This window comes from Notolepis coatsorum (genome assembly GCF_963971535.1).
Source record: "Notolepis coatsorum genome assembly, chromosome: 1".
Classification (NCBI taxonomy): domain Eukaryota; kingdom Metazoa; phylum Chordata; class Actinopteri; order Aulopiformes; family Paralepididae; genus Notolepis; species Notolepis coatsorum.
The window spans coordinates 314,185,751-314,257,839 of record NC_140165.1 but is presented as its reverse complement, the minus strand read 5'-3'; the positions used below and the strand labels follow the sequence as shown (position 1 = coordinate 314,257,839).

Sequence of the window (72,089 nt, the reverse complement as noted above, 5' to 3'; positions counted from 1 at the left end):
TTGGTATAGTGGTCTGTGCTGTCGGCCCGTGGTGTGGGAGACCATGGGTTCAAAACTCCCTCGGGGCATTGATCGAAGTTTAAGGTGACGATATCACAACCGCTACACAATCATACATAATTATCATCTGAGTCCGCGCTGTTTTTGGTGAGTCCGCTAACCGGAGTTCGATTAAACCCAAATCATTGAAAGTCCAAGGTGTTTCCCAATTTCACGTGTACTTAGCAGACAGCACTGCAGCAGCCAGTCAGACTACTCATACATAGGATCCGGGTTAATGGAGACCTCGGACTCGTGATTTATGATTCAGTATAAACTTTTCAGATCTTTAACCCGGATGAGTCAGGAACTGCCCAGCCCTACAAACTATAACCTGTCCTCCACACACTCGAGAGCCAGGTAAATGTGGAAATGTGCTGCTTAATTAAGGCAAGTGGGCCAATCACAGTGCTTCTGGCGCCCTACATGCAAGTTACATTTTGGGAGAGGTGCTGCACGCCAGGACGGCAACACCCCCAACAGCGTCTTCACGTTCAGGTTTAAATGAAAATGTAGTGTCTTTGTTTTTGGCTTATAGTTCTTTATTCATTACCTCTGCCAGATAAGATTAAGATTAAACTGGATTTGAATAAGTCTGTATTCGTAGCACACATTGCAATGTAGTCATGCAGCGACACACACATGCGAGGGGCGACACACATAAATCAAATCAAATCAAATTTATTTATAAGGCCCAACAACACACGTTAATGTCCCCATGGGCCGTACAAGTCTTCTTTAAACAAGTCAAGAAGAAAACATAATAATAGGTCAAGAATAGAACAAGGACACCATAAGGTCCAACAAATTTAAGATAAATGCAAATAGATGAAAGAATGCAAGCACTCCCAGACATACCCCACGCGAAGGTAAGGAAAAACTCACTAAAACCTAACAATAGGAAAAAATTCTCCACAGGCAGTGTGGAGGAGAGAAACCTTAGAAGGGCCATTCAAGGGGGGATCTCCCTTCTTAGATGTCGGTGATAGTAGTGTTGCAGACGGACAGTTGGTAAGCATGCACTCAAGTGTGTAGTGAAACACAGATGAGTACACATAGGAAACACACAGGCATTCTCATTCATTCGCAGATTAAATGTCTCTCTGCACTTGACCCATCCCATCGTCCTTCCTCCCCAAGGGCAGCCGGGAGCAGACATGGGTTGTGGCGTGGGGCCCAATCCAAGTGCTCCTGTCTGTCTTTGTCAGGGACACGACAGTGTTAGCGATCTGTTCTGCATGTTTTTCCATTGGGTTTATCTCTTTTTCTGGAGGGGAAACCCTTGTAAGCACGGGGGGAGAACATGCAAACTCCACACAGAAAGGCCCGGGAGATACCCCCCACCTGAGGTACCTGGCAACCCGGCAACCTGGTCCCCAAACCAGGACCTTCTTGCTGTGAGGCGACAGTGTTAACCACTACACCACCGTGCTGTGAGGAGACAGTGTTAACCACTACACCACCGTGCTGTGAGGAGACAGTGTTAACCACTACACCACCGTGCTGTGAGGAGACAGTGTTAACCACTACACCACCGTGCTGTGAGGAGACAGTGTTAACCACTACACCACCGTGCCGTGAGGAGACAGTGTTAACCACTACACCACCCCGTGCTGTGAGGAGACAGTGTTAACCACTACACCACCGTGCTGTGAGGAGACAGTGTTAACCACTACACCACCGTGCTGTGAGGCGACAGTGTTAACCACTACACCACCGTGCTGTGAGGAGACAGTGTTAACCACTACACCACCGTGCTGTGAGGAGACAGTGTTAACCACTACACCACCGTGCCGTGAGGAGACAGTGTTAACCACTACACCACCGTGCTGTGAGGAGACAGTGTTAACCACTACACCACCGAGCCGTGAGGAGACAGTGTTAACCACTACACCACTGTGCTGTGAGGAGACAGTGTTAACCACTACACCACCGTGCTGTGAGGAGACAGTGTTAACCACTACACCACCGTGCCGTGAGGAGACAGTGTTAACCACTACACCACCGTGCCGTGAGGAGACAGTGTTAACCACTACACCACCGTGCTGTGAGGAGACAGTGTTAACCACTACACCACCGTGCTGTGAGGAGACAGTGTTAACCACTACACCACCGCGCTGTGAGGAGACAGTGTTAACCACTACACCACCATGCTGTGAGGCGACAGTGTTAACCACTACACCACGTGCTGTGAGGAGACAGTGTTAACCACTACACCACCGTGCCGTGAGGAGACAGTGTTAACCACTACACCACCACGCTGTGAGGTGACAGTGTTAACCACTACACCACCGTGCCGTGAGGAGACAGTGTTAACCACTACACCACCGTGCTGTGAGGAGACAGTGTTAACCACTACACCACCGTGCTGTGAGGTGACAGTGTTAACCACTACACCACCGTGCCGTGAGGAGACAGTGTTAACCACTACACCACCACGCTGTGAGGAGACAGTGTTAACCACTACACCACCGTGCCGTGAGGAGACAGTGTTAACCACTACACCACCGTGCTGTGAGGAGACAGTGTTAACCACTACACCACCGTGCTGTGAGGAGACAGTGTTAACCACTACACCACGTGCTGTGAGGAGACAGTGTTAACCACTACACCACGTGCTGTGAGGAGACAGTGTTAACCACTACACCACCGTGCTGTGAGACAGTGTTAACCACTACACCACCGTGCTGTGAGGAGACAGTGTTAACCACTACACCACCGTGCTGTGAGGAGACAGTGTTAACCACTACACCACCGTGTTGTGAGGAGACAGTGTTAACCACTACACCACCGTGCTGTGAGGAGACAGTGTTAACCACTATACCACCGTGCTGTGAGGAGACAGTGTTAACCACTACACCACCGTGCTGTGAGGCGACAGTGTTAACCACTACACCACGTGCTGTGAGGCGACAGTGTTAACCACTACACCACCGTGCTGCCTGTGAGGAGACAGTGTTAACCACTACACCACCGTGCTGCCTGTGAGGAGACAGTGTTAACCACTACACCACCGTGCCGTGAGGAGACAGTGTTAACCACTACACCACTGTGCTGTGAGGCGACAGTGTTAACCACTACACCACTGTGCTGTGAGGAGACAGTGTTAACCACTACACCACTGTGCTGTGAGGCGACAGTGTTAACCACTACACCACCGTGCCGTGAGGAGACAGTGTTAACCACTACACCACCGTGCTGTGAGGAGACAGTGTTAACCACTACACCACCGTGCTGTGAGGAGACAGTGTTAACCACTACACCACCGTGCCGTGAGGAGACAGTGTTAACCACTATACCACCATGCTGTGAGGAGACAGTGTTAACCACTACACCACCGTGCCGTGTGGAGACAGTGTTAACCACTACACCACCGTGCTGTGAGGAGACAGTGTTAACCACTACACCACCGTGCTGTGAGGAGACAGTGTTAACCACTACACCACCGTGCCGTGAGGAGACAGTGTTAACCACTACACCACCGTGCCGTGAGGAGACAGTGTTAACCACTACACCACCGTGCTGTGAGGAGACAGTGTTAACCACTACACCACCACGCTGTGAGGAGACAGTGTTAACCACTACACCACCGTGCTGTGAGGAGACAGTGTTAACCACTACACCACCGTGCTGTGAGGAGACAGTGTTAACCACTACACCACCGTGCCGTGAGGAGACAGTGTTAACCACTACACCACCGTGCTGTGAGGAGACAGTGTTAACCACTACACCACCGTGCCGTGAGGAGACAGTGTTAACCACTACACCACCGTGCCGTGAGGAGACAGTGTTAACCACTACACCACCGTGCCGTGAGGAGACAGTGTTAACCACTACACCGCCGTGTGGAGACAGTGTTAACCACTACACCACCGTGCTGTGAGGAGACAGTGTTAACCACTACACCACCGTGCTGTGAGGAGACAGTGTTAACCACTACACCACCGTGCCGTGAGGAGACAGTGTTAACCACTACACCACCGTGCTGTGAGGAGACAGTGTTAACCACTACACCACCGTGCTGTGAGGAGACAGTGTTAACCACTATACCACCGTTCTGTGAGGAGACAGTGTTAACCACTACACCACCGTGCTGTGAGGAGACAGTGTTAACCACTACACCACGTGCTGTGAGGAGACAGTGTTAACCACTACACCACCGTGCTGTGAGGCGACAGTGTTAACCACTACACCACCGTGTTGTGAGGAGACAGTGTTAACCACTACACCACCGTGCTGTGAGGAGACAGTGTTAACCACTACACCACTGTGCTGTGAGGAGACAGTGTTAACCACTACACCACCATGCCGTGAGGAGACAGTGTTAACCACTACACCACCGTGCTGTGAGGAGACAGTGTTAACCACTACACCACGTGCTGTGAGGAGACAGTGTTAACCACTACACCACCGTGCCGTGAGGAGACAGTGTTAACCACTACACCACCGTGCTGTGAGGAGACAGCGTTAACCACTACACCACCGTGCTGTGAGGAAACAGTGTTAACCACTACACCACCGTGCTGTGAGGAGACAGTGTTAACCACTACACCACCGTGCTGTGAGGAGACAGTGTTAACCACTACACCACCGTGCTGTGAGGCGACAGTGTTAACCACTACACTACCGTGCCGCGAGGAGACAGTGTTAACCACTACACCACCGTGCCGCTAGGTTATGCAAGTAATTCAAGTTTATTTGTGAAGCACCTTTCACACCTTTCACTTTCAAGTTCATTTGTACAGCGGTCCCGTCTGTAAGTCCGCAAGTGAATGAGATTATCTCACAACGTAATGGACAGATTGCCGTGGAATTTGCTGTGCACGTTCATGACCCTGACATTACTGCTCAATAGCGCCGCCATATTCATTAATAGCACGGGTCTGTTGAGACTGGCAATATTGGCAACTCTTGTTCCTGTCATCTCCCCAGTACCACGTTGCACGTGAAAGTAACAGCAGTGGGGAGACTCTGCACTTTAATGAGACTCTGCTCTTTAATGAGACTCTGCACTTTAATGAGTGCATTTGTCTAGTTAAAAATCATCTGTGAAACATCTCAAAATACACCATTAAAGCCTCTTTCAAAAAGCATAACGGCAAGACTGTTGCTTATTATCATACTATTATTGCAACAGAATAAGTGATGACATCACATACACATAGTAAAAGGTTCTATAAAGCTTCAATGCTAGGATATGGCACTAACCCTGCCAGGGTTATGGGTCATTTCAAAGAGATGAAAGAGCTAGAGGGGTAGTTCCTATCTACACAGTACAGCCAAGGCATTCGTACAACTACTGCACCGTTAGAGGCCGACTACCACCACCAAGCCACTTCAACTCGTACAGAACGCAGCGGTCCGCCTGATCTCTATAACCTACCAAAGTCAGCCCATGTTACCCCACTTCTTAAGAGCGCTGCACTGGCTTCCCATCGCCGCACGAATCCGCTTCAAGGTCCTCAACCTGGCATATCGTGCAACGGCTCCCGCCTACCTCCGGTCAATGGTCTCTAACTACACACCCTCAAGACCCCTACGCTCTGCATCTTCTGGTCGCCTCAGACACACTCCTATCCGAGCTCCGGTGGGGTCATCAAAGAGAAGCCGGCTATTCTCGGTCCTCGCTCCACAATGGTGGAACGAACTTCCCACCACAGTCAGGATGGCTGAAACCATCACAGTCAGGACAGACAGCTGAAACCACCACAGTCAGGACAGCTGAAACCACCACAGTCAGGATGGCTGAAACCATCACAGTCAGGACAGCTGAAACCACCACAGTCAGGACAGCTGAAACCATCACAGTCAGGACAGACAGCTGAAACCACCACAGTCAGGACAGCTGAAACCATCACAGTCAGGACAGACAGCTGAAACCACCACAGTCAGGACAGCTGAAACCATCACAGTCAGGACAGACAGCTGAAACCACCACAGTCAGGACAGACAGCAGAAACCACCACAGTCAGGACAGCTGAAACCACCACAGTCAGGACAGTTGAAACCACCACAGTCAGGACAGCTGAAACCACCACAGTCAGGACAGACAGCTGAAACCACCACAGTCAGGACAGACAGCTGAAACCATCACAGTCAGGACAGCTGAAACCACCACAGTCAGGACAGACAGCTGAAACCACCACAGTCAGGACAGACGGCTGAAACCACCACAGTCAGGACAGACACCTGAAACCACCACAGCCAGGACAGACAGCTGAAACCACAACAGTCAGGACAGCTGAAACCACCACAGTCAGGACAGCTGAAACCATCACAGTCAGGACAGACAGCTGAAACCACCACAGTCAGGACAGCTGAAACCACCACAGTCAGGACAGACAGCTGAAACCATCACAGTCAGGACAGACAGCTGAAACCATCAGAGTCAGGACAGACAGCTGAAACCACCACAGCTAGGACAGACAGCTGAAACCACCACAGCCAGGACAGACAGCTGAAACCACCACAACCAGGACAGACAGGTGAAACCACCACAGTCAGGACAGCTGAAACCACCACAGTCAGGACAGACAGCTGAAACCATCACAGTTAGGACAGCTGAAACCATCACAGTCAGGACAGCTGAAACCATCACAGTTAGGACAGACAGCTGAAACCATCACAGTCAGGACAGCTGAAACCATCACAGTTAGGACAGCTGAAACCACCACAGTCAGGACAGACAGCTGAAACCACCACAGTCAGGACAGACAGCTGAAACTACCTCAGTCAGGACAGCTGAAACCACCACAGTCAGGACAGACAGCTGAAACCACCACAGTCAGGACAGACAGCTGAAACCACCACAGTCAGGACGGCTGAAACCACCACAGTCAGGACAGACAGCTGAAACCACCACAGTCAGGACAGACAGGTGAAACCACTGCAGTCAGGACAGCTGAAACCATCACAGTCAGGACAGACAGCTGAAACCACCACAGTCAGGACAGACAGCTGAAACCACCACAGTCAGGACAGACAGCTGAAACCACTGCAGTCAGGACAGCCGAAACCCGACCAATTTTCCAAAGGGTTAACGCTTTCACTACCACACTACAGAAGGTTAACCTTTCACTACCACACTACAGAAGGTTAACCATTCACTACAACACTACAGACAGTTAACCCGTTCACTACCACACTATATGAGACGGTTAACTCTTTCACTACCAAACTACTACTATTTTACTTAAGTACAGTACTCGAGTAAAAAATACTTAGTTACTTTTCACCACTGCTCCACAGCCTTCTGTAGTGTGGTAGTGAAAGGTTAACCTTCTGTAGTGTGGTAGTGAAAGGGTTAAGCTCAGGAGTTTGTCGGTGAGAAAGCTTTGCTCGGCAACTGTGTTCCAGATTGATGGCTGTACTTAGGGTCTGTGTGTTGAGTCATAGGGATCTTCATGCCGTCGTATCAAGCAGCCTCTGGGAAAGAACTGGAGGAATAAATGGTATTTTATTAGATCGGACGGCAAGTTAAGGAGCTCGCATGGCCACTGTACTTTAAAATGTTTCTATGCCAAACAGATGTTTTACAGGACGTTCATAGACATCAAACACCAGTCTGAGGAAGATGGATGGGCATGACTCACTACCTTTTGTGCGTGTGTGTGTGTGTGTGTGTGTGTGTGTGTGTGTGTGTGTGTGTGTGTGTGTGTGTGTGTGCGTGCGTGCGTGCATGCGTACATGCGTGTGTGTGTGTGTTAGTGTGTATGTATACGTGTGTATGTGTATATGTGTGTGTGTATACGTGTGTATGTGCCGTGAGTGTGTGTTACTCTGTGTGTGTCTGACTTCCCCCTCGTAAAACAATCCAAGGGTTAATCTACTTCATCATCACATACGTGTCATGTCGTGTTTCAGCCACAACACGCCTCCTAGACGGCGCTCGCTCTGTGTAAGCGATTACGTGTGTAAAGCCTTAAAAGAGGGAGACACGGTCTTGCCACCTTGGCCCTTTCTGCGCTTTTTGATACCTTTTCCGGGAACTCTACTGAGATTCCTTCTCTATCTTCTCTCGGTCTTAAAAAGAGACACCTGCTATTGCTCTCCCTAATAGGTTTTTCCATTGCACAGAGCACAGTAACCATACTGTAAGTCTTCGGAGCTAAGCAAATAAACACACGCGGACAATTGGATGTGCTACTGCCATATTAGCACTAACATGCTGGCAGTTCTGTTTCCCCTCTCTGTAATTGATACATTACACACACGCACACACGCACGCACGCACACACGCACACACACCCCCCCACACACACACAGAAGCTACGGCCTGCCAGTGGGGGATAGTTTGGTTGGATAAGATAAGATCGTTTTATTACTCTCCATGGGAAGATGGTCATTGATCATGGTCATTGTCAGCAGCAGCACTACACACAATGTATAAGAGAGATATTAGAAATGTGAGAATTAGTTTAATTTCATGCACACATGTTCTGGTCTTGTCCGGTCTTGCATCCATATTGGACCCGAAATCTTTAGTCCACTGTCTGAAATCACTGGAAAACCGATGGATCCTAAATAATGCTATGTGCTGCTTTGTTTGGTGTAACTCCACCCACATGGCCACTCTCTTCTCTGGAGACGGCCTTCGTAGCCTTCGTTACTCTCATCTCTTCTCTGGAGACGGCCTTCATACTGTAGCCTTCGTTACTCTCCTCTCTTCTCTGGAGACGGCCTTCATAGCCTTCGTTACTCTCCTCTCTTCTCTGGAGACGGCCTGCATAGCCTTCGTTACTCTCCTCTCTTCTCTGGAGAGACAGCCTTCATCATAGCCTTCGTTACTCTCCTCTCTTCTCTGGAGACGGCCTTCATAGCCTTCGTTACTCTCCTCTCTTCTCTGGAGACGGCCTTCATAGCCTTCGTTACTCTCCTCTCTTCTCTGGAGACGGCCTTCATAGCCTGTTCGTTACTCTCCTCTCTTCTCTGGAGACGGCCTTCATAGCCTTCGTTACTCTCCTCTCTTCTCTGGAGACGGCCTTCTCTCCTGGCCAGACGATTAATATAGCTGAAGTGGAAATCTCCAGTATCCCCTTTGCATACTTTATGGTTAAAAGAAGTTCTAAATCTAGCGAAACTGGAGAAAATCAGGTGCATAGTAAGGGGCTCCCTGAGGACATTTCACAAGGTGGAGGCGACCATGGAAGGTGCCAACCTGCTCATCCAGCAGGTTAGGGGTTAAGTGTCTTGCTCAAGGACACTTCGACACGCTGCCCCGGGAGGAGCGGGAATCACACCGAGAACCTTCGGATTACCAGACGACTGCGCTTCCTCCTGAGCCACCGAATAGAGGAGTAGCATGAGATAGCGTGAGTTGATGCAGAGCAGACATGCACATCTATATACAATATATAATGCAGGTAGTGCAAGAATGTCCAAACACTGCTGGTTAATAACAATAGCAGTATACTATAACAATGCAGACAGTACAGTACATTTAGAGGTGGTCCATGGGGTTTGGGTGTGGGTGCTGTACATCAATATCATTCGTTGTTGTTCATTGGGCTCAGATACCGATTACATGGGGGCGTGGTTAACCTAGACCTAGACCAATGAAAGTACTTGCCTGTACCGTGTGAAGAAATTCCCTCAAGGCATTCCTGAGATATTGCGTTCACAAGCGAATGGGATGGATGTGAGGTCACAGTGACCTTCCAAGTGGACGCTTCTGCCAAATTTCACATTTTCTGCGGCCCAGATATGCGCGCTAGCAAGCCACGACGCTGTCACGGCTCATATTTATTATTCACATTATCAACCGGTTTACAGGCGAATACCAATATTCACAGCCAGGGTAACATGGAAAGGAGCACAAGTACCGAATTAATACAGAAATGTGTCTGTGCGAAATATTTCTACTGTTTTTGTCAAAATGTTTTTGATCTCTTCTTCTCCCTTCAGCCTGATTTCCTGGCAGTGGCAGGGCAAGAGGGGGAAAACCCTCCCAAACAGACCAATACAAGGCGCGTCTATACTTTCCGTAGCCGCATTTCTGGCAGACGTTTCTGGTATAATAATAATAATAATAATTCTGATATAATAACTACCTGGCGTTCTACCGCCATGCTCTAAGACAAACTCTAACCTTAACCAACTTCGAAGATTGCCTAAACTTAACCAGTGTAGAAACTGGCGTCGGCCAATCAGAGAGCGTCTGCCAGAAATGCGGCTACGGAAAAATATCATGCATACAAGGCAGCTCGAGAGGGAAAAACCCTCCAAACAGACCAATACAAGGCAGCTCGAAAGGGAAAAACCCTCCAAACAGACCAATACAAGGCAGCTCGAGAGGGAAAAACCCTCCCAAACAGACCAATACAAGGCAGCTCGAGAGGGAAAAACCCTCCAAACAGACCAATACAAGGCAGCTCGAGAGGGAAAACCCTCTAAACAGACCAATACAAGGCAGCTCAAGAGGAAAAACCCTCTAAACAGACCAATACAAGGCAGCTCGAGAGGGAAAAACCCTCCAAACAGACCAATACAAGTCAGCTTGAGAGGAAAAAACCCTCCAAACAGACCAATACAAGGCAGCTCAAGAGGGAAAAACCCTCTAAACAGACCAATACAAGGCAGCTCAAGAGGGAAAACCCTCCAAACAGACCAATACAAGTCACCTCGAGAGGGAAAACCCCTCTAAACAGAGCAATACAAGGCAGCTCGAGAGGGGAAAACCCTCCAAACAGACCAATACAAGGCACCTCGAGAGGGAAAAACCCTCCAAACAGACCAATACAAGGCAGCTCGAGAGGGAAAACCCTCCAAACAGACCAATACAAGGCAGCTGAAGAGGGAAAAACCCTCTAAACAGACCAATACAAGGCAGCTGAAGAGGGAAAAACCCTCTAAACAGACCAATACAAGTCAGCTTGAGAGGAAAAAACCCTCCAAACAGACCAATACAAGGCAGCTCAAGAGGGAAAACCGTCCCAAACAGACCAATACAAGGCAGCTCGAGAGGGGAAAACCCTCCAAACAGACCAATACAAGGCAGCTCGAGAGGGGAAAACCCTCCAAACAGACCAATACAAGGCAGCTCGAGAGGGAAAACCGTCCCAAACAGACCAATACAAGGCAGCTCAAGAGGGAAAACCGTCCCAAACAGACCAATACAAGGCAGCTCGAGAGGGAAAACCCTCCCAAACAGAGCAATACAAGGCAGCTCAAGAGGGAAAACCCTCTAAACAGACCAATACAAGGCAGCTCGAGAGGGAAAACCCTCTAAACAGACCAATACAAGGCAGCTCAAGAGGGGAAAACCCTCCAAACAGAGCCTCGAGAGGTTGGCATGGGGTGTTTACAGTGGCACAGCCTCTTAAACAAACCAGGGTGACACCTTTAAATAAACACCAGAGGAACACATACAGTACACACACACACACACGCATGCATACAGTACACACACACACACACACACACACACATGCATACAGTACACACACACACACGCAAGCATACAGTACACACACACGCACATGCAAGCATACAGTACACACACACACACACACACACACATGCATACAGTACACACACACACACACGCAAGCATACAGTACACACACACGCGCATGCATACAGTACACACACACACACGCAAGCATACAGTACACACACACACACACACATGCATACAGTACACACACACACACGCAAGCATACAGTACACACACACGCGCATGCATACAGTACACACACACACACACTTGCATACAGACAGTATATACACACACACACACACGCATACAGTACACACGCACTACACATTTTTGCACAAACCCTGGGAAAGTAGTTTAAACATGAATGAGATCATGCTGTTTGCAGACCTGTCTGATATATACAGTACAGTAGCTGGAGCTGCAGTTTGATTTACTGCAGAGCCCAGTGGCATCTCGTCCTGTATACTAAACTCTTAAAATATGGCCTGCCGGTAGGGGGATGAAGTGAGGTCAATGTGCAGGGTGTTTATTATTTATTTATTTATTTTGCTCTAGGCTGTGGTCAGTGGGTTAATTGGATCTAAGAATTACGAGGTTCGTATTGATTAGTGCCAATGAATGTTTCACGTGATCGTTTCACCGTTAACGGTCCAAACAGTTTGGCTTCTGTGTTGAATGAAAACTCTACTACTACTACTATAAATGGTAACTGGTGCATTTATATAGCAGCTTTTATCCAAAGCGCTTTATAATTTTGTTCCTCACATTGACCCGTTCACTCACACATTCACACATTCACACACCGACGGCGGAGGCGACCATGCAAGGTGCCCAACCTGCTCATCGGGAGCAGTTAGGGGGTTAAGTGTCTTGCTCAAGGACACTTCGACACGCTGCCCGGGAGGAGCGGGAATCGAACCGGGAACCTTCCGACTACCAGACAACCACTCTACCTCCTGAGCCACTGTCGCCCAATAACTATACTACTACTAATACTACTAATAATAATAATAATAATAATAATAATAATAATAATAATAATAATAATAATAATAATAATAATAATAATAATAATAATAATAATAATAACTAGACAATTCCGCGCGGGGGAAATTGTGAAAGTGTGGGTGACGCCTGTGCACTGCCGGCCAACGGGGGAGAGGGTCTCTCGCGAGTCTCTATGACAAACGGTTCAAAGGATACAAAAAGGGGGCGCGGCCTAAGGATCGGGGGAGTGGTCAACATAGACCAATTAAAGAGGATATCCCTACTGAGTGCAATGACACAACCCGCAACACTATTACACTATTACACAATATTACACTATTACACACTATTACACACTATTACACACTATTACACACTATTACACTATTACACACTATTACACACTATTACACTATTACACTATTACACACTATTACACTATTACACTATTACACACTATAACACTATTACACTATTACACTATTACACACTATTGCACTATTACACTATTACACTATTACACACTATTACACTATTACACACTATTACACTATTACACTATTACACACTATTACACTATTACACTATTACACACTATTACACACTATTACACTATTACACACTATTACACTATTACACTATTACACACTATTACACACTATTACACTATTACACACTATTACACTATTACACACTATTACACTATTACACTATTACACACTATTACACTATTACACACTATTACACACTATTACACACTATTACACACTATTACACTATTACACACTATTACACACTATTACACTATTACACTATTACACACTATTACACTATTACACTATTACACACTATAACACTATTACACTATTACACTATTACACACTATTGCACTATTACACTATTACACTATTACACACTATTACACTATTACACACTATTACACTATTACACTATTACACACTATTACACTATTACACTATTACACACTATTACACACTATTACACTATTACACACTATTACACTATTACACTATTACACACTATTACACACTATTACACTATTACACACTATTACACTATTACACACTATTACACTATTACACTATTACACACTATTACACTATTACACACTATTACACTATTACACACTATTACACTATTACACTATTACACACTATTACATTTTACACTATTACACACTATTACACTATTACACTATTACACTATTACACACTATTACACACTATTACACTATTACACACTATTACACTATTACACTATTACACACTATTACACTATTACACACTATTACACTATTACACACTATTACACTATTACACTATTACACACTATTACACTATTACACACTATTACACTATTACACACTATTACACACTATTACACTATTACACACTATTACACTATTACACTATTACACACTATTACACTATTACACTATTACACTATTACACACTATTACACTATTACACTATTACACTATTACACACTATTACACACTAGTACACACTATTACACTATTACACACTATTACACACTATTACACTATTACACTATTACACACTATTACACTATTACACACTATTACACTATTACACTATTACACTATTACACACTATTACACTATTACACACTATTACACTATTACACACTATTACACACTATTACACTATTACACTATTACACTATTACACACTATTACACACTATTACACTATTACACTATTACACGCTATTACACTCTTACACTATTACACACTATTACACTATTACACAATATTACACTATTACACTATTACACACTATTACACTATTACACACTATTACACACTATTACACTATTACACACTATTACACTATTACACACTATTACACTATTACACTATTACACACTATTACACTATTACACTATTACACACTATTACACACTATTACACTATTACACTATTACACACTTACACACTATTACACTATTACACTATTACACACTATTACACTATTACACTATTTCACACTATTACACTATTACACTATTACACACTATTACACTATTACACACTATTACACTATTACACACTATTACACTATTACACTATTACACACTATTACACTATTACACACTATTACACTATTACACTATTACACACTATTACACTATTACACTATTACACACTATTACACTATTACACACTATTACACTATTACACACTATTACACTATTACACTATTACACACTATTACACTATTACACTATTACACACTATTACACTATTACACACTATTACACTATTACACACTATTACACTATTACACACTATTACACTATTACACTATTACACACTATAACACTATTACACTATTACACTATTACACACTATTGCACTATTACACTATTACACTATTACACACTATTACACTATTACACACTATTACACTCTTACACACTATTACACTATTACACTATTACACACTATTACACTATTACACTATTACACACTATTACACTATTACACTATTACACACTATTACACACTATTACACTATTACACACTATTACACTATTACACACTATTACACTATTACACTATTACACACTATTACACTATTACACACTATTACACTATTACACACTATTACACTATTACACTATTACACACTATTACATTTTACACTATTACACACTATTACACTATTACACTATTACACTATTACACACTATTACACACTATTACACTATTACACACTATTACACTATTACACTATTACACACTATTACACTATTACACACTATTACACTATTACACACTATTACACTATTACACTATTACACACTATTACACTATTACACACTATTACACTATTACACACTATTACACACTATTACACTATTACACTATTACACACTATTACACTATTACACTATTACACACTATTACACTATTACACTATTACACTATTACACACTATTACACTATTACACTATTACACACTAGTACACACTATTACACTATTACACACTATTACACACTATTACACTATTACACTATTACACACTATTACACTATTACACACTATTACACTATTACACTATTACACTATTACACACTATTACACTATTACACACTATTACACTATTACACACTATTACACTATTACACTATTACACTATTACACTCTATTACACACTATTACACTATTACACGCTATTACACTATTACACTATTACACTATTACACACTATTACACTATTACACAATATTACACTATTACACTATTACACACTATTACACTATTACACACTATTACACACTATTACACTATTACACACTATTACACTATTACACACTATTACACTATTACACTATTACACACTATTACACTATTACACTATTACACACTATTACACACTATTACACTATTACACTATTACACACTATTACACACTATTACACACTATTACACTATTACACTATTACACACTATTACACTATTTCACACTATTACACTATTACACTATTACACACTATTACACTATTACACACTATTACACTATTACACACTATTACACTATTACACTATTACACACTATTACACTATTACACTATTACACACTATTACACTATTACACAATATTACACTATTACACTATTACACACTATTACACACTATTACACTATTACACTATTACACTATTACACAATTACACTATTACACACTATTACACTATTACACTATTACACACTATTACACTATTACACCGAGTACAATGACACAACCCACAAGACAGAGGGCGCTGTCAGCAATTCAGTACTGCAACACAGTGATGGCCAATGATGGGTTAAGTGGATGATGTCATTGGCAGCTCAGCCACGAGCCACACAGCTGAACCAATCATGAGTGAGCCATGAGCCACACAGGTGAAGCAATCACTATGACTTGCATATTTTCTATCCAATGCATTTCTATGGAGGCAGATGCATGACTGCATTGTCACGTTGATTAAAAGAAAACTATAAGAGATGAAGCGTTGTGACGCGCACATGAGCACTACAACGAGTAGGCGAAGGGTTGTGCGCGATATTGTGGCATTCGTGCGATATTGTGGCACTCCTTCGGCGATCGGAACAGAAGGCTAAAAAATTGTGTGAAAAATGTGATTTCTAGAGGGCGATTGCATGGCGGTCAATGGGGAGGAGAACCTTCAAACAAATGGTCGTCAGTTGAGATAGAAATGTCCAATTCCATTTATTTTTCTTTTGTGAGCGGGATGACAGCCGTGTCATCGTTTTGATGTGTTTGTTTTATTTCTACGTCCAAAATTGAGATCACACTCGCAATTCACCCAAGGTAGGGGGAAAAAGATTATTTCAGCTGCTACACTCTAAAATGCAATGCATTCCCAATGGGACCGAAATTTTACCGTTTAAAGTCGATTCGTAGCCAGACGGTGCGGTGAAACTTTTACGGGTTCGAGACCGCAGTTGCCATAGGCAAGCCGCTCGTTTTGATACCTTTCACGTGTATGGTGCGCGAACGCTTACGTGTTGCAAAGTGTTTGAAACTCTAAATTGCACTGTATTTCCGAAATTTTACCGTTTAAAGTCGATTCGTAGCCAGACGGTGCAGTGAAACTTTACGAGTTCGAATAGTACATCGAGTTGGAGCAAGCCGGTCGTTTTGATACCTTTCACGTGTATGGGGCGCGAACGCTCTGGCACGAGTGTTGTTTGGAAAATCGGTGGATCTCGCACTCTAAATTGCATGCATTTCTGAGATTTTACCGTTTAAAGTCGATTCGTAGCCAGACGGTGCGGTGAAACTTTACGAGTTCGGAGACCGGTGTTGCCATAGGCAAGCCGCTCGTTTTGATACCTTTCACGTGTATGGGGCGCGAACGCTTACGTGTTACAAAGTGTTTGCAAAATCGGTGGAATAAAGAAAGAATAAATAAAAAGAGTATGGATATGTATAGTGTGGGTGGCAACCTGGCTTCGCCAGGTCACCCACACTAATAATAATAATAATAATAATAATAATAATAATAATAATAATAATAATAATAATAATAATAATAATAATAATAATAATAATAATAATAATAATAATAATAATAATAATAATAATAATAATAATAATAATAATAATAATAATAATAATAATAATAATAATAATAATAATAATAATAATAATAATAATAATAATAATAATAATAATAATAATAATAATAATAATAATAATAATAATAATAATAATAATAATAATAATAATAATAATAATAATAATAATAATAATAATAATAATAATAATAATAATAATCATAATAATAATAATCATAATAATAATAAAATAAAAAGTCCTAATATACTAACCTACACTGTAGCACTCAACACTTTGATGAACATTGTTACTCAGCTGATAGAGTTGTACCCTTCCTGCTGTCTTGTCGTACAAAACTTGTAAGGTCAAGGTCAAGTTTATTGCTATGTCCCAAACTGGGCAATTCATGTTACAGCAGATAAATAGGAGCTCCAAAAAAACACAGCAAACATACATAACAAGAAGAACACAGACAGACATGTACAGTACATGGTCGCAGGATCAGATCATAACAGTCAAACAAGCAACCACAACCACCCCCCCCACCCACCCACCCTCCCACCTCAAAGCCACCCTCTCCTGCCTCCTGCATTGATGGCACGAATGGAGGTAGGTATAAATGAGAATTTGTATCTATTGTTTTTAAACTGCAGGGGTCTCCAAACGTTGGCCGGAAGGCAATAATTGATACTCCGGATTTAGGGGGTGAGAGCTGTCCGCTCTAATCGATGACACCTTCCTGAGCACCTGCTCGTCGTACATCGCTTTGGATAAAAGCGTCAGCTAAATGGCAATATGTAAATGTAAATGTAAATAATAATAATAATAATGTTGCAACAGAGAGCTAGAGGAATATTTTCCTAGTCTTGAGATTGTCCAACTCTCTGAAAATAATGTACCCTTGTTGTGTTTCCAGTGAGTGTCGATGATGGCTGCAATTTAATTTCAAAGCACATGTGTTTCGTCTCAGATCTGGCTGCACACAGTGAGTGGCCTGGCGTTCAAGTAGGAAATCCCCAAGTCCCAATGGAAGGCTGGATCTTCACATTTAAGTCAATAATGTCCACTTGCTTTGCTTACTCACTGCTGTGTTAGGGGGTGGGGGCTAGAGAACCCAAGAGCAGAACAGAGGAGAAGGAGGCGGGTTAGAAGGTTTAATGAAACCAGGGAAGGACAAGGGGCAGGGGGCTGGTAAATGGCTGCTTTTTTATATAGCGCTTTTTTATATAGCGCTTTTATCCAAAGCGCTTTACAATTTGTTACTCACATTTTACCCATTTACTCACACACCGACGGCGGAGGCGACCATGCAAAGTACCAACCAACCTGCTCATCGGGAGCAATTAGGGGTTAAGTGTCTTGCTCAAGGACACATCGACACGCTGCCCGGGAGGAGCGGGAATCAAACCGGGCAAACCTCCGGATTGCCAGACGACTGCTCTACCTCCCGAGGCCACTGTCGCCCCTGGGTGGTGATGAAGAGTAGGGAGTGTGGGAGAGACAGACGGACAACGGGGGTATAGGTGAGGTCCAGGGGGGTGCAGGCTGGTGAGGTCTGTGGGTGGTGGAGTGCAGGCCGGAGAATCAAGAATCAAGAGGTTTATTTTGTCACATACATACCAGGGCATACAGTGAAATGCGGGTGGCCTATGCCCGCATTGATTGTGCAAAATACAATAATAAAAATAGGCATAGAAAAAAAGAAAATAGGTAAGACACAAGATATGCATTATAAAAAAAAGACATGCTAAGGTGAGGTCCTGCACATCAGAGAACAGGGGTTAGAATGACACAGGCTACAGAGCTCACAAATCACACTATAAATATTAGGGCTGTCAGTTTATCGCGTTAATTAGATTAATTAATTACACAGCAAATTATCGCGTTATGAAAATTAACTCAAAATTAATTACAAAAAAAATAAAAAAAAATTATAGTTTTTTTTGTATCTCATTCATTCCATGAGAATGTAGAATACACATTTACAGACTTTTTTTTAATATGGTCCATTTGCATGTTCTTGGTATCTGATTCTAGGGACATCTATGAATCTCAGGGAATGTATTCCCAGTGTCAGAAATACTGTGGGCTAGATCCACAAAGAATGGATTGCACGGTGCAAGTTGCACCCTTACTTACAATTCATTATGAATTGAAAATGGGGGACCCTGATGTAAACAAGACGAAAGTCTTTATCTGGTCTGCATGCCCTTAACAATTGTGTGTATTGAGCCGTACTGTATTGTACCCATTCTGCAATCTGTTAATAACATTTTCATTCAATCAATCAATCTGCGCGGTGATTGATTGAATGAAAATCTTATTTTGAGTCAATTGTAATGAACCAAATGAGAATATCAATACTTTTTTTTTATCTTTGACTGTGAATAACACCATGCTCAAATTGACCAGACCTGAAAAAATATAAGCAAATTAATAGATGGAAGATGATTAAGTAGATACAGTACTGAATTCTGCCATCTGGACACATGCAATTTGAAATATGATTATAGAATATCAGGCATAAAATGGTTATGCGATTAAAATGCGATTAATTAGATTGATTAATTATAAATCCTGTAATTAATTAGATTAATTTTTTTAATCGCCTGACAGCACTAATAAATATATATATATATAGTATAGAGGTCCAGATAAGAGTCCTAATACCACGAGAGGCGAAAACAACACTCGGACCAAGAGTGGCAGCCGTGCAGGCCTCTTATCCTGGCTGTGTGATGACGTGAGGGTTCTCAGGTGTGTAGGGCGGCCCAGGCAGGCAGAGTGATGGTAAGGCGGGAACAGGAAGAGACCCATATAAAGCTGTGGAGACCTGCTGACAGACAGGGGGAGAGAACGGCCCTGGCTGTGGCTGTAACATGCTGGTATTTAGCCAAGTCATTATGATTTACATTGCGGCGATGATTTGGCTATAATCATTTGTGGATAAAAAATAAATAAAATAGGTAGTAAACCTTATTCCACAGCCGATTTGCACACTCATTTGTTACACATTCAGTCACGGACGCATCCGCTCAACTCACACAGACTGTACTGCCAAGTCTTAACCACTAACCGCAGTCATCAGGCACACGCATTCTGATGCTATGATGCCTTCAACACCTGCCTGTCATCAGTGTAAGCATGATATTAGATTGCATTGAATATTCAATTAGTTTTACACATTGCGTGCAGTAACAAGATCCACCACGGTTCCTTTATGCAGGATGAGGAACAAAGTGTGTGTGTGCGTGTGTGTATGTGTGTGTGTGTGTGTGTGTGTGTGTGTGTGTGTGTGTGTGTGTGTGTGTGTGAGAGATTGGATCCCTTTGTTCTGGGAAGCATAATTTTTTTTCCTCACTTGAATCTGAATGAAAGCAGGCTCTCCTTGAATGAGGTGCCATATGACACCTTTCTTTAATTAATTGATTTACTTACTTATTATTTATTCTATTTCAAAATTTTTCTATTTTCTTTTGGCACAGGACAGACTATAGACATCAAATAATAATAACAAAACCTCCATATTTGGTACCGTGTGCCTTTATGATCCTGGTACGATGCGGCACGGTGGTGTAGTGTTGCCTCACAGCAAGAAGGTCCAGGGTTCGATTCCCGCTTGGGGACCAGGTTTCCGCGTTGCCAGGTACCCAGGTGGGGTATCTCCCGGGCCTTTCTGTGTGGAGTTTGCATGTTCTCCCCGTGCTCGCAAGAGTTTCCCCCCCGATAAGAGAAACCCAATGGAAAAACATGCTCAAACAGATCGCTAACGCTGTCGCATCCCTGACGAAGACAGGCAGGAGCACTTGGATTGGTCCGCGGGGCGCAGTACCTCACCGACGCCCTATCTGCTCCCGGCTGCCCTTGGGGGGGAAGGACGACGGGATGGGTCAAGTGCAGAGACTCAATCGCATCGGCGACACAAGAAATTGCATGTGTGTGTGTGTGTGCCGCCCATTGCATGTGTGTGTCGGTTCCATGCCAAATAAAGACTTCTCTAAAGTCCTGCATTATTATTATTATACTGTATGTACATGTGTACAAGGTACTCCTTTACTGTCTATATTATTGAAGTACTCCCGTATGGCAGCACTGACTTGTTTTCCATGTGGTCGATAAGGAACATGTGCTCGACCCTTCTGTCAGCCGGAATGTGAGGAATGGACCACTTCTGGAAGCGTGCCTGGAAAACTTGGAAATTGGGAAACGGTGGGTTTTTTGGTGAGATAAGACCAGAGAAGATTAGACAAAATGAGATAAGATAAGATAAGACCAGATAAGATGAAATAATATAATATTAATATAATATAAGATAAAATAAAATAAGATAAGACCAGATAAAATAAGATCAAATATAAGATAAGATAAAATAAGAACTATGGGTCTCATTCACTAACGGACTTATGACAAAAAGGGCTTTCTCCTAGGGCCATTTGAGACCTTTTCGGGCAAGACATGAATATAGACAATATATTATAATATAATATTAATTATATATGTTTTATTGGGACGGTTGGTGAATCCCAAAATCGTCCCGAAAAGGTCTCAAATGGCCCTAAGAGAAAGCCCTTTTTGTCGTAAGTCCTTGGTGAATGAGAGATTGAGATAAGATGGTAAAGGAAAACTACTCTCCCTGAGGTGATTATTGCGCTGTCGTCAAAAGCACTACAAAGTGATGGTTGGAAGATAATTAACCAAGAGAAAACAGGACTAAGCTATAACCTAGTTAAGCTGGACCTGGATGCCTGCCAGTGTGGATTTAAGTTAATTAGGATTCATATAAACAACTATGTGTGTACGGTAGGGATGACCCCTATTAGTCGATTAGACGGGTGTCCCCCAGGGCTCGGTTTTAGGACCCCTTCTCTTCTCCCTCTACACTAAATCACTGGGTAACATTATCACGTCGCATGGCTTCTCCTACCATTGTTATGCCGACGATACTCAACTCTTCCTCTCCTTCCCTCCCTCAGATATCCACGTCTCTGTGCGGATCTCGGCCTGTCTGTCCGACATCTCAGCCTGGATGACGTCCAACCACCTCAAACTGAACCTAAGCAAAACAGAATTGCTCCACCTGCCGGCCAAATCCTCCCCCCTAACCGACCTTTCAATCACAGTCGAGAATGCAGCTGTGACTGCGTCCCCGACCGCCAAGAACCTTGGTGTTGTCCTCGACGACCAGTTGAACTTCTCTGCTCACATCGCAGCGACGACCAGAACCTGCCGATTCCTCCTGAGCAACGTCAGAAGGATACGCCCCTTCCTGACAAAAGAAGCCACCCAACTCCTCGTCCAATCAACAGTCATCTCCCGCCTCGACTACTGCAATGCACTGCTCGCTGGCCTCCCGGCCACTGCCACTAAGCCTCTTCAACTCATTCAGAACGCAGCGGCCCGCCTGATCTCAAACCTACCGAAGTCGGCCCATGTCACCCCACTTCTTAGGGACCTGCACTGGCTCCCCATTGCTGCACGAATCCGCTTCAAGGCCCTCGACCTAGCATACCGTGCGGCAAAGGGAACCGCTCCCGCCTACCTCCGGTCAATGGTCTCTAACTACACACCCTCAAGACCCCTACGCTCTGCATCTTCTGGCCGCCTCAGACCTACTCCTATCCAAGCTCCGGGAGGGTCATCAAAGAGAAGTCGCCTATTCTCAGTCCTTGCCCCACAATGGTGGAATGAACTACCCACCCCAGTTAGGACAGCCGAATCACGTCCAATCTTTCGCCGTCGACTAAAGACGCACTTCTTCAACCATTATCTGAATTAAAAAAAAAAAAAAAAAAAAAAAAAAAAAAAAAAAAAATCTAACCCTAACTAACCGTACTGTCATGCACTTGTCCTAATAAACTAACCTACACTGTAGCACTCAACACTTTGATGAACATTGTTGCTCAGCTGATAGAGTTGTGCCCTTCCTGATGGCTTGTCGTACAGAACTTGTAAGTCGCTTTGGATAAAAGCGTCAGCTAAATGACTAAATGTAAATGTAAATGTAAATGTAATCGGTCTAAAGGAGCCGTAGTCGACTGGCCAACCTCTTAGTCGAATATAAAAAAAAAATATTATAAATAAATGGTAATTTCGTTGGATATACACTGTGTATTAATGCTTGTGTATCTTATCGTGTGTTGTCATGTTTGTTTATATGTGTGTTTAAAAAATAATAAAAAAAGAAAATACAAAAAAGAAATTATTAATAATTTTTATTTTTTTATCATTCTTTCCAAAAGAAAAGAAGCCTAGAAGTGTGGCTAACGCTAATGGCACGCATACCAGAGGCTAACTGCCTACGAAAACAGGCACAGAGGCACTGAAAGAGGATTTCACCCATCTAATGAACACACTAGACTAGACAAATATCAAGATGTTTCCATCAGTGGACCAATTGCATGCTTTTGCAGAGGACAAGAAGCCTTCAGTCGACTCCTTCAGACATTAAGCACCCCCCACAGCCCAAATGGAATGATAAAAAATAAAAAAAATAAAAAGATATATATTAAATTATTTTTAAATATTATACTTTTTTTTTTTTTTTTTTTGACCAATAGTCGACTTACGGCAAATTTTGGCCAATCATAGTCGACCATCCAAATCCTTAGTCGGGGACAGCCCTAGTGTACGGTATATGTATTAATGTATATCACTCCGTGGCACTCGACGCCTGCACTACAGCGTCCTAGCTCGTTAGGGCAATGCTGGTAATGTTTAGGGGCCAGGCTGCTCCCAGGGGGGGGGGGTCTTCAATGATTCAGCTGAAGAAAATTGGTTTGGAAAAATTGGCCCTTTCCTGACTTATGACTTATGAATAATTTACGGGACCTGGGGAATGTCTGTTTTGTTTTCTTCTCCATAATTGAAAGCAGACTTTCTTTAGCGATAAATCTTAGGCGGACGTTGATAAAAGTTCCCAGCTTGGCAATTTGAAATGGAGAATGATAGATTGGGAAATAATAATGGATGCAGACATGTATGTATGCGTGAGTTTGTGTTTTGAATTGACTTTGTCAGCATAGTCCTCCTGTCACGCTGACACCCACAGGGGACTTGTGGGTTTGCTGTGTAAACAAACAGGGTTGCTTGGTTACCGTCACACAAAATCAGTTATATCACCTGCGATAGCGAGCTAGCTAGCTGATGCTATGTTAGCTGACGCCACGTTAGCTGATGCTACGTTAGCTGATGCTACGTTATCTATCCAACCAGGGAGAGAAAGAAATCAAGAACCAAAATGGAAACGTTTTTGTGATGATGGTGTGACGCCAGGAACTGAAATGGCTGAAAGCCATGACATGCCTTCAAAAAAGTGCCTTCAAAAGCTGATGAGATGGTTTTATTTAATTTGTATTTAATAAAAAATTATTATAAGATTTAACCCTTTCACTACCACATTACAGAAGTTTAACCTTTCACTACCACGTCTGTAGTGTGGTAGTGAAAGGCTTAACATTATGTAGTGTGGTAGTGAAAGGGTTAACATTCTGTAGTGTGGTAGTTAAATGGTTAACTCTCTGTAGTGTTGTAGAGAAAGGGTTAACCTTCTGTAGTGTGGTAGTGAAAGGGTTAACATTATGTAGTGTGGTAGTTAAAGGGTTAACCATGTGTAGTGTGGTAGTTAAAGGGTTAACCCTCTGTAATGTGGTAGTAAAACGGTTAACCTTCTGTAATGTGGTAGTGAAAGGGTTAACCTTCTGTAGTGTGGTAGAGAAAGGCTTAACATTCTGTAGTGTGGTAGTGAAAGGGTTAACATTATGTAGTGTGGTAGTGGAAGGGTTAACCCTTTGTAGTGTGGTAGTTAAAGGGTTAACCCTCTGTAGTGTAGTAAAACGGTTATCCTTCTGTAGTGTAGTAGTGAAAGGGTTAACATTATGTAGTGTGGTAGTGAAAGGGTTAACCCTTTGTAGTGTGGTAGTTAAAGGGTTAACCCTCTGTAATGTGGTAGTGAAAGTGTTAATCTTCTGTAGTGTGGTAGTGAAAGGTTAACCTTCTGTAGTGTGGTAGTGAAAGGGTTAACCTTCTGTAGTGTGGTAGTGAAAGGGTTAACCTTCTGTAGTGTGGTAATGAAAGGTTTAACCTTCTCTAGTGTGGTAGTGAAATGTTAACCTTCTGTAGTGTGGTAGTGAAAGGGTTAACCTTCTGTAGTGTGGTAGTGAAAGGTTTAACATTCAGTAGTGTGGTAGTGAAATATTAACCTTCTGTAGTGTGGTAGTGAAAGGGTTAACCTTCTGTAGTGTGGTAGTGAAAGGTTTAACATTCAGTAGTGTGGTAGTGAAAGGTTAACCTTGAAGGTTCAGCCTTCTGTAGTGTGGTATTGAAAGGATTAACCTTCTGTAGTGTGGTAGTGAAAGGATTAACCTTCTGTAGTGTGGTAGTGAAAGGGTAAACCCGGCTGTAACCTTACTATGAATGTAACCTTTTTAACGCTTTCCTGACTACAGTAATACAAAATACAAAAAATGTATCTAAATATATATATGTGTGTGGGGGGGGGGGACTTCAATGAATGAGCTGAAGATTGGCTTGGAGAAATTGGCCCTTTCTTGACTAAGATGATGAATTATTTCGGGGACCTGGGGAATATCTGTTATGCTTTCTTCTCCATGATTGAAAGCAGACTTTCTTTAGTGACATAGCGATACATCTCACGTGGACGTTGATAAAGTTCCCAGCTTGGCAATTTGAAATGGAGAATAATAGATTGGGAAATAATGGATGCAGACATTATGCCTGAGTTTGTTTTGAATTGATTTGTTAGCATAGTCTTCCTGTCACGCTGACTCCCACATGGACTTGTGGGTTTGCTGTAAACAAACAGTTGCACATGAGAGCTGTAAACAAACAGGGTTGCTTGATTACGTCGCACAAAATCAGTTACAGTATATCACCTGCGATAGCGAGCTAGCTAGCTGACACTTCGTTAGCTGATGCTACGTTCGCTGAATTATGCTACGTTAGCTTGTGTATCGAATTGACGTCGTTAGCATAGTCTTCCTGTCACACTGACACCCACAGGGACTTGTGGCTTTGAAACTGGAAAGACATGCCAATTATTTACATCTACGTTTTAAACGTTTACTATACATTTGACTGTATATTACTGTATATTTGTGGCTGTATATTTTAGAATGTATATACATATTTTAGAATGTATATCCATGACTGTATTTTTATTCTTATTTGTCATTTTTAACTAAATGTTTATTGAATTTGTGAGTGATCTGTAGTTCTGAAGTTCCCTCGGGATCAATAAAGTACTTCTATTATATTCTATTCTCCATCCTTCTATCATCCATAGCAACACCATGTGTTTTATATCACAGACACCCTGACGGAGGATCCCCTGGAGCGTTTAAGAAGCCTTGTGGTAAACAACATGGATCTGAGCCATCTCTGACCTGTGACCTTTGACCCTGACTGCTGCCTGAGGCCTCACAGCCTGACCTCCGGCAGAGTGACTTGAATACCTTCGGAGTTGTTTTTCTGAAATACTTGTTTATTAGAGAGCTAACCTGATGATGGACAGGTTTGACTGCTGAATCACATGATGTAAGATAAGATAAGATAAGATACGAATATATTCCTTTTATTGATCCCCTTGGATCAATAAATGCAGGCATCATAGCAGCATGGGGGAGGGGGAAGGGGAGGTACAGGTATGGGCATGGTAATAGTAGCAATACAGTAGCAATACAAATATAGTACAGTAGAAAAAGTTTAAATAAGCAGTGTAAACAATATAATTTATTCTGAATAGGGATGCTCGATATTGGCTTTTTTACCGATACCGATATACCGATATTGTCCAACTCTTAATTTCCGATACCGATATCAACCGATATCAACCGATACCGATATATGCAGGGTTTCTTTCCCCCCCCCAAAAAATGGAATAATTTCAGGTAATTAACATTACATATCTCTTGTTGTGGAATTAACACAACATTATGCATACTTTTGACAATAAATAAAATCAGAATTTGTTCTTACTTGCTTGCCTGGCTAAATAAAGGTTATAGAAATAAAAATAAAATAAAAAAGGCATAAAAAACCGATACAGATATTTTCCGATATCACATTTTAATGCCAATATCGGCCGATAATATCGGACATCCCTAATTCTGAATATAAGAATATGAGCAAGTAGGCAGTGTGATCAAAGGTTCAGATGAGGGTCTGTATGCCCTATCAGTTATATTATACATTACAATAAATATAAGCAATAAATAATTGACATCTGAATATATACTATGAGTAAGTACAGTATACACAGGTGCAGTATACATACGGTACCCTAACTGGCGTGATATACGTCATACGTCATACGTTGTAGTCGGTGGATGTCCATGTCAACCGTCGTGTCTGAGCATTCTTTTTATAAATAGTGTTTGACCCAGTTCTGTTAAGGGATGCATTTCAATGTTGAGTGAGTGACCGTCACAAGAATACCTGAGGGTCATTCGTTAGTTAGTTAGTTAGTTAGTTATAATAATATAATTTAATAATAATTTAGGAGCTGCTCAGAGGTCATCATTCGGCACGCATGCGATGCATGAATGCGATTCGTATCTGCGATTAACCCATCCCGTCGTCCTTCCCCCCCAAGGGCAGCCGAGAGCAGACAGGCGTCAACGTGAGCCGCGCCAGGGGACCAATCCAAGTGCTCCTGTCCGTCTTCGTCAAGGACGCCACAGCGTTAGTGATCTATTGTTGTTGTGCATGTTTTTCCATTGGGTTTAGCTTATCGGGGGGGGGGACCCTTGCGAGCACGGGGAGAACATGCAAACTCCACACAGAAAGGCCTGGGAGATACCCCACCTGGGTAACTGGCATCATGGAAACCTGGTCCCCAAGCGGGAATCGAACCCTGGACCTTCTTGCTGTGAGGCGACAGTGTTAACCACTACATCACCGTGCCGCCTAACTTAGTTAGTTAGTTAGTTAGTTAGTTAGTTAGTTAGTTAGTTAGTTAGTTAGTTAGTTAGTTAGTTAGTTAGTTAGTTAGTTAGTTAGTTAGTTAATTAGTTAGTCAGTTAGTCAGTCAGTCAGTCAGTCAGTCAGTCAGTCAGTCAGTCAGTCAGTCAGTCAGTCAGTCAGTCAGTCAGTCAGTCAGTCAGTCAGTTAGTTAGTTAGTTAGTTAGTTAGTTAGTTAGTTAGTTAGTTAGTTAGTTAGTTAGTTAGTTAGTTAGTTAGTTAGTTAGTTAGTTAGTTAGTTAGTTAGTTAGTTAGTCAGTTAGTTAGTTAGTTAACCCATTCATGGTTAAATGTTAGTCAAACATTGAAATTCATGGAATTAATCAGATTAAAAACTGCACAAATGATGTTTCTGGCAATAAAAAAACGAATTACCAAGCAACATTCAAACAATTGTCATGGCTAGAGAGAGTGGTTATAATCCTAGAGGGACATTAGCTTTAAAACAACCTACGGTATGTACAACTCTTAAAAGCATGTGCATTGCAGTTCGCGGGGTATCACTCTGGAATGGTCTGGAGGTGAGTATAAATTTAAGCAATAATATCAACCAATTTAACGGCAGCTGTAAACAAGAACTTATGGACACATATAAGAGAGAGGAGCTTGAGCAGTAATGTGACTGCCTAATATATATATTTTCTCATTTGGATATTTGTATATATAAAAAACTGTACTTTTATTTTATTGTTCATAATTTGTTACTTTATTTGTATTATATTATAATGTAAAATATTGTAAGGAAGGGGCAGGGCTTGATTCCTGTTTCTTACTTCCCCCTGTCCCTTCTCGAACACTTATTGAATAGTCTTTGACTATTTACCTTTTAGTTTTATTAAACTTGTTTTATGTTTCTATGTTCAAGACAAATACACATCTAATCAAATGAAATGCATCTACAGGACACTCCAGGCACGTGCACACATAGAGCCCAAGGGGTGCACCTGCCTTTTTGAGCCTCATAATTTTTTTATTTTTATTTTTTTACCGTTATGCATATAGACTGAAAAATGTCAGGATAGAAATCAAAATATTAGGCAAAGAGAGAGAGATGCCCCATATTCCATTGCAGTTTGCACGGCCTCTCCGCGGACCTATATATTTTATGCATAGTGTGGGTGGTGATGATGATGATGATGATAGAAACCGCTGTGGCGCATACAGTTGAATGCTGGTATTACACTCATTGAGGGACACGAAGAAGTCAAGTCCGATGGGATTTGGGAATCTCAAATACAAATTGGGATTGGAATAAAAAATGCATTTATATTAAACAATACAGAATATACAGCACTTCTTGGGGTCTGTAGGGTAAGCACTTATTCCCTCCCCCCTGAACATTTATGGAGATGTATGGGCCTTTTAAGTCAGTGATAAAAGTGTCTTTCAAGGATAAGTCAGCTCCTGCACTGATTATTATAGTTCACTATTCAATATTTGATCACCAAAACCCCCCAAAAAGCATAAAAAGGGGGCCTCTCCCGCCCGAAAAGGGCCCTTAAAAATCGGGGTCGCGCACTCGGTTAGAACACACACAGGTATAGTGCCCTTTTCAGCCTTTGAGCACCTGCCCCGCTAAAGTCCTGTGCACGTCCCTGGGACACTCTTAGAATGGTTTGACCTTCGAATGAACTATGGGGGGAGCCATTACCAAGAGTCCATAAATACCCGTCTTGTGCAATTAACAGTTATCACCTGTAGAATTTCATTACATGAGCAATTGAACACGAATAAACGACGCGATGCCGTGGAGACCTCCACCACTGACAGGTGACGATACGCAGACGCTTGTAATGCAGAAATTAATCGCCTCGGCTTCGCTAGTTTTACTTCATTCCAACCATAATGGAATATTGAAGACGTGAATGAAGTTGCTTTCCTGCCCCCTAATTAACAGTGGTGTTGTGTAATGAAGATAAGCTGCCTTCATTTCACAATTTAATCATTTATCTGGTATAACTCTGTTTGTAAACCAACGCATTGTGTAACAAAACCAACCTGACGTCGGTAACAGTGCCTCCTCACAATAGTGCCTGCGGTCAGGCAAACGATACCGGAGTCTCAAGGCGAGCACAGAAAGACTCAGAAGAAGCTTCTATCCCCAGGCCATCAGGCTGCTAAACGAACAATGAATGAACACTACACAACAACAACCACCAAACGCACATAGCACACACATCCACACGCACACACTCACTTTAAACAAACACACTGTAGCACCCACTCCACACACTTTATAGCACACACCCACTTTAAACAAACACACTGTAGCACCCACTCCCCACACTTTATATTTATTGATGAAGGATTGCACTACAACTCGTACACCTTACTGTAAATTGTACCTAAATTGTACCTCATCCCATTTCTGCTTTGCACTAGATAGTACTGTACATTAGTACACTGCATAGTATTGTATATTATATGGTAACTCAGAACATTGTACATATGTCTATACCGAACACTGTGACCTCATTTTCTTCTTCTAAATTACATGCTATACTATGTTATTTGATACTATCTTGTCTAGCACAGTCTCTGGAGCGTAACAGTAAGAAGCATTTTGTATGAAAGTATTCTGTACTTCTGTATGACAACTATTAAAGAAACTTGAACTTGAATAGAATAGAAGTACTCTATTGATCGCGAGGGAAATTCAGCACCACCGATCGCTCACGATGAACATTCAGGTAGTAAAAAAAATCTAGATTTCTAAAATAAAAATAAGACTACAGTCAGAGATATACATTCTAAATTATGTATATATACATTCTAAAATATACAGTCCAAAAATATACAGTAGAAATGTAAAATGTGCAGGAATGTACAGGAAGTTATACAGTGGTGCTGAATTTCCCTCTGGATCAATAAAGTACTTCTATTCTATTCTATTTCATTCTATTGTGAGGAGGCACTGTTACCGACGTCAGGTTGGTTTTGCCGAAGACAGAATATCGCTGTGAAATAATAATGAAAATGATTAAGGCGACCGACACTGGTCTCTCAAGACATGATCTCTCACAACGACAGATGGGTCGCCCTCCTACGGTTCTGATGGAGTGGTTTTAGGAGAGCGACTCAATACGGCGGGAAAAGTAAACACCATCTGCTCCCTGTGTGTTTGGGGGAATAAATATGGACACTATAAGAACCTTTCAGCAGTTTTCTGGTTTGTCCACCTGACAGGAAGCCCACCCTCACAGCTAGTCCTGGGTTCTATTCCCGCTTGGGGACCAGGTTGCCGCGTTGCCAGGTACCCAGGTGGGGTATCTCCCGGGCCTTTCCGTGTGGAGTTTGCATGTTCTCCCCCGTGCTTGCAAGGGTTTCCCCTCCCGATAAGATAAAACCCAATTTAAAAAAACAGATCGCTAATGCTGTCGCATCCCTGACGAAGACGGACAGGAGCACTTGGATTGGTCCCCGGGGCGCGGCCCCACGCCACATCCCACGTCTGCCCCCGGCTGCCCTTGGGGGGGGGAAGGACGGCGGGATGGGAAAGGTGCAGAGACATTTCATCGGTGGCTCACTGCATGTGTGTGTGTGTTCCTGTGTGTCGCCCATCTTACATGGGTGTGTTAATCTGCATGACAAATAAAGACTTCTTCTTCTTCTTCTTCTTCTTCTTCTTCTTCTTCTTCTTCTTCTTCTTCTTCTTCTTCTTCTTCTTCTTCTTCTTCTTCTTCTTCTTCTTCCTCTTCCTCTTCCTCTTCCTCTTCCTCTTCCTCTTCCTCTTCTTCTTCTTCTTCTTCTTCCTCTTCTTCTTCTCTCTGAATGGGTGGCTGGTGCACCTCCTCACATGGTATCCTGAAAGATGAAGTCACAAAGGAATCCACCAGAACAGCACTTTTCTACCAGAACAGCATTTTATGGCCTGTTGTGTCACGAAAGAATCCACGGTAACAGCGACAAATCTGATAAATGAATTATTTATTTGATGGCTTGTCGTAGAATAAAGAGTCTGTATTGTATACTGAGCTTCACTTTATTTGCTCAAGGCAAGGCACCATTGGCACGGCACAGGTGAGGCAATCACAGGCTACCTCCTGGTTGTGTCTATTCTTAACCCAACGCATGTTTGCTTCCGCGTTCGCGTTTTGCGAATCTGATTGGCCACTGCCGTTTCTGGTGCGATCTGATTGGCCAAAACGCGAACGCGGAAGCAAACATGCGTTGGGATAAGAATTTAGGCCTCCTGGTTACCTGCACTTCTTCTTCTATCCCTGCATGTATTACCCACTAGGGTAATAATAATAATAACTTTATTTATATAGCACCATTCATACAGATTGCAGCTCAAAGTGCTTTACACAAAAAAACTAGTGGTGGGACTCGATTAAAATGTTTTATCGAATTAATTCGAGACTTTATAGTTAATTAATCTAAATTAATCACATTCTAATCGCATATCAATATTTGATGTGAGAAGCAAACATTTTCAATTCAAATTAATTTAGGTATACGAGTGAATCAATGAATATACATTATACATACATTTAAGCAGCAAAATCCTGTATTAGCTACTACACAGACCAACAGATCAATGCAATTTTTAACAAAGTGCAGCAATTTTAGGAATAATATATATATAGCGCAAAGGACCTTTTGTAAACTCAAGCACTTTCGAGGTAAAAGTAAAACGCAGTACTTTCAAGTACATTCCAGAACAGTTGACCATTGAAAAAAATAAACTCTTGATTGATCGCAATTTTTCTTATTTAATTTTTTTTATGAACAAACCAGACTAAAAAAAAAAGTTATTTGCGATTTATTATACTACTTTATACTTATAGCACATGCAGGAGTCTGGTCTCCTTTGAAAGGTAACATTCTTAGACAATAAAGAAAAATCATCATGCGATTAAATGCAATAAACTTTTTTAACTTTTCATTCTTTGTGTAGTTAATTAATTAATAAAAGTCCCAGGCCTACAAAAAACTAAACAAAAGGGGGCGGCTGAGTGGCGCAGTGGGCAAGGCGCTCGCCACTAACGCAGGATATGCTGGGTTCGAGCCCAGCTCTCGGCGTTGCTACCGGCTTGGCTGGCCGTCATACTAACACAATTGGCAGTGTTAGAGGGTGGGAAAGCCGGTGGGTGGGGATTGGACGTTGTGGACAGTGACTCCTACAGGTCGGTTGGGTGACGCCGGTGCGGCGGAAACAGGAAGTATCGGGGGCAGCGTGCATGAGCCTCCCACGCGTTACTACTCGCCACTGAGAGTTCGAGCTGCTGCGGTGAAAAGATGCGACAGGCTGCCTCCTCGTGTACCGGAGGGAGGGGACACGTGATGCAAGGCTTCTATCCTCACTACAGCCGACCAGTGGGAGGCATAGTCTAGCAACGTTCAAGACAGGGGAGGGAAGAATTGGAAAAATTCCGAAATTGGGATGGGAGAAAAATTGAAAATGGGGAGAAAAAGTGGATCAAAAAATAAAAAATAAACAAAAGGATAATAAATAAAAATAATAATAATAGCAAGTAGATAGTAAACAATAAGAAAAGAAAAAAACAATAACAGTAAAAATAAAGATAATAATTCATTTAAAAGCTAGTTTAAAAAGGTAAGTCGTATTTTAAAAGGGTTCACTCCTGCTCCTGTTCCTGACGGCTCCACCCGGCACTGAGGATGGACACCACATGGCCTCATCAGGCTACTGTGTTCTGGCAGCAGCCGTCCTCATAGCAGTCCATCTCTCCGGTTAGGTGTGATTGACTGTCTTGTCTTGACTATAGGGCTGCCCCTCCACTAAAGAATTTCTTGGTCATCATAACATTTGTAGACTAATCGATCAGTTGATTTAATGGACAGATCTGAGTTTTCTACATGCAACAATGCAGAAGGACCTCTTTAAAGCTAATGCTTACCAGAGATGTTCTCGTGTTTCAGGATATAACTCATCCGGCACGGTAAAGCATAAAGTTCAGACGTCTGGGTAGTGTAGACATAGATATAAAGACTAGATGACTCACCCGCGCTGCTGGCCAACGGGAGACTGACGTTGCCACGCCACGTGGCGGCCATCTTGCTACAGGGTTGCAACAGCGACTCCTACTGGTCGGTCGGGGCGCCTGTTCAGCAGGGAGGGGATCTCTGGAGGAGATAGTGTTACGTTCCCCCCAGTGAAACTCCTCGCTGTCAGGTGAAAAGAAGCGGCTGGCGACTCCACATGTATCGGAGCCTAGGAGACGTGTGGTGGTCTACACCATCCCCAGACTGACAGAAGGAGGATGACCAGGGCCGTGACACACACGGGGAATTGGGATAACAACTAAATTGGGGAGAAAATGGGAGGAAAAAGGCAACAAAAAAAGAAAACGTAAAAATCAACTAATCTTTGATTAAGACCAAACAGACCAATTAATCATACTATAATTGACTAGGGGCTGCCCTAGTCTTGTCAATATGGTCAATATGGATCTTTAACTGAAGCTCAGAGCTAAACAGCTTGGTTACACCCTGGTTTTAATTAAAAGCTTTCCCTCTCTCTCTCTGTCTCTCTATGTCTCTCTCTGTCTCTCTTTGTCTCTCTTTGTCTCTCTCTCTCTGTCTCTCTCTCTCTCTCTCTCTCTCTCTCTCTCTCTGTCTATGTCTCTCTCTGTCTCTCTTTGTCTTTCTCTGTCTCTCTTTGTCTCGCTCTCTGTCTCTCTCTGTCTATGTCTCTCTCTGTCTCTCTTTGTCTCTCTCTGTCTCTCTCTCTCTCTCTCTGTCTATGTCTCTCTCTCTCTGTCTCTCTCTCTCTCTCTCTCTCTCTCTCTCTCTCTCTCTCTCTCTCTCTCTCTCTCTCTCTCTCTCTCTCTCTCTCTCTCTCTCTCTCTCTCTGTCTATGTCTATGTCTCTCTTTGTCTCTCTCTCTCTCTCTCTCTCTCTCTCTCTCTCTCTCTCTCTCTCTCTCTCTCTCTCTCTCTCTCTCTCTCTCTCTCTCTCTCTCTCTCTCTCTCTCTCTCTCTCTCTCTCTCTCTCACACACACAGGAGTGTAGCACAAGATTCTGGGCCCTATACATATGTATAGCATAGGCACCCTTCCTCTCTTGATCCATGACTCAAGCATCTTTTGAAAATGAAAGTAATGATGTCAACAATTATACAAATTAATCTGTAGTGGTTATTAGGGTAATAGCTAATTCGCCTTATTCTGTTCACTGCCATCTTTATTTCTATAGCTTGCTATGAAGTTATGAACGCATTTCAACAAGCTCATGATGACTAATTCACTTCCATGTATTTCAAAACACGAAAACCACAGTGCTGAAAACCTCATGAGTCATGAGTTTATAATTCTGAAATGATTCTGCCTGTTGTTTTGACTACTTTGGTTCTTGAAGTGGTATTTTTATTGCTAAGTTTTAAAGGAACACGCCAACTTTCTGGGAAATTAGCTTATTTGCCATCTACCCTGGAGTTAAACAAGCAGATACATACCCTTTTCTTCTCTGTGCATGCATTAGGGAACAGCCGTTAGCCTAGCTTAGCGTCATTCGCTGGAAGTAGGTGTGCCAGTGTAGCCTAGTTCCCAACAGTCACGAAATACACTCCAAATGCAACTCCAAAACGTTCCTGTAAATATGTTGTGACCTGTGTATTTACCACGCAAAAATAGATTTGACATTTTCATTTTCTAAGCAGATATATTATACTCGGAACTATTTTCTGCCGAATCACTGCTGCCTGTTCAAAAAACAACAGGGCTTTTGAGGTGATGAAATCACTGCGCCCAGGCTGCAAGGCAGGCTGCATGTTCATAGATATATATAGAACACTAGATAGCTTGCCCGCGCTGCCGGCCAATGGAGAACCACCGCCATCTTGGGAGAGTCAGCCTTGAGTGAGAGTGAGTGAGCTGCACAGACAAAAATACTCATAACTCGCTGAAATATTGACGGATTTACAAACGGTTTGGTTTATTACAAGCATTATTAACGTGGCTATGATTCAAGCGGTTTGTAAAAAAAAACATCTTTTTATAAGTATGCAGTATCATAACATCTTTTTATAAGTATGCAGTATCATAACTACATCTTTGATGTTTATAGCAAACCAACCCGTTTGTAAATCCGTCAATATTTCAGCGAGTTATGAGTATTTTTGTCTGTGCAGCTCACTCACTCTCACTCAAGGCTGACTCTCCCAAGATGGCAGCGGTTCAGTGACGCTGGTGACTCTAGTGTTCTATATATCTATGTGCAGGTTTATGTTTATGTTTATTAAAGGATCCCCATTAGAGACACACAAAAGAGCCTCTAGTCTTCCTGGGGTCCTGGACAAAACAAATACAATACAAACTAAAAATACAAATTAAAATAAAACAAAACACTCAAATAAAAAATGTATACAAATATACAAATTCACATTATAAAATGAAATCTTAACATTCCAGTAAAAAAAATTCAATAAAAAAATACACAGATAACAGTTACATACTTGACAAGTTTGCAAGATATCTCTCAAGGTATCTGGTTGTATCTGGTTGAGCACCACCACCAGTATTTCCCCTCTGCTTCCACTCATGGTAGTCCGCTAACTCTGTCTCTAAACGTATCCCCTCATTCACAGATACATTTAGTGCGTACTATGAGATACATAGCCTACTGCGTACTATGAGATACATGTAGCCTATACTGCATACTATGAGATACATGTAGTCTATACTGCATACTATGAGATACATGTAGCCTATACTGCATACTATGAGATACATGATGTAGCCTATACTGCGTACTATGAGATACATTTGAGAAAACACTCACAAGATATAGTTTCCACACAGGAGGGCCATTAGGCAGCAATAGAAGAAGACAATCACCCCTACAGAAGCGTTCCTGCACGTTCAGACAAAGCGTGATTTATCCTGCTTTACTCTCGAGTTCAACTGCTTGATTTGAACAATAGACGAGTAATTAGTGGGGGGAAAAAAGACTCGAGAATATATACGGAAGTAAAGATCTCCTTAAAAGCCTTTAATTGTGTCGTGGCTACATAGTTAACCGGTTAAGCCCGGAGCCCTATTTTCAGAAGAAAAAATAATTGTGATGAAACAAAGGAGAATATAAATTATGATTTGTCTTTGCATCTTTGACGGTGAATAACACCATGCTAAAAATAACCAGACATGAGTAGTGTCGTTTTTAGAAATTCCGACGCTCATTGAGTGTCCTTCATCATAATGACTACAACAAAATGGCCGCTCGCATTTATTTCCTGTCGAAATTCGCTAGCTTATGAATACAATTCCTAAACTGATATTTCATTAATAACAAACGTATTGTTGAAAATATACACGATGACTGCTGTTTTGACAGGATTAGGGTCTTTACTCTTGGCTACATTTGAATAAAAATGCAACTTTTATTCATACAGTCTGTAGACATGGATTTATGGCTTGGGTCCCGATGGGTACCGGACCCATCGGGCTTAAGAGGTTAAAGAGCCAACATGTTTGGACCAAGCTGGTCTTCATCAGCATCAATGAAGATGCTACGAGTTCATCCTTTATATACAGGAGTTCATCAATACTGGTGCCCCCCCCCCCACAGAGGGCAATCCTGTCATACATTGCTGAGCAATCAATCAATCGATCAATTATAGACAGGCGCGTCAATAGAATCACAACATGACATTAAATACCAAACAGAAACAGAAACAGAAAACAAGTGTATATCAGGGTTTCTTGTTTTTCAATTGGTACATTATAGAAAGAAATAGAAGACATTTTCATAGGAAACATTTTAATTCAACGTCTTCATTCAGACCAGGGTCATTTAAGACATCAAGGCAGTGAATCTAAAGTGTTTCTTGTTGGTTCAATTATTTGATAACCCCTTGTTAGTGCTCTAATAATAATAAGTCATTAGTGGCTTGAAGGATATAGTGACAGTAGTGGGCGGCATTCCTCTCTCTCTCTGTGTCTCTCCCTCTCTCTCGCTGTCTCTCCCTCTCTCTCTGTGTCTCTCCTCTCTCTCTCTCTCTCTCTCTCTCTCTCTCTCTCTCTCTCTCTCTCTCTCTCTCTCTCTCTTTCTCTCTCTCTCTTCCTGTTGCCTTCACATTAGCTTCTCATCACACTGAGTCCAGATGTAGTTTACAGTATACAGGCCTGCAGTGCAGGACATTCACCCCTGCAGTTCTTTTCACAGCAATCATGCTTGTGGGTCTTATGGCTTTTTATCTCTCTGCACACATTACAGTGTAGTGTGGTAGATGACACTACCATCAGTAGTGTGGTAGTGAAAGGGTTAACCGTCTGTGGTGTGATAGTGAAAGGGTTAACCGCCTGTAATGTGGTAGTGAAAGGGTTAACCTTCTGTAGTGTGGTAGTGAAAGGGTTAACCCTTTGTAGTGTGGTAGTGAAAGGGTTAACCTTCTGTAGTGTGGTAGTGAAAGGGTTAACCCTTTGTAGTGTGGTAGTGAAAGGGTTAACCTTCTGTAGTGTGGTAGTGAAAGGGTTAACCTTCTGTAGTGTGGTAGTGAAAGGGTTAACCCTTTGTAGTGTGGTAGTGAAAGGGTTAACCTTCTGTAGTGTGGTAGTGAAATGGTTAACCTGCTGTAGTGTGGTAGTGAAAGGTTAACCTTCTGTAGTGTAACTCTGCAGTGTGGCAGTGAAAGGGTTAACCCATTGTAGTGTGGTAGTGAAAGTGTTAACTCTTTGTAGTGTGGTAGTGAAAGCGTTAACTCTTTGTAGTATGGTAGTGAAAGGGTTAACTATTTGTAGTGTGGTAGTGAAAGTGTTAACTCTTTGTAGTGTGGTAGTGAAAGCATTAACTCTTTGTAGTATGGTAGTGAAAGTGTTAACTCTTTGTAGTGTGGTAGTGAAAGTGTTAACTCTTTGCAGTGTGGTAGTGAAAGTGTTAACTCGTTGTAGTGTGGTAGTGAAAGCGTTAACTCTTTGTAGTGTGGTAGTGAAAGCGTTAACTCTTTGTAGTATGGTAGTGAAAGGGTTAACTCTTTGTAGTATGGTAGTGAAAGTGTTAACTCTTTGTAGTGTGGTAGTGAAAGTGTTAACTATTTGCATTGTGGTAGTGAAAGTGTTAACTCTTTGCAGTGTGGTAGTGAACGCATTAACCCTTTGCAGTGTGGTAGTGAAAGTGTTAACTCTTTGCAGTGTGGTAGTGATAAGCGTTAACTCTTTGCAGTGTGGTAGTGAAAGTGTTAACTCTTTGTAGTGTGGTAGTGAAAGTGTTAACTCTTTGTAGTGTGGTAGTTAAAGTGTTAACTCTTTGCAGTGTGGTAGTGAAAGTGTTAACTCTTTGCAGTGTGGTAGTGAAAGCGTTAACTCTTTGTAGTGTGGTAGTGAAAGCGTTAACTCTTTGCAGTGTGGTAGTGAACACATTAACCCTTTGTAGTGTGGTAGTGAAAGTGTTAACTCTTTGCAGTGTGGTAGTGAAAGTGTTAACTCTTTGTAGTGTGGTAGTGAAATGGTTAACTCTTTGCAGTGTGGTAGTGAAAGTGTTAACTTTTTGCAGTGTGGTAGTGAAAGTGTTAACTCTTTGCAGTGTGGTAGTGAACGCATTAACCCTTTGCAGTGTGGTAGTGAAAGTGTTAACTCTTTGCAGTGTGGTAGTGAAAGCATTAAAAAGGTTTCCTGATAAAGTCAATGAGAATTTCCCATCCAAACCCAGTCATTCTATTGATGTATTGATGAAGCAATAAAGTCCTTCTGAAAGCACACTGAAGATGGCTTGTCAGACCACTAAACATTATTACTTTAGGGGCCCACATCAATTCCTTTTATTGATCCAAAAGGGCTTGACCCTCTGGGTATGACTCACATATAATTGGATTTCAAAAACCATCTTCATTTTTTTTAAAGAGTGGGCCATCATCAAATTACACTTGAACAATGGTAACGTGATTTCCAGACACTGACGAATCATCTGTACGTATCGCTTTCAGTCGTAACATTTAGGAAGTAATCGCTTTATGTAAGTTTACACACTGAATTCAGTGGTGATACCAGTGACAGAGCACCTAACACACACTGATCCCACGGAGGACACAAGAATTACTGACATTTTCACAGATTCCTTTATTGTCTAAACTAAGTACTTATTTCAGTACTTTACAGCAAGAAGAGTGAACATCTATTTATTGTGGTCCCTTGACTATAGCGGCTTCCGATAATAAAATATTGCACATTGACATTTTGTATTCTAACTGCTGCATGCGGAACCCCCCCCCACACACACCCACCCACACACAGACACACATACACACACACACACACACAGACACACAGACACATACACACAGACACACACAGACACACACACACACACACACACACACACACAATCATAATTTCTCAGCCGTCATCATGAGCCAGACGTCCGCTCTACATGTGCTCTCTTCAGTATACAAACTAGTTTGTCATTTATTGTGCTTCATTAGAGATTTATTTCAGCAGAATATAGGAACAAGTAGCCGCGACGATTTACAACATACTGTATGTAATTGGCTCAGAGGGGAACCTATAAAGACGTTTGATTTACATTCTGATTTATGATGAATATGATGATAAAAAATAACGTGGCAGGACATAAATTGTAATCAATTTGAAGTATCGGTTCTATTGCAGAGAGGTCCTTCTGCTATTCAGTGTAGAACGATATTACGTGGTTTACTGCACTATGTGAATGAAGTGCGCACATACCAACAGACTGTTTATTATGAAACTTAAAGATATAGTTGAGTTACAGATATTATTAGTTATGCACAAGAAGGAAATGTAATTTTAAGCATCAGTATGTAGGACCACTTTAAAGCATCAGTATATAGGACCACATTAAAGCATCAGTATAATGTGTATTTCAGTATGTGGCGTAAAACTGTGGAATTCTCTACTGAATGATTTAAAGAGTTGTACAAAGAAAATGTATAAAGAAAGAACATTTAGACTTTATGAAGTAGAGGGGTAACAGGTTTCCGTGTTCTTTCTTTCTCGTGTTATTGTAAGCATTGCTTGTTAAATATGCGTAATTGACAGACCATCTATTTCTATTGTTTATTTATTGTTTTGAGTAAGGGGGCAGGCTAAATAAGATCTTCTTCTCTCTGCTCCTTTGCGCTCATGGAATGTACAAATTGGGAGGTGCTTTTTATTATTAAATTATGCTGTTGTATTGCAACCATGCATTACTATGAACGGAACAAATACAAATTAAATGTAATTTAATTAAATGAAAGTGCGCAAAGATACTGCAGATTGCAAGGCATCTCTTTCTCTCTCACACACACACACACACACACTAACCCCCGTTAGTTTATCCATGTAAGCGCGTCAACGTTAGGGGATATTTCCTCTTTTATTTTATCATCTGTCCAATTGGCCTCTAAAGGACTGACTTAATTTACTTCAGTTAGTCGCCTATTCAGGTGATAGAAGGAGACAATCATATTACGAAGGCTCATGAAGGTTCATGAAGGCTGAGAATCATTTATGTTCAAATAAATAAAATAAAGAAATTAAAACATTTAATTAAAAAAATAGCTCTCTATTCCGACAGCCATCAGTGATATAGATTGTCTGATCAGTATAATGGGTCTCCCAGTCTCTCAACTCTGCAGTAAACTCACTTTATCCAATCAGGAGAGAGAACTCCACACTGAAAACATGGTCTGATAAAAATAAGAAATAAAAACTAGTTTTAAGCAAATGTGTCCTTGAAACAGGTAAAATAATAAGTGCAGTAAGCAAATTTGACTTGGTGAGATTTCTTGAAAAGTAAAAATATCTAGGGTTCCCTCTCCTGATTGGATAAAGTGGGAACGGGATACCAGGAAATGTATGTTCTGTTTACTGCAGAGCGGAGGGACTGGGGGACCCATGTCACTGACCAGACACTCTATACCAGTGATGGCTGTCAGAATGTAGAGCTATTTAACACTTATCTTAACAAAGAAATACCACTTACAGTGACTTTAACCTTTAGAAAATGTCTTGCTGAAAGTCATATAGCTTCTGCTCCTTGGGCCACTGGTCCAAAGAAGATCGAAAGACACTTAAAGATGTAGACTCTCTTGCCGGTATCCATGGATACGTTGAAGACAAGCTGTCATAAATGGTAAATGGCTGCATTTATATAGCGCTTTTAACCAAAGCGCTTTACAATTTGTTCTTCACATTTTTACCCATTCACTCACACATTCACACACCGATGGCGGAGGGAGGCGACCACGCAAGGTGCCGACCTACTCATCGGGAGCAATTAGGGGTTAAGTGTCTTGCTCAAGGACAAAGTCTTGGTAATCGAACCGGGAACCTCCGGATTACCAGACTCTATACCTCCTGAGCCGCTGTCGCCCCACACATTATAATATACTGCACAACCTGTCATGTTGAAGACTATAGGTGGAAAGATCACTGGGCAGCAACTACACACAGAGGCCCCAGATGTGTATTTTCTGTGTGTGTGTGTGTGTGTGTGTGTGTGTGTGTGTGTGTGTGTGTGTGTGTGTGTGTGTGTGTGTGCACTTTCATTGTTTGTAAGATAATCCCATCCATTGTGTGTGATGGAGCCAGAGCCGCAGCACCAGCAGCATACGTGGTGCAGGTCATGTGAAGGAGTGATTATGTTACACGGCCGAGCTGCACGATAGAGACCTCGCACGCTATGTTTACGTAGCTCGCCTTCTTCCAGGATGGCTGCCTGTAACATTAGCAAACGTTATGTTGTGTCCACGGCCCGGGACAACGGTTGCCATGTGTGCAAAACCGTGTCGATTCACGAGACACGCGGTATATATAGGGAGGTGTAGTGGTTACGTCATTGCCGTTTTTCGTGTTCCACCCTCTTGTCCCAACCCAATGCATTTCCCCATTGCCCATTTCTTAAATCGTCTCGTTTAAAACAAATAAAGCATTAACATTGGCATGTACCTTTCTGAGTGTATTCATCCACAATCTATAGCTCAACATGAAAATATTCGCAATTAATCATAAAAAAAATCGCAGAATTTTATTTCAATCAAAAATGCTTAAACAATAATGTTAGTGATAGAAGGGAACTCCTTTTGTGCAAAAGTGGAAAGTTTTTCAAATTCCAATGCGGCAGAATTGTTACAATAGCCGATAATCCATTTTCCCAATGATAAAAACAACCAGTGACGTCAGACTACACCTCCCTATAAGCATACAACCTTCCCTACCCATAACCACCCTCCTCCAACCTACCACCTCCCCTACTTTCTCTCCCTCTGCTGTCCGCGTGAATACTTTACCCAAGGCAGTTGTCCTTCCGCGTTCGGTTTGCGCCCAATCGCCTTGCGCCTAGCTTTCAGTTCCACAACGCAAGTCCTCGCCCATTTCCTCGTATTGTTTTCATATCAATCGACATCACATCAATATACAACATAACGTATTGTAACACGCTATTCATATCAATCGGCATCACATCAATATAAATAACGTAGTGTTTTCATCTCAGATATTAACGTAACGCACTATTCATCGATTGATATCAAGGAGAAGCCGCCTTTTCTCAGTCCTTGCCCCACAATAGTGGAACGAACTGCCCACCAGTTAAGACAGCCAAAACACGTCCAATCTTTCGCCGTCGACTAAAGACACACTTCTTCAACCATTATCTGAAATAATAATAAAAAAAAATAAAATCGAACCCTAACTAACCTTACTGTCCTAATAAACTAACCTACACTGTAGCACTCAACACGTTGATGAACATTGTTACTCAGCTGATAGAGTTGTGCCCTTCCTAATGACTTGTCATACAGGACTTGTAAGTCGCTTTGCATAAAAGCGTCAGCTAAATGATTAAATGTAAATGTACATTTTGTGGAATTATTACTGGATCTGTAAATAATTCATAGTAGAATAATAATATCATGGTTCACCTACTCTGCCACCGCACAGAACATGAAGAACATTCCGTGCGATGCCTCTACTGTGAGAAGTGGGTGTGGAGGGGAACAAACATAACATAGTACAGAGAGACATGTCCACAGCAGCCATGGCCACCTCCCCTCCCCACACTTCTACAATTATACCGGTATGTAAAACAGGTGTAGTCTTTGTATGGATGTGGCAGTCCTAATGTTATTTAGACTTAGAATTATTGCCAAATGTGATGTCACAAGGGGGACACAAGCTTTAATGAATTCATGTATTTATTTAATCAAGCAGCTGTGCTTTTTGGGGCAAGGAACCTACCCAGGGCTGGACTGGTAATCTGGCATACCGGGCATTTTCCCGGTGGGCTGACGCATCTTTGGGCCGTTATAATTCGGTTTATAGAAAAAACAAGTTTGGTCAACGACCGGCCCACTACTAGGCTGGGACAGCGGCCCATTGCTACTGACTGACATGGAACAGCTCCATGCATTAATTGAATAAACAACTATTTGCTCATTACCAGTATGGTATTGTTTAAATTGTACAGCTTTTTGCACATCTTTGTCAGGGAATTCCAACAATTCTGGACCTGAATGTGCCAGTTAATTGTAATCATCTTTCTCTCTCCTTATGTCTAGTCAAGCCAGGTTGTGGAGGAGAGAGACAGGGTGGAACAGGATGTAGACTACTTTGCCCGTCCTGAGCAGGTGTTTTTACATCAGCACCCAAAACAAGATTCAGCCAAGAGCAAGTGAGTACATTGGTCCACTTGTCCATGGCACTTACTACCCAGCTTTATAGTGGTTTGGGGGAATAGTACAGTAGGTACGCATATTTAAGGCGACCGCAAGGATGGTGTACTGGTGGGTGGTGTCCGACCGATTGTGGTGGGCCGGTCTGGGCCAAAAATGCCAGGGCCGATTTTTTTGTCCGAGTCCAGCCCTGTACCTACCTAATGTACTGCCCAGTTTGTAAACGGTTTTAGCTGCGACCAGCAGCTCTACAGGTCACTCTGTCTGTCCGCAAAGGTGTCCCCACCCTCTCGAGCCACAGGTTCCGCCCTAGGAGGCTGAGATCGGGTGTGGATGTAAAAAAAAAAAAAAAAAAAAAAAGGACCTGCTCAGAGGTCATCAATCGGCACACATGCGATGCATGCATGCAATTCGTATCTGCGATTAACCCATCCCGTCGTCCTTCCCCCCCAAGGGCAGCCGGGAGCAGACAGGCGTCAACATGAGCCGCGCCAGGGGACCAATCCAAGTGCTCCTGTCCGTCTTCGTCAAGGACGCCACAGCGTTAGCGATCTATTGTTGTGCATGTTTTTCCATTGGGTTTATCTTATCGGGGGGGGGAACCCTTGCGAGCACGGGGAGAACATGCAAACTCCACACAGAAAGGCCTGGGAGATACCCCACCTGGGTACCTGGCATCATGGAAACCTGGTCCCCAAGCGGGAATCGAACCCTGGACCTTCTTGCTGTGAGGTGACAATGTTAACCACTACACCACCGTGCCGCTTTAAGTATCTCATCCTGTATCCATATACGCTTGCAGTAGTTCCATCTATTATTTCACAATTTTCTTATACACTATGATTCTACTGTCACCATGTATGCATATGCTCACTACATGTATTTATTGCTCCATCTCCGCCCACTACAAAGTGTTGCATTTATTTAAAAATGTTTGGACCTTATGGTGTTCTTGTTTTGTTCTTGACTTATTGTGATGTTTCTTCTTGAATTGTTTAAAGAAAAGTGTACGGCCCATGGGGACATTAACGTGTGTTGTCGGGCCTTACAAATACATTTGATTTGATTAAGTGTGGTTGATGCCAATTGGCTAAAAGGGGGCAAGGCTGCAGCTATTGCAAATTCACTCTTGTTTATTTTTGGGTGTGTGTAGACGGGCAGGGAAAGACAATGAATTCAAAATGTGTTGCTACACATACAAGGGAAGAAAGACGTACTGGAAAATAAACAATTACAATTTGATTTCAGACATCTTGACATCTTCTACAATTGTTGAAAAGCATGTGTCCTCTTTTATGACTTAATTGGTCATCCAAAATTGGTCATTACAAAATGATTATGAAATCTCCAAATCTTACATACAGTGTACACAACCAATCTCTCTCTCTCTCTGAAGAGCTGCTGGTTTAGTTGAAACTTAACAAGACGTCGCCATCTAGTGTTAGCAGCTCCTCACGTCACAACAGGGAAACCTTTAGGTGCCCAATGACGGATACCATAGATATATAAACGGATACAAAGGTGGCAGCGAGACAAGGGTTTGGAGGTGAGCTGATTGATTGAAAACTTAATTATTAACAGATTGCAGAATGGGTACAATACAGTACGGCTCAATACAAACAACTGCCAAGAGGATGCAGACCTCCATTTTCAATTCATCAAGAAAAGCTGACTTTTGTACATGTAGATTCCCCTTCTCCGCTCTCTCTATATATTGATAGTTATTTAGGCTGTTTTTAAGTTCATTGTCTCTACCTCATTGGATGCGTATCTCGGATTCATGCGTATAGTTTTTTTTTTTACACTTCTGCTGGGGCCTCTTGCCAGGTCATCATTGTAAATGAGAGTTTTGTTCTCAATTGATCTTCCTGGTCAAATAAAATAAAAAATGCTAAAGAATTCCCTCATAATAATAACAACACATCAGGTATTATTTTTCTATTGTGCTTCTATTTTAATAGTTTATATTCCATTTGATTTTTTTCGACCTTAATTGTCCGTCCGTTAAATGTCGCACCAAAAACGACCAAATCAAACGCCATGCATGTGAAAACTACTTGGCAATAAAGACCTTTTTGACTCCGATGTCTGATTAGTAGTACAGACGATTAGTAGTCTGCACGGGACACCTCCCGTGGGATATCTTATCCGTCTGCCTACACACCCAACTGCCCGATCTGAACGGGATGATCGGTGGCTACGATCATGGTATGGTTCTTGAATCTTGACCGTCCTGGCCTTCTGAGCGGGCTCCTGGTTCCCGATTCATCGACACATAATCTCCTTACCGTACAAACACACACACGATTAGCCAGTCTACCTGCCCCAGATAGAAACCTTTGCGCTAAAAACCGTGAGCCACGCTCATCAGCTGCAGGAAGAGTGGCTGTGGACGGGGGGGGGGGGGTTGCAACCCTCTCGCAGGCCCGGATTACCGGAGGCTCTTGCGGCGAAATCCCATGAGCCACCAAATATAGCGCGTGCCCGGGACAAGGATAGTTCCTCTTAGGGACCGGGGTGACCGACGATGACCCAGTCTGAGGCTGCGGCAGACGGCTTCAAGACGGGATTACTGCTCCCTCACAGCAGACAGCCAGGGCCTACATACTGTTGTGGTGACAAGACGAGAGAGACTGACAACACTGTGGAGAATATTCTATATAAATTTATACAGAATATACAAGTGTTGTACAAATATTTAAATAATTACCTTGGTAACTGGTGGATTTATAGAACAGCTTTTATCCAAAGCGCTTTACAATTTGTTCCTCACATTTTACCCGTTCACTCACACACCGACGGCGGAGGAGGACACCGTGCAAAGATGCCGACCTGCTCATCGGGAGCAGTTAGGGGGTTAAGTGTCTTGCACTTCTGACACGCTGCCCGGGGAATCGAACCGGGAACCTCCGGATTACCAGACGGCTACTCTACCTCCCGAGCCACTGCCTTGTAATTAATAGATTCACGAGATGTTCTAGATGCAGCGGTTTCAAATTTAAACTAGATTAGTACAAATGGAGGATCCACTAGTATACATGTAGAAAAAAAAATAAAAAAAAATAAGTAAATACAAGACACAATATGACAACTGGAGACTGGTAAAGTGGAGTGAAGTCCAATCAATTTATTGATTCTTGGAAAACAATATTTCACATCTTTTAATTCTAAGCTACTTTCAGAAGTTAACAGTCCATAACGCATTTCCTTTCAGACATTGAAATCAAGGGTAACCGATTAAAGAGCCTCGATAAAACAAAAGCTGAGGCTCAAGTTCAAGAGCTCAGCGGAACCGCTAGAGGTAACCCCCGCTTTAGCCCGTCCGTTAAAATTAAGATCAAACCGTTACGGACCTCTCAAAACCAACCCCGTATAATCCATCGCTAAAACCCCCTAATTCATCCCCCGTCTGAAATACCGATTCTAAATGTCCCCTTTGAAAGATATCAACCCTCTGGGAGGGGAGATAATAAAAAAAAAAGAGAGAAATACACCAGTATTTGCGATATGGTATATGCGTTCCGCTCTGTAGAACAGCAAGCAGATTGAAGCTTGGATCACCGGACTACCACGTGAAGATTGGACACATCGACGATAACGAGAGATGGGCGAGACGAACGGGTGGTTCTAGCAGCAGCAACGACAGCAAAATTTGGTTTATTTTTTTCTTCTTCTTCTTCTTCTTCTTTAAGAACAAAAACATATTTAAATATCGATATATGGTTTACACCAAAGTGCAAATATATGTTTGTAGAATATATATATATTCTTTTTAGTATATTAATTTATATAGTCTAATTAACTACAAGTCATCTTGCAAGAAGGTTGAGGCTTTTAGATTATTATGGCACATTTCAAAAACCAAGGAGAAAACATGTCACAGGTCATATACTATATCAACAATAAGCAATGCAAACTTTTACGATACACCAATATATATATATATACTGTGACCAAAGTTTGTAATCAATACAATATTATTGGATAAAACACATTTAAAAAGCATAACATTAACATCGTCTCATCGGGATATCCGTTCAGCAGATTAAATATCTTTACAGCGATCGCCTTTTCTCCGAGTGTGTTTTCACAATGAACATCCTGAAACTGTACAACCACACATACCTAACCCGACTCCAGATCAGCGCTGCAGGGAGTTTAAAAAGCCCACGTCTCCGAAAAAACGAAAAGACAAAAACAGCCTCTCCCAGAAAAAAAATGTGAAATGTGAAAATATATATATATAGCGGGGGAGGGAGAAAAAAAAGATACCTTCTTTTAGATCTCCTCGCAAACGGTTCGAGGTGGGAAGAAGCCTCGCCTTCGACCCAGCACCCAATGCAACATCCTACACTGAAACATCACGTCCTTGCATTAACCGTTAGTGACACGTATTTTACAGATATATAGCTATATATTCACGTATATACCTCCAGTGTGTACACAATCCAAACCGCTACCTCCGACTAAGATCAGAATCACCCCGCCGTGACGAGAGACCGCCATTGGCGAGGGCGCATGCAAGAGGAATACTTACGACCCCATTCAGTGTTAGAAATCAGCACTGCCATTTGTGCGAGAGATGTTGAATTCTCCTTTTAGATTTTTTTTGGGAGGGGGTGCGGAAAGACTCAAATCAGGTTTTTCTGAGCAATCTCTGGCACGGGTTCCTAGCCCTCTGCCTTCAGAGTGTTGCTCTTTCCTCTAATTTAGTCAGGATCTAGGAGACTAGTCGGGATCTAGGCGACTCTGTAAGAGCCTTGGTCCGGCGGGAGGGGCGTGGCTTCAGCCCTCTGAAAGCTTGGTCCATTAACTTCTCTGGGGGTTATTCTGTAGGTGAACTTTTAAACAGATACCTCAGAAGTAGTTGGATTTGATAAAGGAAAAAAAGCCAATTACAGAATTTAGTACTTTGTGATTTTTCTTGTTTTTTGGAGGGGTTGGGAAGGGGGTGGGCGAGAGTTTTATAGTTTTGGTTTGATAATTGTATTTTTTTTGTTTTTTTCTTTCTTAAAGACAGAGTGATCTTAGGAGGACAAGCAATGTGAGAGAGAAAGGTGACGGCCCTCTTCACTTGGCAGTCATCATCTGGACAAACTCTGCAAGGAAGAAAAAAATCAATGTATCAGAAACACAGGCATAAGAAAACAAGGCATAAGAAGAAAGCATCCACAAGATAAAACATGAAAGATTCAGGACTAGTTAGTCGAGTGGTTCGACTATCATCCATTCTTCCTTTTCTTTCTAAAGTAAAACTTGGCACAGCAATGTTCCAACAAAAGGTTCCTTGCTCCATAAGGACTCGGGTAAAAACACAAGGACTCTGACAAAGTCACAAGGACTCGGGTCAAAACACAAGGACTCGGCTAAAAACACAAGGACTCGGGGGGGAAAAAAAGTTTTGAACAGGGAAATCTGTAACACTAAAGATGGCGGCAACGACAAAGAATTGCTGCAAAATAAACATAACTTAGTTGTTTAAATAATAATTAAAAAATATTATAATAATAATTAAAAATAGATATTTATCGATCAATTTGTCCCGATTTATAGATTCTTCCAAATGGCATATCGTCTCAGCCATCTTCTTCTTTCACATTTGCACTGAGAGAGGGGGAGCAGGCCACTAAATCATTCAACAGGAGAGGAGAGGAGATGAGAGCAGAGGCAGCGTAATGTCCACAGAAAGCGTCTCACCCTCGTAGTTGACCTGTCCGTCTCCGTCGATGTCGGCCTCACGGATCATCTCATCCACCTCCTCGTCCGTGAGCTTCTCCCCCAGGTTGGTCATGACGTGCCGTAGCTCTGCCGCGCTGATGTAGCCGTTACCGTCCTGCAGGGGGTGACGGAGAGAGAGAGAGAGAGAGAGAGAGAGAGAGAGAGAGAGAGAGAGAGAGAGAGAGAGAGAGAGAGAGAGAGAGAGAGTTATTTACAGATTGCAGAATGGGTACAATACAGTACAGCTCAATACAACAACAGTGGACTGGAGGATGAAGACCAGAAAAAGACTTTTGGCTTTTTTTACATAAGGGTCCTCCATTTTCAATTCAGCAAAACATTTAGAGACATACAAAAATATACAGTAGTTTCATAAAAAGATTAAAAAAAAAGGCATTAAAAAAATAAAATATTTATAATTATAAAAAAAAATTGCCACAAATATCGGTATCGGTATCGGCCGATTGTGATAGTTGAACAATCGGTATCGGCTGACATTTTTCGGTGCATCCCTAGTATCGGGTGGTATCGGTATCGGAAATTATGAGTTGGACAATATTGGTATATCAGATATCGGTAAAAAAAAAAAGCCAATATCAAACATCCCTAGTAGTTAGAGACCATTGACTGGAGCCGTTCCCCTCGCTGCACGTTATGCTGGGTCAAGGACCTTGAAGCGGATTCGTGCAGCATTGGGAAGCCAGTGGAGCTCTCACTGCCCATGTCTTAGGACAGTTTGGTGTATTATTGTATCATTATTCTCCTCAGGAAAACAGTTTGCGTGCTTCGGTTCTCGAGTTACAAGACGATATATCCGGCGAGCGTCATTTGACAGGCCACTCCGCCAAGTGACCACGTACGGTTCTGAACGGTCCCGAACTGACCAATCACCGCTGATGGTGAAAATGATTGATCACCGTTGTAGCAAAGAAATGTCTGCTCCGAAAGCGATCCCAGACGGGCAGGTGAGAGTGGGGGACGGCCATTTTGGATAATCACGCTGAATTATTGCAGTACACACATTACAAAAACCTTTCTACAAAACAAATTTTCCATGGGATTTTTATAAACTTTGTAGTGAAAGGGTTAACCTTCTGTAGTGTGGTAGTAAAAGGGTTAACCTTCTGTAGTGTGGTAGTGAAAAGGGTTAACCTTCAGCTTCTGTAGTGTGGTAGTAAAAGGGTTAACCTTCTGTAGTGTGGTAGTGAAAGGGTTAATCTTCTGTAGTGTGGTAGTGAAAGGGTTAATCTTCTGTAGTGTGGTAGTGAAAAGGGTTAGCCTTCTGTAGTGTGGTAGTGAAAAGGGTTAACCTTCTGTAGTGCGGTAGTGAAAAGGGTTAACCTTCTGTAGTGCGGTAGTGAAAGGGTTAACCTTCTGTAGTGGTAGTGAAAAGGGTTAACCTTCTGTAGTGTGGTAGTGAAAAGGGTTAACCTTCTGTAGCGTGGTAGTGAAAGGGTTAACCTTCTGTAGTGTGGTAGTGAAAGGGTTAACCTTCTGTAGTGTGGTAGTGAAAGGGTTAACCTTCTGTAGTGTGGTAGTGAAAGGGTTAACCTTCTGTAGTGTGGTAGTAAAAGGGTTAACCTTCTGTAGTGTGGTAGTGAAAAGGGTTAACCTTCAGCTTCTGTAGTGTGGTAGTGAAAGGGTTAACCTTCTGTAGTGCGGTAGTGAAAGGGTTAACCTTCTGTAGTGTGGTAGTGAAAGGGTTAACCTTCTGTAGTGGTAGTGAAAAGGGTTAACCTTCTGTAGTGTGGTAGTGAAAAGGGTTAACCTTCTGTAGTGTGGTAGTGAAAGGGTTAACCTTCTGTAGTGTGGTAGTGAAAGGGTTAACCTTCTATAGTGTGGTAGTGAAAGGGTTAACCTTCTGTAGTGTGGTAGTGAAAGGGTTAACCTTCTGTAGTGTGGTAGTGAAAGGGTTAAGGCAAAGGGGACGTGAATAAGTAGACAGTAACTAAAATGATGTACATTATGGGACTTTTGGCATAAATTATCGTACAAAGGGCAAAAGTATCATAGAAATACGATAATTATCGTACACCAGGCGATGCTACACCCATCCGGCTATCTATCCATCCACTCGTCCCTCACCTTGTCAAAGACTCTGAAGGCTTCTCTGATCTCCTCCTCACTGTCTGTGTCCTTCATCTTCCTCGCCATCATGGTCAAGAACTCAGGGAAGTCGATTGTGCCGTTACCTACGAAGAGAAGACAGAAAGACACAGAGGAGGCAGAGTGTAAGTAAGTCCTGCTGAAGACGTCACAATCACACTGCTTCTAGCTTTAAGGAATACGTCGTTGCAGTTCATAAATGTAATTGTCCAAGGTCATTGGTAGGGATGGCAGGGTTCCCACAGACATTGCTAAATGAAATTCAAGGACTTTTCTAAGCACTATTTTCCATTTTAAATGGTATTTAAAAGGATACAATTCATTTTTAAATGCGTTTTTATTTTTTATATCCACTTTTTCTCCTTATTTTTCTATTTTTCTCCCATCCCAATTTTCGTAATTACAATTCTCCCCTCCCCTGTCTTGAACGTTGCTAGACTATGCCCCCCACTGGTCGGCTGTAGTGAGGATAGAAGCCTTGCATCACGTGTCCCCTCCAGTACACGAGGAGGCAGCCTGTCGCATCTTTACACCAGACAGCTCTAACTCTCAGTGGCGAGGAGTAACGCGTGGGAGGCTCACGCTGCCCCTGATACTTCCTGTTTCTGCTGTACAGGAGTCACCCAACCGACCTGTAGGAGTCGCTGTCCACAACGTCCAATCCCCACCCACCGGCTTTCCCACCCTCTAACACTGCCAATAGACCTATCTCAAACCCTGCCCCTTTTCTTGATCCTCCAATGGAAGTCAGAGGTAAGCGACAGCTGTGATTGGAGGATCAAGAAAAGAGGGCAGGGTTTTGAGACAGGTCCATTGTGTTAGTATGACGGCCGGCCAAGGCGGAAGCAACGCAGAGAGCTGGGCACGATACCAGCATATCATCATGAGTTAGTGGCGAGCGCCTTGCCCACTGCGCCACCCACAAATGCGTTTTTTAATTGAACTGAAAATCAGATCCAATATGTATGGCTTAAAACCTATTTCCGTCAATGAGATTAAGAAAATAATATTTCTTGATTCAGAACCAATTTTATCATGGATGAACAACTTTCAATGTGAATGGTTGATTTGAATTTCAATGACTTTTTAAGCACCTTGTTAAAAAAATTGGTTGTTTAAGGAATTCCAGGCCTTGACTTTTTTTTGACAAATCAAGCACTATAAGCACTTCCAAGGCCCTTGTGCGAACTTTGGGATGGGCATTGATTTTCAAATATATGAATAATTCCTGTGGAAACCAGAGCCACATAGCCTGGTAATCTACAGGCCCATTATATACGCTCAGGTTACTTATTCATAATTTTCTGTGAAAAACCTAAATAAACACAAAACTCTAATAGGGTTTTTTTTTTTTCAAAAATCGAATTAACATTTCCAAAGTAAAACAGAGTTTGAGGCGCCAAGGAACAGTCTGGGTCACTTTCCTACAATCCAAAATCTCGTGGAACCGTCAGTTTGCCCAGGCGAGGTGGCGAGCGGGCGGTCAGTCCGCTTGTGTGGGAAACAGCCGTTAACGGTGGACGAGACGAGCGCATGGTATACGTCCGACAGTTCGGGCACATGACAGGTTTAGTTCAGTCTATGACCGTGATCACTAAAAACAACAACTGGGCAGAGGAAGCTCCACACACAACATTGTACCCTTCAAATTTAAATCTTAAAAAAATGTTTTATGGAACAGACTACCTGAAAATATAAAAAGGGTACTTACTTCCAGATTTACCTTCAAGACCTCCTTAAAAAGATTGCTGCAAAATGGTTCTTAATCTGCAATAATTTTTCTGTCCCCTGTATTGGTTTTAAGTATTGGAACCCCTGTAGGGTCATTGTTGTTTGACGAGGTCTCTATTGATGTGAAGTATTGTTTTTTTGTATGAAGTTATTCATATTGTATCTTGGTTTATGTTCCCTGCGCACACACACGCGCTCACATACATTCACTTCACTCGTCTCATTTCAAAAGGACCACAAACTGTGGAACGAGTTGCCCCCCACATTAGGCTGGCCCCAACGCTCCCAATGTTTAAGCCCCATCTTAAAAAACCCATTTGTTCTCCCTACAATTTAAAAAAATGTAGTCTGCTTTTTTTTTTTATTATACTATATTATGGTTAGATTGTGAAGCACTTTGGTCAACCTTGTTGTTTTTAAAACGTGCTATATAAATAAAGCTGGATTGGGATTAGACAATGGAAACGAGCTCCAGGGCTTTATTGCGTTTTTATCCGTTTGATCAATATTCTTTGCATTGTATTGCGCACTCCTCGTTTTATCGCATCAATAAAAGACATCAATCAATCATGCGACATTGCGGAGTGCGAGGCGGACGAGAGGGTCATGAGTCACCCGGGCCCCATTACCAGCACAGGGGGGGGGGGGGGGGGGATTTGGAGAGAGGCGAGAGCAAATCCTTCTCCCCAAAGTGTTTATGCAAAGCAGGCCCTCCGTGCAGATTCAGACCGGGCAGAATCAATAGCCAAAGCCTCAGGGGTCGTAGCAAACTACACGCAGCCCACTGCAGTCATGGGTGGTTTGTTATCGCAGCGCACAAGTGCTCGAGCCGTGGCGTTAATATTCCCTCTTGTAGTCAAATGAATCCCCAAGGTAATTCCTAATCTTAAACCACAAGGCAGGACAGTCAAGGGATACACTCGTGTTGCGCAATACACCCATACTAGAAAGGTATCGCAATACCCAGCTGTTAAAAACGGCTCAATACTCCCATTTTATTAGTATCGATAACTTCTAGAATAATACAGAGATGCTGTATTTTGAGTCAAGTGGATGCGTGACCGGAGCAGTGTGTGTGAGAGAGTGCACGCTTTGCGTGGTGGTGTGTATGTAAATGGTAAATGGCTGCATTTATATAGCGCTTTTATCCAAAGTGCTTTACAATTTTTGTTCCTCACATTTTAGCCATTCACTCACACACAGACGGCGTAAGCGACCATGCGAGGCGCCAACCTGCTCATCGGGAGCAATTAGGGGTTAAGTGTCTTGCTCAAGGACACTTCGACATGCTGCCCGGGAATCGAACCGGAAACCTCCGGATTACCAGACGACTGCTCTACCTCCCGAGCCACAGTCGCCCCCATATTAATGTGTGTATATATGGTGAGTATGTGTGCGAGTGAATATATGGTGTATATATATGTATGTGCGTGTATATATGATGTGTATTTATATATGGTGTGTGTATGTATGTGTGTATGGTGTGCATGTATGCGTGTGAGTGAATATATGGTGTATATATATGTATGTGTATTTATATATGTGTGCATGTGTGTGTATGTATGTGTGTATGGTGTGCATGTATGTATGTGGATGTATGTGTATATATGGTGTGTGTGTATTAGTGGTGGGGGGAAATATCGATACAGTATAGTATCGCAATACTTTGCGTGGCGATACTGTATCGATACAAGGATGGCAAGTATTTTTTTGTATAAGGAAGTTGCATTGTTCATTTCAATACCTGTAATAGTACAGTAGTCCACACACACACACGTGTGCATTCAGTTAAGTTGGAATATGACTGTAATACAAACGGTTCAGTTTGTCAGGTACATGCAACACAGATTATTACAGTGTTGACATCTGTCTGCTTGAGAAAATCCCATTTGCTGCAATAAAAATGATTGAAGTGAGATGAACAGACTGAAAACTTTATTTTATTAGATAAAACATGTCGACAAAGTTTTACTTTGCAACTGAAAACGGGTAATAAATCGCAATATATCACAATATTAATATCGCAATACTCGGCATATCGCAATATATTTTGAATTGCAATACTATCGTATCGTGACTTATGGTATCGTGATAATATCGTATTGTGAGGCCTCTGGTGATTCCCACCCCTAATATATGTGCATGTGTGTGTAATTGTGTATGCATGTGCGTGTATGTATGTGGGTGTACTAGTATGTGTATATATGGTGTGTGCGTGTGTGTGTATGTGCGTGTATGTATGTGGGTGTACTAGTGTGTGTGTGTGTGTGTGTGTGTGTGTGTGTGTGTGTGTGTGTGTGTGTGTGTGTGTATAGTGTGTCTGCCTCACCATCAGCGTCCACCTCGTTGATCATGTCCTGCAGCTCTGCCTCGGTGGGGTTCTGGCCCAGCGAGCGCATCACGGTGCCCAGCTCCTTGGTGGTGATGGTGCCATCGCCGTCCTTATCGAAGAGCGAGAAGGCCTCCTTGAACTCTGTTTAGGAACACGGTGGCAGAAGCAGTGGGGCGTTAGTTAGCAGTGATGTCCCGTATTGGTCTGCTTTATGGAATAATAAAAACTTCTAGATGTCTGTTTTCCATCTTCTGCTGTGTTTTTTTTTTTTTTTTTTTTTTTTTTAATCTTTTCCCTCCTCCCTTTTCCTCTGATTTTATCCCATCCCAATGTTAGTCGTTATGCCAATTCCCAATCCCCTTCCTGGTCGCTGCGCACTTACCCCCCACAGTCGGTCTGGGAGAGTGGAGGCTATCACGTGCTTCCTCCGACACACGTCCAGCCAAGCAACCGCTTCTTTTCACCTGGCAGCGCGGACTCTCACTGAGAGGGTGTAACGTGTGGAAGGATCACACTACCCCCCTTAGATCCTATCCGCGCTGAGCAGGCGCCCCGACCAAACTGTAGGAGTCGCTGTTTACAACGACCCGGACCCACCCCGCCAGCTTCTCCCACCCTCTAATACTGCCAATTGTATTAGTGTGAACGGCCAGCCAAGCTGGTGACAACGCCGGGAGCTGGATTCGAACAGGCGAGTCCAGCGTCTCCGGCGTTGGTGACAAACGCAATCTCCGCTACACCACCTGACCGCCCAATGCTGTGTTTACCGTTATCTGTTTGCGAGTGCTCCCTTGACTGATGGCCAGTACCGCAGGAAATTTTATTAAACATTCTATATGTTCGTGGGTTGGCCAGTCCTGCGGGAACTTTTATTAAACATTCTATATGTCCGCGGGTCTTGTGCAGTGCTCTCATGGCGCTGTCAACAAAGCGAGCACTCAGAAGCCAGTGACCGTGATTGCATAATGTTTTTTTTCATTTTGTATACTCGCCAGACTGGCGAGTGGTCTTCATGAATAACTCGCCAAACGTAAAAAATACTCTCATGGGGCGGCTACGTGGCGTAGTGGGCAAGGCGCTCGCCACAAAATCTGGAGACGCTGGGCTCGCCTGTTCGAGCCCAGCGCTCCACATTTGCTTTCAGTTTAGCTAGTCGTTCATACTAATACACATTGACCGTATTAGGGGGTGGGAAACTGATGGGTGGGGATCGGGCGTTGTGGACAGCGACTCCTACAGGTCGGTTGGTGCGCCTGCACAGTAGAATCAGAAGTGTCGGGGGCAGCGTGAGCCTCCCACGCGTTACTCCTCGCCACTGAGAGATCGAGCTGCGCAGGTGAAAAGATGCGACTGCTGTTACCTCAAGTACCGGAGGGGACTTGTGCTATGTATGACTTAGTCCACATTGCAGCCGGCTTGTGGGAGGCAAGAAACAGTGTTCGTGACAGGGGAGGGTTGAATTGGATGATACGAAATTGGGATGGGAGAAAATATAGAAAATGGGAGAAAAGTGGATCAAAAAAAAATACTCTCATTTGGCGAGTAAAGTGGCCTAATTTCCTCCCCTGCAGACAGGCCCACTCTATGCCAATTCCATGCAGCTTGGGTTAGAAAGCATGCAGCTTTTTGCATGTAGTACAAATACGTGCCATCTGTGCAGCGGTCCTTTCAGCAAGAAGTTAGAAAGAGTTAAAAAAGGGATCTCTCTCTTCACGTTGCAAGGCCAACTCAAGCCAACGAAGGACGCCACCTTCTTTGGCAAGATTCTTGCCAATCCACAGCCCTACAATCAAGCATCCCTCACAGAAATACGTGCACTTCTTCCAGCGCTGCCGTAAAATGCGCTTTTAATCCAAAAGCAACAAGGATAAAAAAAGACCCAACAGCGGTCCATCCAATGCGATTAAAACAAATGAAACGGACAGAGTAGAGGGATGGGTCGTTAAGACCACAGGCTGTGTCATGTGTGTGTGTGGCGGTATGCCAGCTACTCCCTACCATGTGCTGGAAAGGAGCATTTCAACGGCCACATGGCCCAGAGCCTCGTAGCTCCTGCCAGGTTAAATAAACTGTCCCTCACCTCACCACGCCTGGTGTGAGGCCAGTGAGGAGATGTGGTCGAGGACCGAGAGCTTTACCACTAGGGTTGGGTACCGTTCACATTTGAACCGATACCGGTTCCTGGTGGCCGGGCAGTCTATGGCATGCAATCCGAGCACGCGCTTGAATGCGCGCAGGACATTATGACCGGAGAGATTTAAATGTCGGACTTCCAACAGATTTTATCGGTAAAAACGGTAATTACCGGATAACGGAAACCCTGACTTAGTTATGTATTTTTAGGTGGATTTTCTCAAAATATGGCTAGGGCTTAAGAGGTTAAGTCCAAACTTCTCAATTTCAACATTGTTGTTAATTTTGAAAATGTTCTTATCTATTGTTGTAATACAACACACAGAATAAATCACATGATTATGTATTACGTTAGTAAATGTTTAAATATCCACATTATCTGGCCATCTTCAGTAAATATGATCAAACTTCTCTGACCTCATCTGGTCTTTCTAAAGACCCAAGAGACGGGACAGTAATATATATATATATTTGTGGAAAATGCTCCCTCTTGTCTAGCATATTACTAGGGATGCACCGAATGGGAAATTCTTGGCCGAAACCGATACCGAAAATAGGAAACAGTTGGCCGAAAACCGAATGCCGAAAGGCCAAAAATGATTCATTTCGGTGGCCGAAATTTCGGTGCATCCCTACATATTACACTCTTATACTAAACATGTAAAGGTACCCACATTTTGGTAACGATTGATCTAGCGTGCATCGGTACTCGGCCCCTTAAAAGTACCGTTCGGTACCCAACCCTATTTACTACATTCAGGGCTTAAGGCAACACTCACCAGCGATCTGCTCCTCAGTCAGTTGGTCGGCCTGTTGGGGAAAAGAGAGGAGTGTCAGACGTTTGTAGGCGAGGTCTACTTCTTCCAGACATGAAGCGTATCATGAGTCAGGTTTATTTTCCCTGATGCTTCAGTATCTTTCAGTCGATATTGAAGCATTTGGATAGGCTAATTGTTATCGAGTGTTATGGGACTAGTGTGTGATGGCTAGTGCTAGCAGCTATAAGCCAACAATTAGCTTGTTATGTTGAACAAAATAGGGATGTGCAAGGATATCCGGTTAGCCAGTCAATATTACTGGTTAAATGGTTGATTCACTGTTGGTTTCTTTCCAATATAATTTTGGAGTCTTTTCATTGCAATCAGGACCACGGAGAGATCCCAGCAGCCTGCCTTCAAGGTCAATCAGGACCATGGAGAGATCCTTGCTGCCTGCCATCAGGTCAATCAGGACCATGGAGAGCACCCTGTAGCCTGCCATCAGGTCAGTTCATGTGTTTTTGTGTTGTGTGGACAGCGATTTTCAAAAACACCATTGGTGTGGACAGGAATTTATTCATTTACTTTTTTTTATGGAAGGGTGAAAAATGCATCAGTGTACTGTTTCAGGCAGTTTTACAAGTGTTTCTACTAATGGTAATTAATTACAGTACTCATGTAGGCGGTGCGCTGTATATTTGTAGTTAGCAAATTCTGCAGTAGCAAGTACTGTTGGGCGTCGTTTGGATTTTACAGATTACGCTTCTCGTGTGATGAGCAGCAGCAGTGTTAACTCATGGATGATCTCTGGGTGTAGCCTATGTTGTGCGGATAGTCTGGTTTCACAGTTTTAGCATGATGTTTTATAGATGGTTAGGTTAAACAGGTTTTTGTTTTTAAGAGGGGGGGGGGGGTATGATCGGTATCGGTTGATACTCAAGTCTGTGACATCGGTATCAGACATGAAAAAGTGGTATCGTTCCAACCCTAGTGTGTCTGTATACCTTTGTGGGAAACGTGGTCATGGGGCAAGAACAAACGCAAAGTGTTGCCATGTTACGTGATACCGCTTAGAAGTTGTGTGTTTTTGTTATAGGCCACTGCCTCGCCCCCTTTTTGCCAATTGGCACAAACAGTTAATCAGCCATCCATTGGCTCACGACCAACCGTTGTGCAAGTCTGTGAATCCATTTGGAAGACAAGTCATGAGCCCTTTTGCAATGGGCCACTCCCACTGCGATGCCCTTTTTTTGCCAATTGGCATGAACACGCACACTTGCCAAATCTCTGCCTCCTAGTGTGGAAACAGTGGCTGCTAGACGGTAGGGAAACTGTTATAGCTATAGAGCTGCTGGTCGCAGCTAGAAATGACCATGGTTAGAGTCAAGTGTCTGCAAATTCTGTCTCTGATCAACAGTCTTATGAAAAAGCACCACAGGGTGGTACTTAGAGACTAGAGCCATATGGAATCCGCGATCACGGAATCGCGCAATAAAAATGGAATCAACTATAAAAAAAAATTAAAATTAAAACGTTTTTTTTTTTTTTTAATGTTGTGGGACTTGTACAGCACTTTGTTCAACTTCGTCAGTGCTGTAAAGTTTAAACCTTTTTAAATCGTAGACAAACAAAACACTTTGCTTTCATGAAATATTGTAAGCCGTCATTTGAGGCTTTATAAAAGCAGCACAATGAACACAAATCTGTCAGTGCAGAGTCCGACCTCATCTTAAATAACAAACAGCATTGCTTGTTGTAGTTAACAAAGAGAGGCAAAGTTGATTTAGCAAAAATATATATATATATATATATATATATATATATTTTTTTTTTTTAATAATCGAATTTTATTTTCATATTCGAATCCCATGCCCATCGAACGAAGCTTCGAAGCTTCGAAGTATTTAAGACAGCCCTATTAAATGGACTGTTATATCTTATTAAATTGTGGACATTTATTCATTCCCACTTATTAGACACCATTTCTGATGGTAAAATGAGCGTACAAAGCAAAATACAGAATTCTGAAATATTCAAACGGAAAAAACGGAATTTGGAAAAAAATAAAATGGAATTTGGAAAAAAAATTAACAGATTTCATATGGCTCTATTAGAGACTAGAGTTTTGGCTCTTGCTCCTCACCCTAGGAAAGACACGTTCATTAAACACACCATGAAATGACATTTAGCGGCCAACAAGCTTCCTTACTGTGATGAGTTTCCGAGCGAAACAGGATAGTCGGGCGGGACTAGGGCTGGGCATCGAAATTCTACAGTTTTATGGCATTGATCGGATTACTTCGATACTATCGAGTATCGAAAAAATTCTGGGTATCGAATGCGACACAGTCATTTGATACCACATTTTTATACCCAAGTAGTTAATCTCATCAGTGTCCGCAAGCCAATACGCGTGTTTGTTCCAAGATATAATATTTCATCTGTTCCAACCACAATCCTAAAATCAGCAGTAAGCTAGCCCTCACTTTGCCCTCACAGAAGAAGCCCCCTGGCAAAATAGGCTTATAAAGTCACTGTGTTGGTGTTGGGGTCTCACACCCATGTACAAGGTGGTGTAGTGGTCACCGCACAACACGAAGTTCCTGGGTTCGATTCCCGCTTGGGGACCAGGTTGTCAGGTACCCAGGTGGGGTATCTCTAGGGATGGGTACCGTTCACATTTGAACCGATACGGTACTCAGCGGTACCTTTTTTGGGTACTTTAGTCTCTAAAAATCTAATATACCCATCTCAGTTGTGAAAAAGAAATATCCAAACTTCAAATAACCACACTTTCGACAGTTTTCGGCTTGCCATTGCCCCGACTGCTTTGTTGTTGAATCAAGTCAAATCCTAGCGTATATTGTGCGTGTTAACGTTGACCAAAAATTAAATAAAAAGTAATAATAATACGTGTAAAAAAAATTGCTGTTTTTTTTACAGTATCTCACGTGAATCGATACTCTGTAGTACCGACGTGTTTCGGTAAGTACCTTTAAAAGTACAGAATTCGGTACCCATCCCTAGGTATCTCCCGGGCCTTTCTGTGTGGATGTTCTTCCCGTGCTCGCAAGGGTTTCCCCATCCAGAAAGAGATAAACCCAATGGAAAAACATGCAGAACAGATCGACGCCAACGCTGTTGCGCCTCTGACCAAGACAGACGGGAGCTCTTGGATTCGAATCAATTCGTCCAGTCATACCTGCTGCTCCAAAATCAGCTTTTGCATTCTAGTAAAACAACCGAGACATAATCAGACCCCCGCACCCCCCCCCCCCCTCAGAGCCAGCTTTCTACTTCATGGAAGACCTTTCTGCCGCTCTCGTGCGAGGTGTCATCGGGCCTATCCGAGTCAGTCAACCTTGCTTCACTTCAGGCTGAGGAAGTGTGATGAGAGACGAGTATAAATATTCCACCGCCAGAAATACACACACCTGCTATAATTAGTGAGGCACGAACAGGGTCGCCAATGTAGCACACTGAATATCGCCAGCACTAATAACTACTACTTTGTGCCTTTTTTTATATATATATATTAAGGCTGTCAAATATATCGCGTTAATATCGCGTTAACTCCCGATTCTATTAATGCCACTAATTTTTTTAACTCAAGATTAACTAAATTTTTTTTTTTTTTACTAGACTTCACTCAGGTGTATTATTGATGCTCTCATTGATACTATGTTTGTTTCTGAAGTGTGTGTGTGTGTGTGTGTGTGTGTGTGTGTGTGTGTGTGTGTGTGTGTGTGTGTGTGTGTGTGTGTGTGTGTGTGTGTGTGAGATATAGAGAGAGAGGGGGGTGATAGAGATGAGGAAGGGGCAAAAGAGAAAAAGAGCTGAGAGAGTGTGTGTGAGGGAGAGGGGGGTGTGTGATTAATCAGCCCTTGTGTGTGTGAATGTAACAAGTTCCTAACGTTTTCTTTCCCCTATTATTTCATGCACACTTTATTCATTGTTTTAAATTATTATTTTCTTATTTTGTGCATCACTCTGTTTTGAATTTGATGCAAATTTGCAATGCATGAGGGTCATCCTTTTGTGTTAAATGGCTGCACAAAGCAAGCATTTGTTGACTCGCATGTTGATAAGAGTATTAAAACTTGGAACTTGAAAAAGATCTGTTTAAGGTAAAAAAGAAAATTTAAAAAAAAATGCGATTAATTTGCGATTAATCGCGAGTTAACTATGGACAATCATGCGATTAATCGAGTTAAATATTTTAATCGTTTGACAGCACTAATATATATATATATTTTTTTTTACTTTTTTTTTTTTATATAACTATTGTCAAGCCTCGGCTTGCAGGGCCTAGGCCTCTGGCCGAACATACAGGCCAACTGTTGCCTTGAGAATGTGTATGTGTATTAACACTTTCAATGCCCAAAACGTGATCAGACGTTTTATCAGCCCAATGCCTGAATGCCCACGACGACAATTATCGTTTTATTTTTTTATTAGCGATCTGAATTCATAATTTCATCAACCGAGTCTCCCGTTGGTACGCAGGCCCTGTAGGAGCTCAGATGTGAAAAAACCGCCCCTATCGGCTCCCAGATGGTAATACACCCTTTTGGAATGGACTCAATGAAAATGGATGAGAAAAGAAAAATCCGGAATCCACATTTTACTTCTCAGGCATGTAACCCGAGCTGATCGGATTCATTGTGGATCCTCAGAACAGCGTGGAATACATATGTACAGTATGTAGCGTTGGATCAATAAAAGCGATCGATTTTTGGAATGGCGATCAGGAATTGGAATGATATTTTTGGAGAACATCTGATCTGAGGTAAGGAATCTATTTTACAAGTCTTGGGATAATCAGAGTTGTATTTGCTGAGATCTCAGCGTTCGCCCTGTGTGTGTGTGGGCGATCGCTTTGAGGAAATCAGATAATCGATTTTTCAGATCGCCTATATAGCGTGCATACGTACACATATACTATCGATAATCTAGCGTTTATTTGAAAACGATTCATAAATAGGCCGAAAAATGACAACGTTTTTGTGTATTCTAGAATATTCCGGTAAAGGGCGATTATCATGGAATATTTATATTTTCCTTGAAAACGAGGGCTTTTCAAAATGCTATAAAAAAACAAAAATGAACAGATAAAAAAACAATCCGCTTCGACAATGTTGACTGGAAAACGAGTCATTGATAAGCGACAGGCAGATTAGACACATAGCCATAATTTAAAACATAGATTAGGCGTTATTAACATTGAAGTGGATGGTGGGCAATGGGCATTCAAGCGGTAAATCAAGATTAAGCTTGGGCTCTGAAAGTGTTAAGGCTGAGACCACTTATCGATTTATCTACAATTATCGATAACTGCGTAAACTCGATAAGTGGCATTTTTTTGCATGTGTAAATACTATACTAAAATACTATTGTGGCATGTTTTAGTTAAAACATCCCCATTTCATGTAAATTCAGTTGAATTGCAAGTCTGTACTGTGCATTCAATATGCAGTGCACTGCTCCATCACATCCAGTGTGTGTGTGGGGCGGGGGGATCCTCTCTGTCTCTGTCCACCACCATCCATCTGGTGCTGAAGCCAGCACTGTGTCTGGATCAGTGCACACAGTGCAGTCCAGTGTTGGGAGATTTACAAGGCTGCAGTGTTGGGTGCTGAACAACCGAGGAACATAGTGTTGCAGGCTTTGAACCAGAGTAAGAAACAGCTGATCCTTTTAGGACCAGTGTGTGTGTGTGTGTGTGTGTGTGTGTGTGTGTGTGTGTGTGTGTGTGTGTGTGTGTAGGACAGGCAACCGATTGTATTGACCGAGGGTGTAAGGGGAACCCAACATGAGCCCGATATAAGAGCAAATGGCCACCGTGTGAATATGGTCAATGGAGATTATTTGATAATTATTATGTCTTATCTGCAGTCTGGACAAGAGCATATTAGTATATTGACGATTAAAATAGTGTAGGCTCCTTTTAATTCCCCTACGTGGCAGGTGGCAACAACTTTTTAAAACAGATCTTGTGTCTAATTTTATTTATTTATTTAAGATCCCCATTAGTCACTGCCGAGCAGCAGCAGTGTCTAATCATATGGTGTAAAACACAAACATAATAATAATAATACAGACTTGTGGGCAGAGGCCCACTCCTATCCACAAAAACAGAAATTATTAAGGGATAAAAGCTGAAGGCACACCAGGAGGACAAGAATTTATTCGTCACCCAACAACTGGGGCCTTTTATAGTCGCATTCCTAATTTTTTTTTTTTTTGCAGAGCATATGCACTGCGGATCGCGTCAGCCTACTGCACCAAGCATGGTTTGGTTCAATGCGGGGGGAAGGGAGGGAGGCCTGCTGTGGTAGAGAGAGAGAGAGGGGAGAGGAAGGAGGGGTGGCACCGAGGATCATTCCGGAGGAGCAGCAGAATGCGGTGCAACGTAGTGGTGCAATACGTGTCAAGAAGAAGAAGAAGTCAAAATGTCTCGTGGTGGCTAGACCGGCATCACGTTAACCATTTTTTTTTGCATTTTTACAAAACTATATAACACCACATTTGTGAGTGACAATCAACAGCTAACCTTTATTATTACGAGCCGTGTAATGGACTCAAAACAAATGGCTACTGCGCATTCATGGGGGTGCATCGTATGATCACAACAATGCCATATACAGTACATATACGATGGAAGTCATTAAGCATTTATTAGAAAATAGAACATCTATAGAACATCTATTTTTACACCCCAGCACCACCACGCCCACCACTCTCTTGATTCAAAGCTGCAGAGAGCAGACAGACCTCGACTCGAGCTCTTGAGAGAAAAGGTCTCAAATAATAATCCAACATTGGCCGACGTTGTTGTTGCCACCAACCTAAGTCATTCTAACGGGATATTATTATGCAACTTTCTTATAACATTAACATAACATGTTCCATTATTAATATTTCCTGTCGATCCTTATTGCTATGCAGCTGGTGTTACTAGTGGCAACAGTTGACTGGGTCCGACAAGTACATTATATATCTCTATAGAATATAACTATACTATAGGAAGGAAGGAAGGAGGTACTAATAGTATAGTTTAGATACATTTAAGAGTTAAAATTGTAAATTGTATACTGTATAGTAGAAACCAGTTTCTCAGGAACTTTTTTTTTTACCATGTATATCTTGTGTCTCTTACCTATTTTATTTATCTATGTTTATTTTTTCTAGTATGCCTATATTGTATTATTGTATTTTGGCACAATCAATGTGGGCATGATGATCACCCCACATTTCACTGTATGCAGCCCTGATGGTATCATGTATGTGACAAATAATAATAAACCTCTTGATTCTTGATCTCAATGGCAGTAATAATGGTTTAATAGCTTTAAGGAGGGCATTGCTGCTGCTGCTGCAGAGATTGTAATGAATGTGCATCATATTCCTGAGAGGTGATCTGTTATGGATTGGATTGATTGATCGAACATTTTATTAACAGATTGCAGAATGGGGTACAATACAGTACAGCTCAATACACACAATTGTTAATAAGGGGATGCAGATCAGAGAAAGACTTTCGTCTAGTTTACATCAGGGTCCCCCATTTTCAATTCATAATAAAACGGACCGTTCGTCACCATTCGTTACTTGACAGTTAGCTGAAGACACTACCGTGCCGACGACTAGCTCGCCAAACAGACGGGTTAACCGGCCAGATAATTCAGACAATTGTAGCGTATTACGGTCCTCCACGTTAATAATGTGCCAAATATCTATCTATCTATCTCGACCGTTCAGACTGGTGCGAGTGATGTGTTAACCACGTTAGCTGTGAAGCTAGCTAGCTAGTAGCGCTAACAGAGAGCTAGCATGAGTGCTAATAACGTCACTTACCATCGTCCCGACGAGTCTTCAGTTCACTTCAAGCACCTTGGAAACGGAAAAACAAACTACCTAAGCAACAGCCAGTTAGTTAGAGTAAGCAACTGTTTTTTCAAATAGCTTTATTATCCGATGTTACTCTTTATGATTATTATTGCTAGTTGGCTTGTATGCTACAATAATTGTCACTAGAGGCGAAGTGATCCATCGACGTAATGTAGCCCGGAAACTGCCGCCCAGTCGCTTCGTTTGTATGTGATATCCCTCCGCGATGACGTCAGACTTTGAGTAGGGTCCAGCTGCAGCGTCGGAGAATCCTCTCACTGGGGCAAGCCTGTGGCAGCCACAGAGAGAGCGCGCTGATTGGCGGAAAGTACGGACGTTTCTCGAAGTACTCGGAGGTGCATCTGCATGAAGTGAGCATGCAGGGGCGGACCTTCCTACAGGCGATATAGGCGGTCGCCTAGAGCGCCACCCAGAGGGGGGCACCAAAAAAAATAAAAAATTTATTTAAATTTTTTTTTCTCTGTGCAGTTTTGGCGCCCCCCTCAATATCTGCAACCATTATTTTTACATAAAAAAAATTCTAACATAAGGGGAAATGAGCCAAAAATCTAAAACGGTCGGTCGGTCTGAGCCTCAGCTTTAGGTGTTCACAGTCAGAACATGCTAGAGCGCTGTGCATTGATGGGTATCGGTCAAGTGTTTATAGAATTGAGCGTTGAGGAAAGAAAGTCTAACATTAGAGAACTATGAAGAGGCAAAAGCCATAAAAAAAGAAAAATTACAAAAAAAAAAAAATTACAAAAAAAAAAAAAAATCTTTTTTTGGGGGGGGGGGGGGGGGGGGGGGGGCGGCGCAGTGGTGAATCTCGCCTAGGGCGCCAAATGTGCTAGGTCCGCCGCTGAATCTCTAAGCCATCCTAGGTTGTCAAAGTGGGCAGGGGTGAGGTGGGTTCTAGGAGTAAGGTCAAGCAGTAGTCTGACCAGTTTGTTTTGAGATGTTTGCAATTTTGTTTTTAGCGCCTTTGAGGTGCTTTGGTACCATGAGGTGCAAGCATAGTCGTAGTACCCTTGAATGAGTGCTCCTGCCAGAGTCTTCAGGGTATTCCTGTTTACCAGAGAGGAGACTGCGTTACTCTCTGTCTGTTTACTCTCTGTACTCTCTCTCTGTTTTTAATATTTTAGGATTTTTTTTGCTATGCGACTTACTGTGAAGCACTTTGGTTGACGTGTGTGTCATGTGTCATGTTGAAGTGTCATGTCTAAATGTGCTATACAATTAAATTCGATTGATTGATTGTCACAGTGATCGCCTGGTTGTTCCCCACTTAGGTTATCTAACTATTGCGTCGCTGCAACTAGAAACACTGGCCTAGCCTGCTTCTAAGTTATGTGGCCTGACTGCAAAAAAAAAAAAAAAAAAAAAAAAAATATATATATATATATATATATATATATATATATATATATATATATATATATATATATATATATATATTTTTTTGTATTAGTACAGGCAGGTGGGTGTACATGGTCAGTAGCGAACAGTAACAACATATTTATAAATCTGCACTTAATGGGGCACTTCGCCAAAAAACAAGGTAGCAATTCCTATGAGACAAGGTATTGCTATGTTGATACCCACCACTGTGTCCTTTATGAAAAGGTTGGATGGACTTCCCCCTTACATCACATCACTGTTACATTTACATTTTACATTTTGTCATTAAGTTCTGTACGACAAGTCAGCAGGAAGGGTACAACTCTTACAACTGAGTAAAATGTTCATCAAACAGTGCTGAAACGTGGGTGCTGCAGTGTTGAGTGCCTAGTAGTAAAGACATAGTATAGTAGGAAGAGTGCATGATAGCAGGGCCGGACTGGGGAAATAATTCAGGCCGGGAAATATAGTGCGAAATATAGTTCCAGTCAGGCCACTTTTTAAGCGGGGGGTCTGGGGGTCCCCCACCAGGAACATTTTTGTTACAAGGACTTAATTTCCTGCATTCTGGTGCAGGAATGTTTGAAATTGTACACTTTAAATGCCAGTGTTTGTGATGGCATCACAAATTATTGTTAAAAAAAAGAAAACACACAAAAATGTAAATATCTTCAATATATCAAATGCAATGTAGATTTTTCTGGGGGGAATTATTACAGGCTAGCATGTGTCAATGATTAGCAACAACACTGATTTTGATGGATTATTTGTTTTTTGTAATGTCAGATTTAACAACAACTCTTTTCAGAAAAGTGGTAGTATTTCATTTTTAATCTGACGTTACAAAAAAACAAACATCTAAAAATTTAAATGGTTATGATCAGGACTGAAGTTGAATAAAAGATGTATGACTGTTTAGACTGCGTTACTCTCTGTCTGTTTACTCTCTGTATACTCTCCGTCTGTTTTTAATATTTTGGGACTTAGCACTTTTCTTTTTTTTGCTATGCGACTTACTGTGAAGCACTTTGGTTGACGTGTGTGTCATGTGTCATGTGTCATGTGTCAGGTCTAAATGTGCTATACTGTACAATTAAATTAGATTGATTGATTGTCACAGTGATCTCCTGGTTGTTGTTCCCCACTTAGGTTATCTAACTATCGCGTCGCTGCAACTAGAAACACTGGCCTAGCCTGCTTCTAAGTTATGTGGCCTGAATTTTTAATTTTTTTTATATTATTATTATATATATATATATATATATATATATTATATATATTTTTTCATCAGCACAGGCCAGGCCAGGCCAGGCCAGAAAACTCCCGGTGCTCCTGATGGCCAGTCCAGGCCTGCATACTGCCATCAATAAAAGCACTTGCAGTGTACATACATTAGTATTTAGTAATGCATAATTGGTAAAAAAATTCAATCTTTGCAACTTCAAAGAAAGCTTGCTGTATTACCTACCTCACACACAGCAGTAGGGTGCAGGGTTACAGCTCAGACTGCATTAAGCCCTCTGGCATCTGAACATTCAAGAGGGGACGTGTCTAAAACTGACAACTTAAATGGATGGAATATTGTAGTGACGGGGCTGCTCAGAGTTGTGCCTCAAGTTCCCAGCATGCTTGGACTTTGTGCCTCAGTTAAACTAACTTACTCTAACCTAACCTAAAGGATACATTGGGGGGAAAATAGGGACAGTGCAGATCGAGAAACATCTAAATGTTAGCTAGATATTAGCCCATTGGTTCCTTGCAAAAACTCAGAAAATATTTGCTAATGGCCATATAATGTGTTTAGAATATAAGCAGGGTTTAACTATTTTGCAACACCCCTAGACTGTCTTCATCATGGCACCCACTTTGGGAAAGCCTGCCCTAGTAACCTGCATCACATTTTATCTACTAACAGAGCAGTCATTAAGACACGTTATTAAATTTTCTTGCTATGTTTTCACCACTCAATAGGGCACTTACATTTACATTTACATTTAGTCATTTAGCTGACGCTTTTATCCAAAGCGACTTACAAGTTCTGTACGACAAGCCATCAGGAAGAGCACAACTCTATCAGCTGAGTAACAATGTTCATCAAAGTGTTGAGTGCTACAGTGTAGGTTAGTTTATTAGGACAAGTGCATGACAGTATGGTTAGTTAGGGTTAGATTTTTTTTTTTTTTTTTTTTATTTATTATTTTTTTTTAATTCAGATAATGGTTGAAGAAGTGCGTCTTTAGTCGACGGCGAAAGATTGGACGTGTTTCGGCTGTCCTAACTGGGGTGGGTAGTTCATTCCACCATTGTGGGGCAAGGACTGAGAATAGGCGACTTCTCTTTGATGACCCTCCCGGAGCTTGGATAGGAGTAGGTCTGAGGCGGCCAGAAGATGCAGAGCGTAGGGGTCTTGAGGGTGTGTAGTTAGAGACCATTGACCGGAGGTAGGCGGGAGCAGTTCCCTTTGCCGCACGGTATGCTAGGTCGAGGGCCTTGAAGCGGATTCGTGCAGCAATGGGGAGCCAGTGCAGGTCCCTAAGAAGTGGGGTGACATGGGCCGACTTCGGTAGGTTTGAGATCAGGCGGGCCGCTGCGTTCTGAATGAGTTGAAGAGGCTTAGTGGCAGTGGCCGGGAGGCCAGCGAGCAGTGCGTTGCAGTAGTCGAGGCGGGAGATGACTGTTGATTGGACGAGGAGTTGGGTGGCTTCTTTTGTCAGGAAGGGGCGTATCCTTCTGACGTTGCTCAGGAGGAATCGGCAGGTTCTGGTTGTCGCTGCGATGTGAGCAGAGAAGTTCAACTGGTCGTCGAGGACAACACCAAGGTTCTTGGCGGTCGGGGACGCGGTCACAGCTGCATTCTCGACTGTGATGGAAAGGTCG

At 42.3% G+C, this 72,089-nt stretch overlaps 1 protein-coding gene across 1 annotated transcript; it reads right to left on the bottom strand.

The window, feature by feature from the left end:
* Positions 1-48,253: 48,253 nt before the first annotated feature.
* calm3a (calmodulin 3a (phosphorylase kinase, delta)) lies at positions 48,254-68,005 on the bottom strand. The gene is made up of 6 exons (XM_084322062.1): positions 67,782-68,005; positions 59,946-59,976; positions 57,031-57,174; positions 52,950-53,056; positions 50,844-50,979; positions 48,254-50,245 (listed from the first exon to the last, which is right to left on the bottom strand). The coding sequence occupies exons 1-6, from the start codon at positions 67,782-67,784 to the stop codon at positions 50,217-50,219; spliced, it is 450 nt and encodes a 149-aa protein (XP_084178188.1). The 5' UTR covers positions 67,785-68,005; the 3' UTR covers positions 48,254-50,216.
* Between the last annotated feature and the right edge of the window lie 4,084 nt (positions 68,006-72,089).

Coding starts and splice junctions, on each gene's coding strand:
- calm3a (XM_084322062.1), bottom strand. Junction 57,175..59,945: donor GACTGAGGAGCAGATCGCTG/GTGAGTGTTGCC, acceptor GTTCCTAAACAG/AGTTCAAGGAGGCCTTCTCG. Junction 50,246..50,843: donor CGGACAGGTCAACTACGAGG/GTGAGACGCTTT, acceptor TCTTCCTTGCAG/AGTTTGTCCAGATGATGACT.